This window comes from Chenopodium album, chromosome 3 (assembly GCF_948465745.1).
Source record: "Chenopodium album chromosome 3, dcCheAlbu1.1, whole genome shotgun sequence".
Taxonomy (NCBI): Eukaryota; Viridiplantae; Streptophyta; class Magnoliopsida; order Caryophyllales; family Amaranthaceae; genus Chenopodium; species Chenopodium album.
Genome location: NC_137836.1, coordinates 39,602,785 through 39,674,873, shown reverse-complemented (window position 1 = coordinate 39,674,873; position 72,089 = coordinate 39,602,785). Strand labels below are relative to the sequence as shown.

The 72,089-nt window shown below is 38.3% G+C and overlaps 3 protein-coding genes, 1 long non-coding RNA gene and 1 other non-coding gene across 7 annotated transcripts; 4 read left to right on the top strand and 1 right to left on the bottom strand.

Moving 5' to 3' along the window:
• Positions 1–14,642: 14,642 nt before the first annotated feature.
• Positions 14,643–16,463, bottom strand: LOC145625038 (uncharacterized). The gene has a single exon (XM_081678120.1). The coding sequence runs from the start codon at positions 16,461–16,463 to the stop codon at positions 14,643–14,645; it is 1,821 nt and encodes a 606-aa protein (XP_081534246.1).
• A 130-nt stretch (positions 16,464–16,593) lies between these two features.
• On the top strand, positions 16,594–16,700 carry LOC145625674 (small nucleolar RNA R71). The gene has a single exon (XR_014110583.1). It is a non-coding gene; the product is annotated as a small nucleolar RNA R71 (small nucleolar RNA).
• A 14,202-nt stretch (positions 16,701–30,902) lies between these two features.
• On the top strand, positions 30,903–34,812 carry LOC145613346 (uncharacterized). Of its 3 annotated transcripts, none has more exons than XR_014106926.1 (4): positions 30,903–31,054; positions 31,149–31,305; positions 33,113–33,196; positions 34,629–34,812. It is a non-coding gene; the product is annotated as an uncharacterized LOC145613346 (long non-coding RNA). The 3 variants fall into 3 exon arrangements; XR_014106924.1 differs by having other exon boundaries at positions 33,113–33,233; XR_014106923.1 differs by having other exon boundaries at positions 33,113–34,812.
• A 28,262-nt stretch (positions 34,813–63,074) lies between these two features.
• LOC145625037 (uncharacterized) lies at positions 63,075–64,622 on the top strand. The gene is made up of 2 exons (XM_081678119.1): positions 63,075–63,096; positions 63,238–64,622. Exons 1-2 carry the CDS (start codon positions 63,075–63,077, stop codon positions 64,620–64,622), a joined length of 1,407 nt encoding a protein of 468 aa, XP_081534245.1.
• Positions 64,623–64,730: 108 nt separating this feature from the next.
• Positions 64,731–66,510, top strand: LOC145625036 (uncharacterized). The gene is made up of 3 exons (XM_081678118.1): positions 64,731–65,858; positions 66,005–66,349; positions 66,490–66,510. Exons 1-3 carry the CDS (start codon positions 64,731–64,733, stop codon positions 66,508–66,510), a joined length of 1,494 nt encoding a protein of 497 aa, XP_081534244.1.
• The last annotated feature ends 5,579 nt before the right edge of the window (positions 66,511–72,089 follow it).

Sequence of the window (72,089 nt, the reverse complement as noted above, 5' to 3'; positions counted from 1 at the left end):
AAAGAAAGAGAGAGAAGAATTAGAGAATTCTGGTTATTGAAAAACGGAGGTCCAGGGACCCTATTTATAAGAAAATAGTCCGAATTAATATAAACGAATCAGAGTTCGAAAAGGAATAAAACACGCCTTTGTCACCAACGATAGGGTTTGTCGTCAGGCGACAGGCGACAAAGCTGTCATTTGGCGATGCAAAACAGTTTTTGCGGATTTTGTTTTTATCGTATCTTTTGATCCAGAAGTCTAAATAAGTCATATAATATGTCGTTGGAAATCTCTTGAAGTCTTCTTTTTAACCCAATTGGAACAAGATCAATATATTTTGTAGATAAAAAAGATATGGGATAATTAGTGGAAGGGTGTCAGTTTTGGATAGAGTTTCGTATCTCATTCATATCTTTTTCGTTGTAGCTTGAAATTAATATTTTAATATTTCATTTGAAAGATAATTTCAAGATATATCCAACCATATAAGATTTAAGATAATTTCAAGATATATCCAACCAGTTTTGGATAAATATTATAAGGCACGAAAATAATATATGAATATATTCCATTTCGTACAAAACAAGGATTCTCAAAAGTAGTAGTTTTATTCCATTTCAAACCCTCTTTGAAACATAATTATCAATCCTAACTCCATTAGGATTTAAGAGAACCTTCTAGATTATTCTAGAATACTATAATCAATCCTAAAAGATTTAGGAATGATAATTAATAATAGGCCTTTCTCTAGATCATTGGGCCATATGTAAGAACCAAACCGGGCCCAGTTTAGTATTTTGGCCATAACTTCCTCATTATTCATCGGAATTGGACTTATAATATATCGCTGGAAAGATATTTTTGAGCCCTATCCAACTACACTATTATTGGGCCTTTATCATGGACCAAACTAAACTGGAATGCACATTTTTCATAAATAGGGTAAGAAAAGAAATATTTTTAAAAACAGAAAGAAGAGATATTTTAATAAAAACATCCTTATCACTAGACTTTTCACACTTTCACCTCATTTGATAATCAAATGACTTGAATGGTATTCATCACTGGTTTTGGTTTTGGGGAGACACATTTGGGTGTCTGCAATAGCCCCCACTTTGACTGAGTTTGGAGAAACGCAAGTTTCGAAAACAAAAGTTAAAGTAGCGATAAGGACGGAGAATGATTCAGAACGTTCTGCGACCCTAAATCATTCTTGTAACGCCGATACCTGCAAACTAGCGTTAGTTAAAACAGATAAGAAAGTTAAGAAACGTGTATCTTGCACCGTCAAGCACACGTCTCTGGGGTACTGCATTTTGTGGTGACGACCTTCCACAAGCTAGGGAACGCCATCTCCCTGTTGTTGATGTTCACTCATCTCTGAACAAAAGAGCTTCTTTTTTAGGACTGTTCACTCGTCTCTAAACAACAGAGCTTGTTGACGAGATGTCCACGCGTTTCTGAAAAAGAAGAGCTTTAATAGGATGCCCACGTGTCTTTGAGCAGGAGAGCTTGAAAGACATGTCCACGCGTCTCTAAAAAAAGAGCTTTGATGATATGCCCACGCGTCTCTGAGCAAAATAGCTTTTTGATATGTCCACGCGTCTCTGAACAAAAGAGCTTTTTGATATGTCCACGCGTCTCTAAACAAAAGAGCTTTGATGATATGTCCACGTGTCTCTGAACAAAAGAGCTTTGATGAAATGCCTACGCGTCTCTGAAAAAAAGAGCTTTGATGAAATGCCCACACGTCTCAGAAAAAGAAAATATGTCCACGCGTCTCTGAACAAAAGAGCTTTGATATGTCCACGCGTCTCTGAACAAAAGAGCTTTGATGATATGTCCACGCGTCTCTGAACAAAATAGCTTTGATGATATGTCCACGCGTCTCTGAACAAAAGAGCTTTGATATTTGAATGTTTGTTGCGATCGTTCGGTTGGCTGCGAACAGGAGTTTTGCTGAATAGTTGTATCCTGTAAAAATCAAAAGATTGCCAAAAGACTTTTCTGGTGCTTTTCTTAGGGATGACCTAAGGCTTGATGCCTTTTCTTAAGGTTGTCCTAAGACTTATTGACTGAATTGAGGTTGACTCTATGTGAATTGACACATGTGATTGTATTGAGTTGTGCTTGACTCAAAATGCGAAAATTAAAAAATTCAAAAATTTTCCATCATTTTTGTGGAGGGTACCGACTTTCTCCTGAAAGAGAAGGAAAAGAATAAAGAATAAAAGTGTTTGATGGTGTATGTTGAATGAGCTTAATCTGTTAACGTTGTCTCTCATAGTACAAGAATTGTAACATCTTAGACTATCCTAGTTGACTCGATAATGAAAGTATTTAGGTAACTTAGGCGCGGAGGCTAAGTACTTCATACTTTGTGATGCAATGATGATTGATCTTGATATGACAAGGCATGCTTCAGCGTTGTGTTAAGATTTCATGACAAAGGGTTCCTAAGGGAAGTATATTTGGTCATGTATCTGTGATGTGTGTGATAATGACACTAAAGTTAGGCCGCAAGGGCTAAGTGTGTAGAAAAATATATTGAAAAGAGCCAAATGGTGGTGACTCTTAGGCTGGGTAGGCTAATAATGTAAGAATCAAGCCCCCAAGTCTAGCTCTAAGTGAATAAGGATGAGCATAGGAGATCCCCTTGATATGATCAATTATGAACGTAAATATGAATGCATTTTTATTACGTCTGCACCTCGATGTGAGGTTGCCTACGTATTCGTTAAGAATCAAGCCGAACGTAGCTCTAGCCGAACCTCGCACAAGTGTGTGTATACCTCAAAAAGGTCTTTTGAAGGGTTGTAACGTGTTTAGGCTAAAGGTTGAAGAAGAAAGGAATAAAGGCTCAAGACCCTAGATAAGCCCCCAAGGTGTGCAACCTTGCTTTTGAATCTTTATATTTTTATGCTTGAGGCTTTTAACTCTTTTTTAGCTCTCTTTTTTTTTTTTTTTTTTTTTTTTGCATTTATTTTATTCTTATAAGTGTGGGAAATCCTGACCATGCGGTCTATCACTCACTAGGCATTCATGTTTCTCAGGCACGGCACCGAGCACTCGATAAGAAACGCAATATGAGACGTGTTCTAATCAAAGAAATGTCATATCAATGACATTGGAACACTTGCCCTTTTGTACACTTTTATTGTTTTTTTATTTATTTTTATTTTATTCTTTTGAGATTACTCAAGCTTTTGTATTTTGAAATTGCATAAATTGCACACCGTCCCTTACCAAGGTTAGGTAGATATGGATTGAAAAATCAAAGGTCTATCGTTAGACGAAGCTCAAAGTGGTTTATCAAAAAAGTGATTACATATTTGAAGGGTGCCTCCAATCATTGATATACCTTGTGCTTAATTCGACGATTTTTATTTATTTACTTATTATTTTTTAATGCAATGCAATGATCATATGCAAGAAAATAAATGCTCATTTTTATTAAAAGATAAAAAAGAAAAACCTACAAAGATCTAAGGAAAATAAAAGGTTCCTATGCTAGACTTATTGGGGGAAAGGAAAAATGAAAAAAAGAAAAAGAAAAAGAGGTCACGAAATCTTGTCGTTGAAACTTGCCTCGTGTCTTATGCTTTATTATCACTCGGACTTCTTGTCGTTTAGAGGTATGGGAAGCTTGTTATTGTCAATTAGATATTGGATGACTTCTTTTAGCTTCCAACAACTCTCAGTAGTATGACCCCTACTTTGATGGTATTTGCAATGTGCATCTGGATTCCAACTAGGTAACCTCTTCTTAGGTGCGGGATCTTGAATAGGTCCAATGGGAGTTATGAGACCTTTAGCATGAAGGCGATCGAATGCTGTGTCATAAGTTATGCCAATAGGTGTAAAGGTTCTCTTTTGCTCTCGTTTGTTCATGGCAAGGACCTCATCCAAGTTAAACGTGCTAACGTTGTTTTAGTGGGCAGTTTTGGAAGAAGAAAGATTATCGTTTTTCTTTCCTTTCCAGCCACTATTACTATTGTTACTATTTTTGGCCTTCATGTTGCTCAGAGGAATATGAAGGTGGTTTGAATCAATGAGGTCTTGAATGCAATCCTTAAGGGTAAAACACCTTTCAGTGGTGTGACCATGGCCTCTATGATACTTGCAATAAGAATTTAGATCCCAATTGGGAGATCGTTTCTCATGTGGTGGGTTTTGACTGGGGCCAACGGGATGAATGAGACCTTGATCATGAAGATAGTCGAAAGCTTCATCAAAAGTCATTTCTATTGGTGTGTATTCTTCAATGGTATGTTTTGCCCGTGGCTTAGGAGCATTGAGTTCTTCATTAAATCCTTGGTGAGAATTTTGCTCGATAACCAACATCCGATTGTCTAGTCCTTCTACCACATTCAAGAGCATGTCAATGACATCTTGCAATTTTCGAACGTCTTCTTTTAAACTTGACAAATTTTCCCTGGTATTATCTAAGAAAATTCTTTCATCCTCCTTAATCATGGCCACTTCATCAATAAAGGTTATATAAGCTATCTCGGTCATGGGCTCACCTACAGGTGTGTTAAAAATTGAAGGATCGAAGGATGTTTGATCTTTAACGATGGCTAGAATCTCGGAAGTTTTATTGTCATCGATCAGGTCTTGAATAGCTTCTTTGAGTTTTCAACACTCCTCAGTTTCGTGACCCTTTCCTTGGTGATACTTGTAGTGTTTATTAGGATCCCACTTAGGTGGCCTGGCTTCTGGAACTGGGTCTTTGATAGGTCCTATGGGCATGACTAGTCCTTTGTGGTGTAGCTTTTTGAAAGATGTTTCATAACTCATACCAAGTGGAGTGAACACTCTTTTTGACCTTTGGATTCGTGGTTTTTAGGTGTTCGTAGCATGTACTTCGTTAATGGGAGAGGAAGAAGAAGGATGGTCGTTCTTCTTTCCTCTCACACTATTATCTTTCAGAAGGTCATCTTCAATGTCAATGCCTATATTATACACAGCCTTGAAAGTATTCAAGTTGTGTTGGTATTTTAAGTGCTTTGCATATTTTTCTTGAAGGTTCTTGATGAACATCTTTACAGACTCTTTTTCGGTAGGAACCTTAACCATATTAGCAGAAGTTTCCCTCCATTTGTTGAAGAAAGAAGTGAACCTTTCATTTTCTTTTTGTTTTAACATATCAAGTTGTCTGTGGTCTGTTTCGTCTTGGATGTTGCACTTATATCTATCTACGAAAGAGTTTTTTATGGAATCCTAAGAAGAGGTTTTCTCTTTGTCAAGGGAAAAGAACCATTGTTGAAAAACAGTTTCAAGAGATAAAGAAAACAAGGAATGAAAGACTTTCCTATCAATCCTCTAAATGTTCATTATGGTCTCGAATGCCCTTAAGTGGAAGTAAGGATTATCTGTTGGATGGAACTTAGGGATGTCATTGGCATTGAACTTCTGCGGAAGAAGCTCCTTGTCCACTGAGACCCTTTGTGAGCTAATGCCCTGAAATCTATAGTCATTGGATATTTTGCTCAAGCTTTCTTGCGTGAGCTCCATTTATTGTTGTTTCACAGGGTCATTGATTTGGAGGGTTAAAGCCTTCAACACCTCAGTCACGTCTGCCATTTGATTCTTAAGCTCATTAACTTCTTCTTGACTTGCCATTATCTTCTTAGCTTTTCTTTTTCGACCGACTGGTTTATCAAAAAGTTGAACTTGAACGAAGGTGTTGTCCTTGATTAATCGCCCTTCTCTCCTTAACCAAGTATTGGATGCCTCGTACCTCTTTTTTTTAACAAAATACACGCGTTAGTAACTTCAAGGAAAATAATAAAATCCAAACAATTAAATTAAATAATTGAAATAGTGATTAGGGACTAAACCCTCAGAAATATCAAACCTTTCACGTCTAGGGAAAAGGCAACTTCAAACTTGGCTAGGTGTGTCCAGTGCTAAGGTATGAGGAGTTTTGTTTGTAAAAGGCTAGGCTTAGAAAGAGAGAGAGAGAGAGAGAGAGAAAATAATCTTTAGTTTAGAGAGAGAGAGAGAAGAATTAAAGAATTCTAGTTATTGAAAAACGGAGGTCCAGGGACCCTATTTATAAGAAAATAGTCCGGAATTGATAGAAACGAATCAAAGTTCAAAATGAATAAAACACGCCTCTGTCGCCAACGACAGGGCTTGTCGCAAGACGACGAAATTGTCGCCAGGCGACAAACCTGTCGTTTGGCGATGCAAGACAATTTTTGTGGATTTTGTTTTTTTTTTATATCTTTTGATCTAAAAGTCCAAATAAGTCATATAATACGTCGTTGGAAAGCTCTTGAAGTATAATTTCTAACCCAATTGGAATCAGATTAAAATATTTTGTAGATAAAAAGATATGGCCGAAATAGTGGAAGGGTGTGACTTTTGGATAGAGTTTCGTATCTCATTCATATCTTTTTCGTTATAGCTCAGAATTAATATTATAACATATCATTGTAAAGATAATTTTAGATATATCAAACCATGTAAGATTTGGATAAAGATTATGAGGCATGAAAATAATATCTGAATATGTTCCATTTCGTACAAAACAAGGATTCTCAAAAGTAGTAGTTTTATTCCATTTCAAACTCTTTGAAACATAATTATCAATCCTAACTCCATTAGGATTTAAGAGAACCTTCTAGAGTATTATAGAAGACTATAATCAACCCTAATAGCTTTAGGAATGATAATTAATAATAGGCCTTCCTCTAGATCATTGGGCCGTATGTAAGAACCAAACCGGGCCCAATTTAGTATTTTGGCCATAACTTCCTCATTATTCATCGGAATTGGGTTTATAATATATCGTTGGAAAGCTCTTTTCGAGCCCTATCCAAATACACTATTTTTGGGCCCTTATCATGGACCAAACTAAACTGGAATGCACGTTCCTCATAAATAGTGTAAGAAAAGAAATATTTTCAAAAATAGAAAGAAGAGATATTTTAATAAAAATATCCTCATCACCAAACTTTTCACATTTTCACCTCGTTCGATAATCAAATGACATGAAAGGTATTCATCACTGGGTTTTGTTTTGGGGAGATACAATTGGGTGTCTACAGGTACCAGAACCGTTAGTATTAACGGTACGGGTACCCGTCCCATGCTCACCCCTCTTTTAATATAATGTTGAACCTCATAAGAATCTTATCCATATAAGCTTCTTAACCAAGCTCAAACATCCTTCGAGACCTATCTATATAGATCTTGAATCCCAAATGTACTCATCTTCTTCTTCAAGGTTTTCATACAAAATTCTTTAGCCATCACTTAACCCTTCAAGAAATGAATAATTGCTCCTTATACTACACCAAGATGACTTTATAGCTCCCACTAAACATCTTGTATACATAACATCTTCATTTTATGAGAACATCAAACAATTTTGATTAATTCACAAAATTAAGAACATCAACTCCCTGATGCTAATTTCAATCCATTAAGGATCTTTTAAGCATCCCTAGGATTATTGTTTTTCAAACTTTTAATTGTATCATATACAAATCTTCTTTCATAAACAATTTCAAGAAATCGTTTTGAAATCCATCTACCAAATCTCATAAGGCAGAAATCACTAAAATATCTTTAATAGATCTTTGCAACATGACTAATGTAAAGGTTTCATCGTAATCATAGTCATACTATGAATTAGTTGAATCTTGTAACAAGTCTTTAATTTAGTTAGAAAACATTTTTCTTCCTTATCTGTTTTGCTTAATGGGTCTCACCCAATTAGACAAATTAATCAAGTTTCATACACTTGCTTATAGACTTAGAATCTATTTCAGATTTCTTTGTTGTTAAACCATTTGGAGTTAGAACTTGTCAAATCATCTTCATTACATGCATAATCATCATGTTCCAAAATAAATATTTTAGAACTCTTAGTCAATATGAAATCATATTTCTTTGGCTAAGTTTTACGTATGCTAGTCATTATTTGTGGGTTTTTATGCAACAATTGAAAATCATACAACAACTTTGTTTAGTTTTCAATGAGAAACGTGATAGGCGTGTCGCGTATCTAACAAAAATAACCGAACTAACTCTACTATGTAGTTGAGCAAGTAGGGGTCGAATCCCAAGAGACTAAGGACTACTAATTAAACAGACTCAAATCAATACTATGCAAGTAACCAATCAATATCGAGAGATCTATTCTAGAACAATTGCGAACTATCAAGCAAAGAAAATTATAATAATGAATTAATCAAGAACAAAAGACAACTAAGATTAAGTATCCCCACTAATATGAATCAATGTAATAGAACAATCCCTTTCCCTCAATTAAATCAATAAATATTCCACAGGACAGATGCTCCCTAAAACAATACTAAGAGTTTCTTTTGACCAACTAATAGCTTCCCTAACATGCAATCATACCTATTTTTATGGAATCATACATATTAAAGACATTGAGAACGACATCCTATAAGCCCTAGCAAGAACAATTAGCTATTTTCATGCATAAAAGCTCTTACTTTTAATTAGGGTTCTAAAATCAATTAAGAATCAACTTTCGTTGTAAACCTAATCACATTCAATAATACTATTTCTAGTTTATCATTGATAATAAAACCAACCCTAACAAAGAGAAATTATGAATTAATTAAATTGGGAATTGGGAATCAAATAACACATCAATCCATATTAGGGTTCAACCTAACCCTAGATTATGAAAATACTCACACATAATAATAGAAGTATCAAGACAATTAATTAAAGAAAACATAATAAAAATAAAAACTAAAGAGAATAAGGAAGAGAAATCAATACTTGGAATTGGAATTAAATATGAAAACTTGAATCTTGAAAGTAATAATGAAGAACGTAATACAAAAGCTCTAAAGTAATGTATGTAAAAGTGATAGATAAAAGACTATTTAAAACCTATTTATATGCTAGGAAAATAATAATAGTCTTTTCTTAGGATTAGGACTCCTAAAATCCCTAAAATAGGGCTAATTTCGTTGGTAATGAAGAGGCCACAACCGGGCTGCGGTACAAGGTCGCGAGCCGCGGTATTGCTGCGGTGTAGGCTGCTGACCTTGAATTCTTGCTCCTTTTTGAAGTGCGCCGCAGGTAAGCTTTGGTAGGTCATAGTAAACTGCAATCAAGCTAAGGACTAGGCTACCATGATGCTTCGTGGATGCTAAAAACGCTCCATATGAAGAATATCTTGCGTCCAAGTTGAATTCCAAGCAAATCGATCCCTATTCCTATAAAAACAAAAACAAACAAACCGAGAAGAGCAATATCGAAATAGGAAGAATAATAGCTCTAAAAGAGTAGGAAAATGAAGGAAACACAATAAAATATGACCAAATATTACATATAAATCATGTATAATATCGTGTTATTAAATTCCCCCAAGCTAAACCTTTGCTCGTCCTCGAGTAAAGCAATGAATAAATAAATCAATACTTCACCCCAAAAATAATAAAAATCAAGAACAACCAATTCAAGGTAAATCTAACAAATATGCTTCAAAATCAACCAATCTCATCCATTTAATCACTCATCCTCCCTAACAATTGTCAAATAGAGCAAACCACAACAGCATATAGAATTCAATACTAGTGCTCACACACTCGACTCTCATTTATGTGGCGAGTAAAAGATGTACTCGATCGCTCTCCATCCCAACTCCATCATGTGAACAATGCCCTCCCAACTCACGCACTCGTGTGTTTAAAAAGACATACACTCAACCTAATAGTCGACTCGGAATATGTCAAGTCATTCCTTGCATTGATAAGTAACTACTTTCACATTCACACAACTCTATGCACAACTCATTTTTTTCTCTACTGATCAACCTTCACTTAGAACATTTGAATCATTAAACAATTTTTTTTCCTTTTGAAGTTCACTTTTTTTCATTTTTTTTTTCTTGAACTTCAATTCTTTTTTTTTTTCATCATGCTTTATTTTTTTTTCACAAGAAATTCAACTCTCAAATCATCAAAAATAAACCACCATGAAAAACAATTGCAACTTCTTAACACCACCCAATTGTGCAAATAATAAGCACACTACAAACTCTCTCACCTCACTCACTAATAGCTCCCCCAAGCTAAGCTTGGGACTAGTAACCAATGGGGCAAAATTGGCTTGTAATGTGGCTAATAAACAACAAAAAGGTCATGGCAACAACATGGGTAGCAAGAAGGGAACAATTGTATCTAATATCGTCTGAAGTCACCTAAAAGAACAACGCCTTCGTCCTCCTCAATGTGCATAATAATGAGTTGTAAAACATTACTTATAGTCACAAACCAATACTCAAATTCATTGACATTCCAGGAACTAACACACATTCCTCACCAAATCAACTAGTCAAGCACTATATTCACAAGCAGTTGGGCAAAATTAACGCATGTTAAGACATCCAAGTAATCAAGTATCAAATCATGGCTAACTTATCCACAATACTCATCATCATATACCAAGAATCAAAACAATTTTTAAGTATGGGGCACAGGGAAGCATGATTTATCATTCATTGGAACGTATTTTTGTATTTTTTTTATTTTTCTAATTTTTTTTCTAAGCGGTAAAACTATATTAAAAAGCAATAAATCTATACTAAACCTCCCCCCACACTTGAATTTTGCAATGTCCACATAGCAAAGGTAAAGTATCAAGACAAGTAAGGAGAGAAGATACTCACAAACCCTCATTGAGGGGGAAGAGGAGGGTTTTGAAACCCTTGAGACTGCAACCAAACACCAAAGTCAGTGAAAGCCTTTGATAAAGAAGCCAAATGATCCTTGATTTCCTTTTGCTCGGCCTTGATTTGATCAACACTCTGTTGCAATTTTGTAAGTTCTTGTTCAATTGACATTGGAGAAACTCTAGCACCTTCAAGAGAAGATGATGGAACGGGTGGCTCAGGAAGCAATGGTGCTTGATTTCTCATTGAAGAATGAGTAAAGGACCAATTATTTATATCCTTCAAAAATATTTGCTCAGGAGGGGAAAATGCATCTTCATCTTTATGAGTGCACCAAAGGGTGGTGCCATCTTTCCTTTTCAACCAACTAGAAGGAATTACTACTGCATCTATCCCATCTACAAAACCATCTCTTTTGAGTTCTTCATTGTATCCTAGATAAGTTGCAATGCGAGTGATAAACCCTCCTTGCACAATTTTTCCTCCAGTAGTGTTATTATTGGCTATGTGTTGCAGTTGTTGAATGAAGAAGGCACCAATGTCTATAGGTTCAACATGAAGCATGTGATGGAGCATATATAACTCATCCTTACGAACCCTACTCCCTTCTTGTCGACCAAAAATTGTATTGGAAAACAACTTGAGAGTATAACGTAGTGCAGGGTGGCGGACGGACGTAATAGAACTCCTCTTGGAATCATATGTGCCTTCACCGGTGAGGATCCGCCAAAGGTCATCTACATCCCATCTAATTGGGGTCATTCTCGAGCCACCACCCTGTAATCCAAGAGCCAAATTAAGATTATCCAAATTCCAAGTATGATCATTGTTGAATAGCCGAAAAGTGATCTTAGTCTCGCCACTTGATGGGTTTGGGAATAATTGGACTTTTAGGGAGCTTAAGAATTCCAAGGTTTCTCTCTGTGATGTTGGGAACTTAGTCATGAGAAGGTTGCCCATCCTGACATTATCGAAAAGCCAACGAATATCATCCTCAATGTGTAAGGTTGTCAAAGTATCAAGGTCACCATAGCGTGTAGCAACGACTCCTCGCTTAAATAGCTGCTCATATTTCTCCTTATACTCTGCATCCCCATTAAAATCAATGTCAAAGTAATTGACGGCTTCATTGTTCTTGGCTCTAGTGATTGGCGACGTTGCTTTCTTTCCATTAGAGACGGATGAATTTCGCTTGGACGATGAACCTTTCTTTATAAGAGGTTGCCTTGCATTAAGAGTGGAGTTATTAATGTCGTTCTTTTGTCGAACACTTTAAGTGTGTGCCATTAGAAAATCTTATTCTAACGCAAAGAAACAAATTATAATCCACAACCTTAAGCACGTATATACAAGCCTAAATTGCAATCAAGAAAGTCAGGAATTAAAGGCAATCGAACTCAATATAATCAATCCAATGAGTTCAACAAATTTAGTTAAAAATACCTAGGAGTTTCCGCCTAAATTTCCAGCCATGACAAGGGATAAAGGTCGAGAAACATTCGGTCAAAACAGAGGATTGAGTTCTATATACCTGATGTGATTTTTACCTTCGATCTGTAACAAAATCGAGCAAGAAAACTACCAGAGTTCGCCTAAATATGAGTTGATTAAGGAATGGCGAGTCGAATCGATAATCGGCACGAATAACTGCCAGAATTGCGGAAAATTTCAAACCCAGTAGTTCGATTTCCAATCAAGAACAAGGCGGAGGTCGAAGGAATTCGCTGACCCTGTAAGTTTCCTCTCCTTTGCGATTATGCTTCTACTCCCTTTTCTTTTTATTTATCTCTTTTTTTTATCTTTTTTTTTTATTTTTTATTTTTGGGAATTATATTGAGGAAAGAAATCAAAACTGATGTGAATAACAGTGCACTCCGCAGCTTAATTGCGGTATTTTGGTGTTACCCGCGGTTCGGTTGCGGAGTAAACTGTTATTGTTGCTTGACTTGCTTCTTTATATACGGGAGTGAGATAAACCGCGGCATGACTGCGGCAAAGGTGGGTATACCGCGACCCGGCTGCGGAGTAGTCTGGAATGTCGCACTTTAGCCTCCACTATGCGTGCTTCTTCCTCCTACAATCACACATTAGTTGTTAGCAGCAAAGAAAAGAAGTAAAAAGAGCTTAATTGCAGGGGAGGGAAGTAAGAACGATAATACTACAGACTACACTATGGTAATATATAGGTTCTACCTAACTTACCAAAATAATACAAAGAAAAAAATATAAAAAAGCACTAAGACTACTACTAATTTGTAGAAACGAAAATCCTAGAAAAAAAAAAAAAAAAAACAAAAGGACAAAGACAATAAAATACAAGAAAGACTACTATAAAAAAAATAATAACAACTAAGGAGTATTAAAAATAAAAATAAATAAAAGGAAAACCTTAATCCTAGAATTCTAGCAAATACTGGTAAAGCATATACTAAAACAACTAGGTAAAAGATTAAAAGAAAACTAAATAAATAAGCTATATATAAAAAATAAAAAAAAAAAAATAAAAAAAAAAATTAGGTTGTTTCCCAAAAGCTCTAGTTTAAGGTCATCTAGCTTGACCACCTTTTTATTCAATTATCGAGGAGGATGGGAGAAAGATGGTCCGCGACGACATTCTCAGTCCCCTTCGTGTCCCTTATCTCGATGTCATAATCTTGCAATTGAAGGACCCATCGAATCAAACGCGGCTTGGCATGGTTTTTAGTCATCAAATATTTCAATGCAGCGTGATCTGTGTGAATTATCACCTTCGAACCAACAAGATAGGAGTGAAATTTGTCTATTGCATAAATTACTGCTAGCATCTCTTTTTCAGTTGTGGCATAATTCATTTGAGCAGCATCAAGAGTTTTACTAGATTAATAAATAACATGAAGGTTTCTATCCTTTCGTTGCCCCAAGACGGCTCCAACCGCATAGTCACTGGCATCACACATAATCTCAAATGGTTGGGTCCAATCTGGGGGTTGCATAACAGGGGCAGAGATCAAAGCTTCCTTCAACCTGTTAAAAGATTCAAGGCAAGCATCAGTAAATACAAATGGGGCATCTTTAGCTAAAAGCTCAGTTAGAGGTCGGGCGATTTTTGAAAAATCCTTAATAAATCCTCTATAAAATCCTGCATGACCAAGAAAACTCCGAACTCCTTTTACAGAATTAGGAGGGGGTAGGCGCTCAATGACCTCTATCTTTGCTTTATCAACCTCAATACCCTTATGTGATACAACATGGCCTAGAACAACTCCTTGTTGTACCATAAAATGACATTTTCCCAGTTTAAAATTAAATTAACTTCCTTACATCTATGGAGCACATTTTCCAAATTTTCAAGACATACATCAAAAGATGTTCCATAGACAGAAAATTCATCCATAAAAACTTCCATTGAATTTTTAATAAGACTTGAGAAAATTGCCATCATACAACGTTGGAACGTGGCTAGAGCATTACAAAAGCCAAATGGCATTCTTCGATAGGCGAAGGTGCCATAGGGACATGTGAAAGTGGTCTTTTCCTGATCACATGGACGAATGGGAATTTGAAAGAAACCAGAATATCCGTCCAAGTAGCAGAAAAAGGAATGCTTAGCCAAACGTTCAAGCATCTTATCAATAAAGGGGAGGGGAAAATGGTCCTTACGGGTGGCCTTATTCAACCTCCTATATTCAATACACATTCGCCAACCTGTAACAGTTCTGGTAGCGATTGGCTCACCCTTGTCATTCTTGACAACGGTCATACCCCCTTTTTTTGGAACTACTTGTACAGGGCTAACCCACTTACTATCTGAGATAAGGTAGATTATTCCTGCAGCAAGCAATTTAAGAACCTCTTTTTTAACTACCTCCATCATATTTGGATTAAGTCGTCTTTGAGGTTCTATGGAGGAGGTATGATCGTCCTCAAGAATTATCTTATGCATACAAAATGAAGGATTGATACCCTTAATATCATCAATGGTGTACCCAATAACACTTTTATATTTTCTCTAAACAGTGAGCAGTTGCTCTAATTTCGTGTCATTAAGCTCAGCATTAACAATAACAGGATATGTATTATTAGGACCAAGATATGCATATTTAAGAGTAGAGGGAAGTGGTTTCAACTCTACCTCGGGAGGCGTAGTACTCTCCTCAACACTTGATGCACTAAGGACTTCCTTCACTAGAGCGGCGGTTGGATTGGATTTTCCTTCATCAAGTAGCCCTGTGTACTCCTTTGTTTCCCAATCTTCCTCATTGGCATTCCCCACCAACACCGTTTCAAGTGCATCATCTGTTTTAGTCAAGGGAAGTTGTTCACGTTCTAAGTCATCAAGGACATCCACTTGACAAATAGTCTCTTCCATGGAAGGAGTTCCCATAGCATTCAAGAGTGAATATTCCATTTTCTCGTCGCCCACCTCAAAAGTGATTCTACCATTCTTCATATCAATGATTGCACCTGCAGTGGCTAAGAATGGTCTACCAAGAATAATGGGGACATGTGCATCCTCTTCCATCTCCATCACAACAAAGTCACATGGAATAAAGAATTTTCCCACACGAAGAGGAACATCTTCAAGTATACCCAAGGGAAATTTAATCGACCTATCTGCAAGTTGTAGAGACATGCGTGTAGGCTTTAGTTCACCCATTTGAAGTTTCTTGCAAATAGAGAGCGACATGAGACTCACGCTTGCACCAAGATCACATAGTGCCTTGTTAATTTGTAAATCCCCAAGCTTCACTAGAATGGAGTAGCTACCTGGATCACCAAGCTTCTTAGGAAGTGTATTTTGCAAAATTGCACTACACTCTGCATTCAACGCAACTGTAGCATTCTCCTTTAGCTTCTTCTTGTTAGAGAGCATATCCTTTAAAAATTTTGCATAAGATGGCATCTCGAATATTGCATCTAAGAATGGAATGTTGATGTGAAGCTTTTTCAGAATATCAAGAAATTTTCCATACTTTTTCTCTAACTTAGCTTGAGCCAACCTTTGCGGGAAAGGAACTGTTGACACATATGGGACAAGTGGTGGTGGAGTTGATGCCTTTGGCTCTTCCTCAATCGCAGTACCATCGACCACCTTCTCTTTTGGGACTACCTCATCAACAACCTCCTTGGATGGCTCCCTCGTGGGAGGATCTTCCAACTGCTTTCCACTCCTCAAAGTCACAGCATTCATCTGTCCTTTCGGTGGTTGCTCTGTTTGACCCGGAAAAGCGCCCGGAGTCTTCAAAGATTGGCCAACTTGATGAGCAAGTTGACTTATTTGATTTTCCATGAGCTTGTTCTGAGCTTGTAGTTGTTGGATGTTGTTGTTCGTTGTGGTAACGAAGTTCTCAAGCATTAGCTCAAGGTTGGATTTTTGTGGAGGTGGTTGCGTAGGTTGTTGGACTAGAGGTGGTCTTGCTTGGAAACCGGGTGGAGCATTATAATTGTTGTTTTGAGGTGGTGGTGGAGGTGGATTTTGTTGAGCTTGGGTATTCTTATAAGAGAAATTTGGATGATGTTTCCAACCTTCATTATATGTCTTTGAGTGAGGATCATATAGCCTTTTGGGATTTGAAGTGTAGAATGCATTGGCTTCCTCAATCGACATCTCATGTGAATTTTGTGGGCAATCAGGGGCAATGTGACCTTGTACATTACACATTTGACAAGTTTCAGCAGATAAGCCAGAAGATGTTGCTTTGAACTTCTCAAACTTGCTTGTCAATGCCTGCATAGAGCTAGTTAAAAGGGTTAGAGCATCAACATCATGCATACCTCCCTTTTTAACATTACGTCGTCCTCCTGGGTGGTAATTATCATTTGCCGCCATCTTCTCAATTAGCTCCTTTGCCTCAGTTGGGTTCTTAGTAAGAAGAGAACCCCCAGATGCAGCATCAATATAGATTCAGAACTCATGAGTCAAACCATTGTAAAAGGTTTGGATCAACATCCATTTAGGAATACCATGGTGAGGGCATTGTCTTTGCAATCGCTTGAATCTCCTCCATGCTTCATATAAGGACTCATCATATGACTACCCGAAAGTAGATAGCTCATTTCTCAACCTTGAAGTCTTTTCCTGTCCTAAGAACTTGACTAGAAAAGCTTTCACCAGTTTGTCCCATGTGTCAAAAGAGTCGGTACCTTCATCTCTCAACCATTCCTTCGCCCTATCCCGTAATGAGAAAGGAAAAAGGCGAAGTCTAATAGCATCATCTGTAACACCATTTAGTTTCATAGTATCGCACTTCTCCAAGAAACTATTAATGTGACTAACAGGGCACTCATGAGGCGTGCCTGCAAACGAATCATTAGAGATGAATTGAATGAACTGTGGTTTCAATTCAAAGTTCTGAGCAGTAACGGGTGGTCTGACAATACTAGAGAGGAGTCCCGTTGTGGTATCGGAAATGTCATATTCCAAAAGAGACTTTGTGCCTGGATCGACCATGTTTCTAAGGTTTTGATTTCTCCTTCTTCTTCTACCTCCTCGTCTCCTTGCAGTTGCTTCAATTTCAGAATCAAGTGGAATTAAATCATCTAACCCTGAACGTCGAGTTTTCATGCAACAAAGAACTAAAAGCAAAGAAATCAAGAACACAAGAGACAATAGCCGAAGCAACAGATAAATCTTAGTAAAAACAAATCACAAATAACTAGTATAGAATCGTTAGTCCCCAGCAACGACGCCAAAATTTGATAGGCGTTTTGCGTACCTAACAAAAATAACCGAACTAACTCTACTATGTAGTTGAGTAAGTAGGGGTCGAATCCCAAGAGACTAAGGATTACTAATTAAACAGACTCGAATCAATACTAAGCAAGTAACCAATCAATATCGAGAGATCTATTCTAGAACAATTACGAAATATCAAGCAAAGAAAATTATAATAATGAATTAATCAAGAACTAAAGACATCTAAGATTAAGTATCCCCACTAATATGAATCAATGTAATAGAACAATCCCTTTCCCTCAATTAAATCAATAAATATTCCACAGGCTCCCTAAAACAATACTAAGAGTTTCTTTCGACCAACTAATAGCATCCCTAACATGCAATCATACCTATTTTCATGGAATCATACATATTAAAGACATTGAGAACGACATCCTATAAGCCCTAGCAAGAACAATTAGCTATTTTCATGCATAAAAGCTCTTACTTTTAATTAGGGTTCTAAAATCAATTAAGAATCAACTTTCGTTGTAAACCTAATCACATTCAATAATACTATTTCTAGTTTATCATTGATAATAAAACCAACCCTAACAAAGAGAAATTATGAATTAATTAAATTAGGAATTGGGAATTAAATAACACATCAATCCATATTAGGGTTCAACCTAACCCTAGATTATGAAACTACTGACACATAATAATAGAAGTAACAAGACAATTAATTAAAGAAAACATAATAACAATAAAAATTAAAGAGAATAAGGAAGAGAAATCAATACTTGGAATTGGAATTAAATATGAAAACTTGAATCTTGAAAGTAATAATGAAGAACGTAATACAAAAGCTCTAAAATAATGTATGTAAAAGTGATAGATAAAAGACTATTTAAAACCTATTTATATGCTAGGAAAATAATAGTAGTCTTTTCTTAGGATTAGGACTCCTAAAATCCCTAAAATAGGGCTAATTTCGTTGGTAATGAAGAGGCCGCAACCGGGCTGCGGTACAAGGTCGCGAGCCGCGGTATTGCTGCGGTGTAGGCTGCCGACCTTGAATTCTTCCTCCTTTATGAAGTGCGCCGCAGGTAAGCTGCGGTAGGTCATAGTAAACCTCAATCAAGCTACGGACTAGGCTGCCATGATGCTTCGTGGATGATAAAAATGCTCCATATGAAGAATATCTTACGTCCAAGTTGAATTCCACGCAAATTGATCCCTATTCCTATAAAAACAAAAACAAACAAACCGAGAAGAGCAATATCGAAATAGGAAGAATAATAGCTCTAAAAGAGTAGGAAAATGAAAGAAACACAATAAAATATGACCAAATATCACATATAAATCATGTATAATATCGTGTTATCAAAATGACAATAGAGGTTTTGCACTTGGAATGTACTACCTTCGAAACATGGTTATTAATCCCATTACACTTAATGAGACTACGCGTTGTCATTTGTAACATGAGGTGTATCATGCTCATATTGTTGCTTTTATTCGATAACTTCTCAAATTTCTTCAAGATTTTCGAATTCACATTTCTTGAACTTTACAAGGCTCTTGAATTTTTCGAGATTCTTATACTCCCACTTGCCTTTTGAAAAGGAATATTTAGCATTAGGTGAACCAACCATGGTTTGAACCATGTTTGTTTTTTGCTTTTCTCGAACTCTTTCTAGATTTACACTACTCCCACTTGACCTTTTGGAACAATTTTCATAAGGGCACCTACTTTAGCAACAAACATTTGGTGCTAAGTATGATTGTGTAGTAGTACCCCGTGCCTTGTATAGGAATCAAACGTGCATCAAACGATTTAATAGAACTTTTATTCCTTGCTTTTTAGAAAGACTTAATAAGAACTTTTCTTGTCCATATCACATATGAAGCCTTTGCTACAATTTGATTTGACCTATGTAGTTTGTTTAGTTTTGTAGCTTATCTTAAAATTATATCCCCTGAATAATGGTTGGAAGATAGGTAATTTCATCCTTTATCAAAATATATCTCATATAGATTGATATCTCCTTTCATAAACACTTCATAAGGTTTTCTTTAGGAGTTTGTTGTAAAACGATTTCACAACTCTTGAATGTTTATCAAGGTATTGGCTTAAATTCTCATTATTATGATCATATCGCAATACTTTGAATATATTGCCAAGTAAATGTCTTTTCTCAAATTTTCACAATTACAATCATATTGTGATGTAATCATTATTTTGTCAAGTTGATTATGAACTACATATTGAACCTTTTGAACTTTTCAAAATTTTCACTCTTATGCTTCAACTAAGCACAAGTAGTGATCGTATCACAAATGAAGTTTCATTGTTCGTCTCTAGCCTTTGAACCTTTGGTTTTCCTACATCGATATGTATTCGACCTCGAGTTTGCATCATCATTTCTCTAAATGGTGACTTTGTCAAAAAATTTCAAATTAGAAGGATGTTTACATATATAAATAGATTCATAATTTAATGATATTGAAAGTCCATCCCTTTGGATCTTTCGCATGCAATGTTCATTTTCATTCGAATCAATTCACATTATAAGTACAATTTATATATGTAGAAATGGTTTAATTATTTCTATCATATAGAACTTTAAACCTATTTAGCAATTCAAAACACATTATGACTCATTGAAGCATAGAATAACAGTTATTCCACGTTTTTGAATCTTCGATGCTTAGTCATTACTAATATTGATAAGTATTTCAACAATAGCAGGAATAAATAACATTTATTTAATTCTAGCAAATTATTAGGTAAGGTGAAATATAGGTTTTACTTGTAAAGTTGCAACTTTTGCTTCCAGACTTGTAGATTCTACTTATGAAGTAGCAACATTTTCTTTTAAACTTGTATATTTATTTTTCCTCTAGCCATACTTCTTTTAGTTCAACCACATTGTTCTATGAGTGAACTAAACAAGATATCATATGTCCAAGAAGTAGCAATATGCTAAATCAATTTCTATAATATACTTCTTATATTGGAACATTTCCATTCTTTTACCTTCCAACTATATGAGGTAGTTTCTAATCAATTGGAATTGGTCCATTTAATTTGAAACATTTGTTGTTCATAACAACTTTAAGCATGTAAGCGTTTTAGGTTTGAGAAGTAGCAACTTGTTTGCATTTCTTTGCCTATAACTTCTTAATGCAATCATTATATATTCTTAAACCTTTCCCATTTCAGCCAATTAGAACATTTCTCTTAGGTTCAAAATGATACTTTGCTTAACTTCTTTAAGCATTTTTCATGATTTTGCTAAGTCTATTCTATCATTATTCATATAAGAGTTTAATCAATATTTAACTCTATACGAAATGGATGATGAATAATGTCATTTGATCAACTTTTGATCATAGAAATTTCCAATCACTTTATTATATTCTACCATATTGAAGATAAGAGATTTTATTGGACTTCTATACTTATCTTTTGGAGGGTTTGTACCTCCCATCTCATTATATCCCTTGAAACATTTTTCAAAATGAAGATGTGTTGGCATTTTACTCAAACATTTTGAATAAAACCAACCTTAGACATGTGACATGGGTTTCTAAAACTTGCCTTATAGAACCATCTTAGCAAAATTGAGTATAGGTTTTGGATTATCTTTTAACCTTTTGTGAACGTTTCTCAACTTTATATTCAGTAGAGGATATTATATATAATAATAAAATTAGAACGACATGTTACTTATAAGTAAACGCAAAATTCAATAATGTTTAATAAAAAATTTGAAGTACCATAAGCGAATTAAATTGGCAACTTAAAAACACTTCATTCAATTTAAATGATCCCAATTTGAATTATGTGATTACAAGACCCTTTATTTGTGCAATAATTGACCGGACTTTGGCCCTACCATCAACCATTACATTTTCAAGGTGGTAAACTCTTCATTGATTACAACTCTTGTAATTCATGGTTGAACAATTAATCATCACATGCTTAATTATTCCCCTTTGCTTCAAGGTTTTAAACTCTTTAGGTAACCTTGTTGAGTATAACCAATTGAAATTGTAAAAACTCGATTTACCCCAACATCCCAAAGATATAATATGACACCCAGCTTTGGCATGACCCATCATAAATATCGAAGGTTTCGTTGGGTTTTTAATTGGAAAAACAATCTCAATATTTCCGGAACCTAGATTCATTATGTTTGTGATTTAATATAGTGAACTCTAGCGCATCATCACAAATCATCAATAAAATCTAACATGCATAATAAACTGAATGCATAAACAAGACATAGCATGACCTCTAACCCTAAGGAAACTAATAAAGTAAATGGCTCCCATTTGAATCTTCATGGATCTCATGCATATTGCTCCTTTGGGCCTTCACTTCATGGGCTTCTTGGATTAACTACAACCTGTAATTTTACTCTATTCTATTTACTACTTAACTAAAATGAAATAAAATTACAAAAATACTTTATCGGTACGTAGACCGTACTTAGATTACAAAAATACATCACGATGCGCATATCGTATTTAGCAATCTAATGGGCCATACTAGTCATTATATAGCAATAAACAACATCATATATTAATATTGCAACATAGTAAATCACTTATCATGCTTTCCTAAACTACAACATCGAATATTCACAATTAAATAAACATGGCATCTAAATATCTCATATTTTAATTAATGCAATTAGATAATATCATATATTATTCATGACCATCAATAAAATATCATATATTTTAAATTAGTCATGAGATAGGTACAAATCTTATTATAATCTTAAAAGATAAATCATATTTATCCTCAAAGATTATCCTAATAAATTAGGAAATTCTATCCTAATTACTAGCAAATCACAAAAATTTAAATCAATTATTATCCTAAAATAATTATTTGATAATCACATTATTTAAATCAATTATTATCCTTTTGGAATATGCTCAGAATATCCTAACAAATCTTATCGAAAATTAACAACTTTCATTATGGATAATTATCAAAATAACAACTTTAAATATGGATAATATCAAACTCAACAACTTTTGAAAGATTTGATTTTATCCCATAATAAATAATATTTATCCAAAATAAAACTGATTTTATCCCAAAATAATTTTGTAATTATCTTGAAATATTTTCAAAAAATAGTTTTTTTTTTTTTTTGAAAATATGCGTCAGCCACCGTGGTGTGGCCAGCCGAAGTTAGCCACGGTGGTCGTACACCGTGAGGTGTACGCTACTATAGACAGCGACGCACATCACCAGTTGTAGACACCTAAAAATGTCTCCCCAAAACCAAACCCGATGATGAACAACCTTTCACCGCCATTATTGTTCGGGTTGAGTATTTAATATTTGAGTGCTTAAATCCATATTTCCATTTCATAAACCAACCCAATTCCTAGCCCATTTCCCCAAACCATAATATATTTTCCTCTTTTCGTGCCTTTAAACCCAAAATAATTCATTTCATGTCCTTTAAAATCATTCATTTCATGTCCTTTTTATAAAAATGTTTAGTCTAGTTTATTTTGAAAGGAATGGTGTCCTTCTAACAAGTGTATTATTCTGATAGTGGGTTCAGAATTATAAGGAAGCTAATATATTCAGTAAGGTCAAGTGATCGGAATGCCTAGGTGGAGGCCGCTTCCGATCAGTAATATTAATGTATAATTAATATTACAGCTTAATCTTGACTGAACCCTTCGGGTCACACCCAAGCAATTAACAAACCAACTCGACGAATTAATTCGGAAGAAATTAACGAGTAGCCTGAGTATTAAATATTTAGACGTCAAAAAATCAAGCTTAGAGCGTTGAAACCAAGTTTCGGAAGTCGAGTAAAAAATAGTAAATGACGAGACGCGCAAAATAATAATAAAACGACAATATTCCCAAAATACCCCTGGCATCGGAATGCCTCGAGTATCCGAATGCTAGGGGCATAATGTGCTAGCACAGGTGGCTAGCATGCGCACCATGCCGAGCCAAGGGTGGCTTGCTGGTGCGTGCTAGCGCACCATGCATAGCAGCAGCTTGCAGCCGCAAGCACACCAAGGCAGCAGCTGCTAGCAGCCCGCACATGGTGTGCGCGACATGCTAGCAGCAGCCCGCACATGGAGTGCGTGGCTTGCTAGCCACAGCAGCAGCCCGCACATGGAGTGCGTGGCTTGCTAGCCACAGCAGCAGCCCGCACATGGAGTGCGTGGCTTGCTAGCCACAGCAGCAGCCCACAACTCCAAGTGCGGGGGCTGGACTTCGGCTGGGCTACGATTGGGCTTAAGGCACGGGTAGTAGGGCCGAATCAAATGGGAAGCAAATGGGAAGCAAGTGGGTGAGGGACATGTGGCACAAGGAGAGTATGGAGTGGGGAGCAAGTATGGTCCCCTACTCTCCAAGTGGTCCTCACTTCCTTTTACATGTATTAGTGACACTTATAGATTTATTATTAGTTTGCTTATTTATTTTAATTTAGCTTTAAAATAAATTGTGGAATTTCATGCTCCCACATTCATGGGATAGAAATTCTCACTCTCCCTCTTGCCTATAAATACCCATCTTGGGTTTTTAGGAAGAGCGCTTGAGTAGGAGTTCAATAGAGCATTGCATTAGCAAAAACTCTTAAACTCACATAATACTCGGGTTTTGGTCGGACCTCGCTAACCTCGAGGTAACGGACCTAAAAGTTTGTAGTTGTTTTTGAGGATGGATCTCCGTTGGAGGCTCTCGTTTTTTCGGGGCTAAGCTTCTCAAGTAAGAGCCCAATTTGTGGGGCGAAGCACGCGCCAAAGGTAAATTTCCTATTTTGCCCTTTTGTGTTTATTTATGCATTAGTGATATTATTTATTGCGAGTGTGATCCTTGGCTCGGGTTTTTTCCGCGGTGAGTGGGACTCACCAAACCCCAACAGCGGTATCGGAGCCTTGCTCGTTTATTTTTAATTATCATATTTTTTATAAGGTATTTTTATGGCTTAATTTTTCTGGTTTTAAGTTGCTAATTAGATTAGTAGCTCGTATTATCCATTTTAACTTCGTATTAGAGCTGACTTCCGCTCCTGAACCCAGATTTCGACCCAAAAATAGTGAATTTTGGGTGGAAAAGGTGTTCTGGAAATGGTTTTACCCTTTTAGAAATCAGTGTTTAGCCAAAAAACGATCAGAATTGCATTTTTTGAGGGCTTTTTCGTTTTTATGAAAAATTTTAAGTCTTTCTAACATTGAAAATTAATTGCATATTTATGGTGGTTATGTAATTGGTTTAATACATATTTTATATGCAATTTTAAACCTCTTTAGGCATGATTACTTGGTGGTAATTTGGGTTTGAAAGCTTGGTTTTATTTTTTCACATAAATGCAAATTAATTGCATTAAGTGTGAAAATTTTGTTTTTTGAGGCTTCTAAAGTGCTAAAGATTCAATCTTTAATTATGTTAAGTGATTGAAACTTTAAAAGCTACTAAATTCCATGAATTTTATGTTGAACTTTGTTATTTTAATCATTTTTGGTTGATTGGAAACATAAAGTTTCAAACTTTGTGATAGAAATTTGTTTATCTTCATATTGGAAGATATAATTTTTCAAGGATTCTCCTGTGTTAGTAGTTGGATTTTTTCATTTGAACATTAAAGTTCATATTTTTTCAACTCCCTCTTACTTTGTAAAAATCTCAAGATTAATTTAAATTGATTAAATTAATAATGAGAAAATTGCCTTATTTATTCTGTTGCACCAAGTTAAACCAATTTAATTAAAGAATGGTTCTTGGGAATTATTTTGGTTGAATGCACCTTGATAAATTTTATTTAAGTTAGACTTGTTTAAATTTTAAATTTTTTGCTCATTGAATTAGTTCTAAAATTAATTTAGAATTAATAATATGTCACGCAAAATTGGGATCGATATCCCGAAGCTATGGCACGCAAAATGAGGCAAACCCCGTCCTGACTAGCCGGGCTACATAGCAGCCCGCATGTGGCTGCTAAGAGGGGTAATCGAAGGTGCGTGCAGCCACGGCAGCAGCACATAGCTGTGTGTGTGCGTGCGTGCACAGTAGCAGCACATAGCTGTGTGCGTGCCTAGCGCAGCACATAGCTGTTGTGGTGCGGCTATGGTGCGGCAGTGGTGCACGAGCATTTGGTGCGTGGTTTGGTGCTTGGTACGATGAGGCAAGCAGCCTTAGTGCGTGTGCCTCGCACCAGGCAACACGTAGTAAACACTACTAGGTGTAAGCCTAGCTAGTGCTACGGAGGGTGGTCGAGGCACATGCACCAAGCCGCATTGTCCAAGTTACTAGGTGACTTTGGTATTCATATGGCATGCGCCACTTGAGTGCGGTTTGCTATGTGCTTATTAGTTTGCCGTTTATTTATTTTAATTAATCTTGTTTATTTTAATTAAAACTTTTTGAGGCTAGGCCTCGGTTTTTTGAGCGGCATTGGCAAAATTTATTTTGACAAATTTTGGGTTCTACCGGCTTAATTAATTGGATTAATTAAGATGGATGCGGAATTTAGTGGGAGCTTCAATTATTAATTACGTCAATTACATAATCGGTTAAACAACTTTGACTAGTTTTAATTAGGCGTGTTAATCGGATTAACCACCTAGATTAGTAACTAGTGCGCGCGTGTTTAATGCATTATTACTTGTTTATTGTTGTAAAATGCATGGGCCATTCACATATAGTGAATGGATGAATGGAATGAATATTTTCTCTCAGGTATATAAAAATGGCAACTAGTGGGACCTAATTAGGATAGAAAATACGAACTGCGATCCGTGATGTATTTATGTAAATCTAAATACGGTCTGCGTACCGTTGAGTATTTTTGTACCTTAATATTTAGATTAGTCCTAATCGTAGATACTAGTATTGCATAATTTTGGTTAAGTCTTGAAGACGGAGGTTCTTGGAAGACGAAGCCTTGAAATTGCAAAAGAAGAACTTTTGAAGACTTGAAGAATTCAAGGGGTCATGCTAGTTGCCAATATGCATCAAAATGCTTATGCTTTACATATTCATGATTATTTATATATGAATTATATATTAGATGCATGTTTAGGATTTCAAATGTTGTGATGATTAATTAAGTTCACTTAAATAAACCAACATAGAAACCCTAGGTCCCTAAATATTGAGTAAAATTTCTATTCCAAAACAACACTTATCGACCTATTGAGAGTAGTGATGGGCTACGCAAAAGCGAGGCATCACTACTACTCCCTAGACTCATAAGGCATACCGGGTATGCAAGTTGGTTTTGGTTGTACTCAACGATATGAGTGATGGAGTCCTAACATGTTGTGGCAAAGTGGATAAATTGTTGAGAGAGCATTAGATGCGACGATTTATTCAACCAAGAGTGGCTTAGAGCCATTAGCAAAGCGTTGCTTACCTTGGGAGATTGAGTGCTAAGGCAAGCCAAATTATGCTTAGTCACTCTTTGTTTCTTTGGATCTTGGAATCGACTTATTCTCGCCAAATGGGGACAAATTTAATGCGTAGATAAAACATTTAATAAGATTGAAAATTTGCATGAATACCTTTTAATTTTCAAACTTATTATGTTATTTACTTGATAAATGGTTATACTTTGCACTTATATTTGTAGAATTCCAAATCAAACTGTATTGTTTTCTATGATTGGTTAAGGAAATCTTTGAGAATGGTTCTAAAAGAAAAGTAAAGCATTTCTGAAATACAATTATCATAAATGACTTTTACGCTTTGTTTGGATAGCAAAGAATGAAGGAAAAGAAGGGGAGGGAAAATGGAGGAAGGGAAGGGAAAAGAAAGGGAGGGGGAGGTGAGCTCCATTTTCCCTCCAAATCTCTCCAATTTTGGAGAAATTATGGTTATTATAGAGAGAGGGAAAATGGATCCCTCTCTTTCCTTCCCCTTCCTTCCCCCAATCTTTTACCTAAACAAGAGATTTTGTCCCCCTCCATTTCTCTTCTCTTCTTTTCCTTCCATTTCTTCCTATCCAAACAAAGTGTTAAGGACGGTTGGACATTATGTATTCAAAATACTAGGTAGTTTTGATAAAAAATGAAGTATTGAGTTACAAACTAAAAATTTTCAATATATTGACAACAAACATATCTTTTCGCTTAATACATAGATGAGTAGGACTCATTGATGTAGTAATTCGAGCGCGAATTAAAGGAAAAGATGGAACTTTGTTTTACGACGCATTAGATTCTTAATTATGCCTAACAAAGTATAAAAGTCAAAGACTCTTTAGGAAATGGTTCTTAAAGATTATGAGATAAAGTATGATAAGAAATATAGGAAACGCGGAACAAAGAAAAGGAATGAGATTCCATTTTACTAAAGAATTCATGTTATTGAAGTTAACTTAGAAACTCATTATCTTCACAAAGTATCGGATACTGCTTGAGTTTTCCACTTTGAAAGTGACCTCAAACTATTGAAGATAAGGTAAGTTATCGACTTACAAGCTTAGAATGAAGCGTGTTGTGCTACATCAGTTGTAAGGTCGTATGCTTTGTTTAAAGAGCTTTAAGCTAAGGCTGGAACAAATAAATGGTTATTGTGTTCCATAATCAACAATTGATCCGTTTACAGACGGAAAGACTCACATTCAAAGTAATGAGAAATAGTTGCAAATTAATTTGAATGGCATGGTTGTCTAAACCATGAGTCAAGAATGCTTGATTATAGACAAACATTTTCTTAACATGATAAACTAGCAAAAGCTCAAAGTCATGGGCATGATTTGCGTTCCGAACATATTTAGCAATGTCACATCGACAAGAACGTACTCAAGGGTCTATTAGATAGTCTCTTGATAGTTAATCTATTCGGAATCGTTCTAAGACAAGCAAGTCTTACTTGTTGAAACCGACAAAGTAAAGAGCTATTGTTCTTGGTATAGACAATTGACTTCGAAAGCTAAAGAGGATTCATTTACTTCAACGTTTCACAAAGAATTTGAAAGAATATGGCTATATTCATCAAATGTGAACAAACTTGACCTTGAATAGTTCAATAGTTCAGTGAAGTATAGTTACGACTTGGCAAGAATCAAAACGTCTAGATTAGATCGAGCGATATTTGCTTAAGCCAAGCGTGACCATCACAAAGTTATGAAATTGAAATTTTCATAAATAACTCCACAAAGAACATAGTGTGTCTTCACGGAGGCCTCGATGCCATTTAAAAATGACTCAAACAATGATGGATCACATCCCTTCCTATAAAGTTCTTAAGATTTGCAGGAAGGACTAATGTTACACTAAACAAAATGTCGAAGCTAAGAAAGGACACCATATTATGTTATGGATAGAATTATCTTCTAAATGTCTTTTCAAGTATATGTTTAAAACTCTTAGCCACTGTGGGAGTTCACTGGCTCAGTGGGATCTAAATGACTTAGTGGGAGCTCACTGGCTTAGCAAGAGCTAGGTGGTTGAGTGGGAGCTTAATGGCTCATTAAAGGGTAAGATAGCTCAAGTGGGAGCTAACTGTTTGTTTTACAACGAACTTTTACCCAAAGACAATATACATGTCTCTTTGTAAGCATTCAAGTGAGACCACGGGCATTACCTCACAACCTAATTGAGAACATAGTGTTTGTTGCTCTAAGTGGTGTCTTTTTGGAAAGTAACAAATTTCCAAAACGACAAGTGGGAGGAAAATGAACTCGATGACGATCGAACTTAGCAATAAACTAGAATTGAGAATCTCGGAAGACCTTAAAAGGGCTTCGTGAGAATACTTGATCAAGAATATTCAAAAGGACTTTACAAGTGCCTTTAAAGAGAATTAATTTCTCACAAAACTTTTGAAAAGTTGGAGTAAGATCAAGAAAATGAAAGGGCTTTGAAAGCGCCTTGAAACTCAGTGTTTAAAGCAATTGCCCCGTATAGGTATAGAATTCACCAAAGGCTTGGATTGAATCCTATAAATTTCTATTAATTTAGAAATAAACCTAAAACTTACAAAAATTACAAGCATACTATTTACTATTAGATAGTAAAGGAATAATGTATTGTAAGATATCTACGACAAATCTAAATTCCGAATAATGGTTAGAGGCCATGAAAATCCAAAACAGGCCCCATGTTTGAAAATCATGTTTGAAACTTGATTAATTTGCATGAAGGGTGAAAGACCCATCGATTGCAAATAACTTTTCAAGGAGAAAACTAACAAATGTGGAAATGTATATGCATACAAAGCTAGATTGGATGAAAAGGATACAATTAAATTCACGGAGTTGATTTTAATAAAAACCTATTCACCAATCGGAATGCTTAAGTCTTTTCGTGATTGATCTAGCAAAATTGCACATATGAAATATAGCAAAATAGATACCAAAACCGCCTTCCCAAAATAGGATTTTGGAAGTGACTATGGAATAGTTTAAGGGTTTTGAAAATCTAAATAATGCTAGATTTGAAAGCAAGCTCAAGGAATCTGTCATGAGATTAAAGGAAGCATTGCATATAGGAATTGGAACTTGTTTTCTCATAAAGTTAATAAGAGGATTGGCTTATGGAGAAACATAGAAATTCTGATGAATAAGAAATTTAGTGGGAGCAAAAGTAAAGGTCCAACGAGAAGTTTACGAACTCTATTGTGAAATAACTATCAAATGCTAAATGCTTAGATTTGAAAGTATTTTCGACAATGGACTAAACAAAAGACGATACTTAGTACGTATTGGGTATTAAGTATAAACTTAATAAAATGTTTGAACGTGTAAATGAGTTTACCGTGTCAAACATAAACTGAAGGACTTTGAAATACTTTCGACCCGTATGTATAAAACTAAGTAAATGTTTGAACTAAGTATGAGCTAGGCTAAATACTAAGTCAAACAAGAAAGATTCTAGTAGAGACTTTCAACCATATCAAATAGCAAATAATTTAGCAAGGCTCAGTGAAACTGAATGAGTTAAAATGTCACATGGATGGAATAAGATTGAGAATTACTCTGCAACTTAATCCATCATGTACGCTATGATATGGAATCATCGCACGACTTACTTGCTTAGAGCATGTGAAGTATGTATGTAGTACCAATCAACCTGAATCTATGTAATAGATCATTAGATTGTGGCCAAGAACATCCAAAGTACTTGGATACACTAGTAGAAAAAATGCTATTTGTAACGCCCTATTAGTAACTGGCGTATGTTATGCTAGTTACGAAAGTATCAATAGTAACCGACTAAGATAATGCCAGTTACAAATTTTATGACATTAGTAACCAGCGTAGTAAATGTCAGTTACAAATATATGGTTTATCATTGTTTGAAGTTTTATTAGTAACTATCTAAATAAATGCCAGTTACAAATATTAAGTCAAATAAACTTTGACTAAAAAGTCTGTAACTAGCTTGCACACGCCAGTTACAAATATTAAGTCAAAGAAATTTCGACCAAAACGTTTGTAACTAGCTTACAAACGCCACTTACAAACATTAAGTCAAAGAAACTTTGACCAAAAAATTTGTAACTCGCTTACAAACGTCAGTTACAAATATTAAGGAAACAATTTATTTTATTTTTTTAAAGAAATAAACAATTCTAGTTGAAATACAAACAATTTTTTTTTTTGTTTCTCAGTTTCGCTCCAAGTTCTCACGCTTAGCTTTCAGTTTCGCTCCTCCTTCCTCCTACAGTTTCATGATTTCTCTCCAACAAACTCCATTCAATTTGCTTAATTTTTGAATTTGGGTTCAACTTTATTGGTCTATATCAAGGTTTTAAGGTATGTAATTTTTCAAACTAGGGTTCTTGTAATTTTTTCTTTCTTAAATTCAATAATAGCCCTAAAAATCGAATTAAACTTTATTGTTGATCAGTTAGCTGAGTAATTTCGATTGTGATTGTGTTCGTACTCCTCCATCAATGAAGAGCGTCTTCCTCCTCAGCTTCGATCTCCAACGTTTTTCTATCAGAGTTTTTTTTGCTGATTTTCGAATTTGAGTTCAGCAATAGTGCCTCTACTAAGGTTTAAAGGTATGTAATTTTCAAATTAAGGTTCTTGTAATTATCCCCTTTCTTAATTCAATAAGATCCCTAAATTCGAATTGAATTTCATGATTTCGACCATGTGGTGTTGTTGTGGCTGATTAATTTCGATTTGATTAGGAGATGTGGTCGACCTTGTGATGTTGGTGTGTACTGCCAATTTAAGGTTTCATTCACTTATTCTTGCTATTGGAATTCCTTTGCATTAAAATTGAATACCCTAAGATTATGTATGAATTTGATATACTGTAGATCTAGAATTCTATTTGCTGCATGCCAAGATATTGCATAGAAAGGAGCTTTTTAAAAACTCTATAGTATGATGAATGAATAGTTTTTTGTGGTGAATGCCAAATTATAACCAGTGTGCTTTAACTCAGACAGGATGAAATATTGTCTAACACTAGCAAATTCTCTTGTGCCAGAAAAAGAGAGAGAAGAACTTACACAAAGGCTTGGATTTGGCCTGCCTTAAACTAATTATATAAATGAAAGAGCTATAAGTAGAGAAGATAATATTGCAGCTTGTACTTATTCCACTAATGAAAGTGCAACAATTAAGCTAGAGAATGCTGGAGTTTTTTTATTGCTACCATCAGAATAAAGTAAAAGATATTTTCTTTTTTCGATAGCCTTGGCCAACAAGTCAAGGCTTGCAAGGTTAGAGCTTATAAAGTTTGACAGGGTTGGAGTATTGATGTGAAAGTTTCTGTAAAATACATGTGACGTAGTTAAATATGATAACACTTGTAGACTCGTAGTACCTATCAGTGGAGGGAATTGCAAACTTACTATTTTCCTCAGGTAGATGACTGCATAATGTTGATAAGTATTGGTGACTTGGTGCTTATAATTTGTTGGCTCCATTGTCCGCCCATACTTTGAATTATTGTGTCTTTAGCAAATTTTATTATATTAATTAGATTTATGTTCAGTTACGTTGTTCATTTGCAGATTTCAATCTTTTTTAATCTATTATTGTGTTTGGGGGAAATTTCAACATCTCAAGCAAATTCAGATAGATGGTAGCTTGGCCTTGTGTGTAGTTTCCTTGTTATCTTTGAGGGAAAGGTTTTATAACTGAATCTTGCATGAGAATTAGATATGATAATGTCCGCGAAAGTATTACAGTTAATCAAGCATTAGAGATGAAATTGAATCTACTCCTTTCAAAGCATGAAAGGAAGCTTAAAAACTCTCTGAGCCATTCACAAGACACTGGCCAATAACTTCCATATTACAAGTCATGTATACATTCTGTGCACTCACTATTGTCACTCCCAGTCACCAATTCTCTCATATATGTGTTATCTATGAACATAATCTTTAAACAATAGCCACACCCATGCACACACAGAGCTTACGAATTTGGTTGTCCAGGGGAAGAGCATAGGAAGATTTATGAACCCAAAAAAATATGGAACATATAAGAAGTTTGTAAAACAGATTATTACACATTTTCTACTCTTTCTTCCTCGTATATATATTTAATTAAATGGGTAGGAGCTTGTAAGAAATGCTATTATATTGTCAATATAGCAATAAGATTTCTTCGCAATAGAAACAATTCTTTTTTGGATGAGAGGCAGAGGAATTCTTATACTTTTAGCAGTGGATTTGGCATAAAACTATAATCATTTTAATTACTGATAGGTTAAATTTACTTCTAGTAGTTTGCTAGTCATGGTGGAAGAATCAGGAACATATACAGAACAGAAACAGGATTTTGTTGTGATTGATAAAAGTGAATTTTCTTTCCTTGATCTTTGTTGCTCATTTCCGTCTATTTTCCCAGGTTCCTATCCCCACTAGTAATGTCTATGCTATTAATGACTCGCTCTCAAGCGAAGGCGCATCTGATGATTATCACCGACAAGTGGTAAAGACAAACATATTAGCAACATCACCGACATGTTGTATTTCTCTATCAGAGTAAACTAATTTTATTTGAATTTTATTTGCAGAATAAAATGGTCATGCAATGAGGCTTTGTATTTAGTGTAAATTTTCTTGTCTATCTTGTATGCTTGTACTAGTATTTCTCCCTCTCAGAAGTTTTTAATACTAATAGCATCAGTTTACATTCAATGAAGTCTCAATCATCAAATATGAAGTCTCAATCACTCAAAGAGCTGAATTCAAAGCTGAATTTCAGAACTGAAGCTCAGAACTGGAAATCAGAAATGAATTCAGAGCTGAATTTCAAAACTGAATTCAAAGTTGAATTGCAGAACTGAAAACCAGAACTGAATTCAATGCTGAATTTCAAAACTGAAGCTCAGAACTGAATGTCAGAACTGAATTTAGAACTGAAAATCAGAACTGAATTCAGAGCTGAATATCAGAACTTAATTCAGAACTGAAAAACTGAATTTCGAAACTGAAAATCAAAACTGAAAATCAGAACTGAATTCATAGCTGAATTTCAGAACTGAATTCACAACTGAAAATCAGAACTGAATTCAGAACTGAATCTCAAATCTAGGGGATACTACCTGAAAATTTCAAAAAAAAGAAAAATTCATTTTCCATGTCTATGGTTAAATCTGCCAATTATATATTTGCTTTGTATGTAACTGATGTGTACTTGACATTATGGTTAAACCAGTATATGCTTTGTATGTAAACAATCACCATTTGACTGATGTGTACTTAATTGTTCGTATGTAACTGATTTGTTGCTTGGACCTTTTACTTTATTTCAAATCCTCATGTTGAGTCTTCGACATTGATATGGGTACGGAGCTATGAACTTTTGCTTCTCTTTGGTTAAAGATGCTTAGGACACTTACTCATATGATCATATCTAGTATGAGTTCTTGAGTATGAGTTATATTGAGTGGTGTGTTTATGGTCATTGCAGAATATATTGATATTTGATAAAGAAAGTAGTTGTCTTGTACTAATAAGGCATTTTCACTATTCTGGTTTATCTGCTAATGTATTACTCCATCTCCCCCACCTCTCTTAAAATAAATTGACTCCATAATAAGCTGCAACATCCTGTTGAGTGCAAGGGCTAAGAAAATATCATTAATCTCCTTTCTTCAAACCTTTAATTTATTAAATAATAGTACTATGTTTATTTGAATTAGTGTGCTCAACAATGTGGTGGTACCGAATGTGCTTATTATGTAATGAGATATATGTATGAAATAGTATCTTTCCATAACGAATGCAAGGGTAATTTGAAAGAGGTTAGCGATGAATTTACATCTTCTTTGCAAGCTAAAATGTTTTGCACGAGTTTTGGTTGATAATTTATTTTTATACAGTATAATACACCTTTTTTTTATTTTTTTTATTTGCAGGAGAATTTGGCATAGACTTGCAGCCTACAACGATGTAGAATTGGATGAAATTCGAGAACAATGGGCTAAGTTTTTTAGGCTTAATTTTTTTGTTGAAAGGCTAGTTATCTTATTAATTGATGTTATGATTAATCGCTTTTAGCTTAATAAAACAATATAATACATTTCTATATAACTACTTTTATCTAGCTTATTATTGGTTATTGTTATTACATTTCTAAATTATAAATCAATGATTTTTTTTTATTCAAGGTTTAATTGTTTTTTTGGAACTTAAAGTATAGTTAATTTTGTTGTATTGTATTGTTTTGGATGAATAATTCAAATTGTGTGGAATTATTTGGAGTGTTTGTATTTCATGTGGTGGGTGAATTTAAGTTATATGGAAGTATTCGGAATACGTGTTTTGTTGGTTGAATTGTAACAGGTTGTAACCCATTTGATGATGGGTTGTTTGGTAGGATATACTACCATTCTTGTATTCGAATCAAATATTTATATATAAAAAAATATTTATCTATTAGTAACTGCCGTAATCTAGTGCTAGTTACTAATAGTATTTTTTTAAAAAAATTAAAAAATATATTTGTAACCGGCGTTAAGATTTGCCAGTTACTAATAATACCCTAATTGTAACCGACGTAACTTAATGCCACTTACGAATAGTATGATTTCTTACTTGGAAATAGACTTTTTGTAACTAACGTTGAGTTAAGCCAGTTACGAAAAGTACATTATTTGTAACTAACATTAGCCGGTTACGAATAATTTTCACTAGTTGTAACGGTGGCATTCGCAACCAACAATGCAGTTACAAAAAGTCAATTTCGCCAGTTACAAATAACTATCAAATGCTAAATGCTTAGATTTGAAAGTATTTTCGACAATGGACTAAACAAAAGACGACACTTAGTACGTATTGGGTATTAAGTTCTATTGTATAGACTTAATAAAATGTTTGAACGTGTAAATGAGTTTACCGTGTCAAACATAAATTGAAGGACTTTGAAATACTTTCGACCCGTATGTATAAAACTAAGTAAATGTTTGAACTAAGTATGAGCTAGGCTAAATACTAAGTCAAACAAGAAAGATTCTAGTAGAGACTTTCAACCATATCAAATAGCAAATAATTTAGCAAGGCTCAGTGAAACTGAATGAGTTAAAATGTCATATCGATGGAATAAGATTGAGAATTACTCTGCAACTTAATCCATCATGTACGCTATGATATGGAATCATCGCACGACTTACTTGCTTAGAGCATGTGAAGTATGTATGTAGTACCAATCAACCTGAATCTATGTAATAGATCATTAGATTGTGGCCAAGAACATCCAAAGTACTTGGATAAGTAACAGGATGAGTTCTAGACTTGTGGAAACAAATACAATTTGAGAATTGATGTTGCAAGCACAAACCTTAACAAGGATTAGATCCTTAATAAGGAAGCCATTTATAAGCACGAACTAACTATAAGTTCTGGCTTGAGAATTGTAACATGGACGTGCATCCATGTGTAATGTGCATGAATTTAAGGAAAATTTCCATGATCACAAGTGATTAGGGTATCCCAAATCATTGTGAGCCGTTTGGAATGAAACCCAAGCAAAGCATCATCAGGAAGTCTACTAAAATATATGTTGAGAATATTGTTGCCTTAATGGAGATAATAAAGAAGATGTTCTATGGAAAGTTTGTTGATGAACGTTAATGATTGTAGGTTGTGAATTTGAAGGTTTCAATCATGAAAATGAGTGGGAGCCATCACTTGGAAAATAAATCCTAAATCACATATAATCCATGACACTCTCAAATTTTATGATCTTATTATGAAAGTGATCAGTAATGAAGATGCTAAGATTAGCAAAGTAATTATAACTAAACCCATGCAATGAGTGAACGACAACATTCACAATTGCATGAAAGAAATCAAGCATATTAGATATGGGTGTGATTTCTATAGATGTTTTATAAAGAGTGATACTCATAAAACATTCGGAAAAACCATTTATCATAAGATGAACCATTCAGGTTTTGGTGTAATTTAAAATTTCATGCAATTTTTTATCACTCAGTTTGCTATTTAATTGTGGTTTTGAATTAAATAAAGAGTCCATTCTATTCTTTGAATATTCAAAATAGGGTATCAAGACCAATCTTGGTAAGGAAACACCTATTAAGTGAACGTTGAATATTGTAATCGAAAATTATCCCTAATCGAGGTCATTTAAATAATGGACGGTTAATGACCAGTTTAGATTAGTGTGTAGTTTGATTTATAGCACCGTTTCATGTGCTACAAGGACATGATTGTCATGAATCATTTTGCACAGGTATTGGTTTAGAACCATACTGGATCGACGTATGAGAATACTTTAAGAGATTCAAAATCGTCATAAGTATAATTCTCATTATTGCTATCGGAACCTTTTTCCTTGACCATGAGTATTGTGAGCTTTCTTGTTTGATTACTAGTCCGCTTTGATGATTGTCAAACGTCTGCCGTAACAGGGGATTATAAAGGCATCACTTAGGCGGCTAGGTCCTCTTAGTAAGAGAAGCTACATTACAAAACTGGGAATGTCCCCTACTAACAATAGGGAGCATGTCTTGTTGTTTACAAGGCCTCTCGAAGAGCGAGATTGTGAAAATGCATGGCCGTGCTTAGATGGATTTTATAAATCATCCGCTTATTGACAGTCAAATTCGGATTTCGAGAAACACTTATGGACGTAATAGGGATGACGAATTAACTTACCCTGTAGTTCATGAAGAGACATAGGAAATGGGCTATACACTAAATGCTCACTTGTTCGAAAGGACAAGTGGGAGAATGAAAGGAATGGTGTCCTTCGAACAAGTGTATTATTCTGATAGTGGGTTCAGAATTATTAGGAAGCTAATATATTCAGTAAGGTCAAGTGATCAGAATGCCTAGGTGGAGGCCGCTTTGATCAGTAATATTAATGTATAATTAATATTACATCTTAATCTTGACTGAACCCTTCGGGTCACACCCAAGCAATTAACAAACCAACTCGACGAATTAATTCGGAAGAAATTAATGAGTCGCCTAAGTATTAAATATTTAGAAGTCAAAAATTCGAGCTTAGAGCGTGGAAACCGAGCGTCGGAAGTCGAGTAAAAAATAGTAAATGATGAGACGCTCAAAATAATAATAAATCGACAATATTCCAAAAATACCCCTAGCTCGGAATGCCTCAAGCATATGAATGCTAGGGGCATAATATGCTAGCACAGGTGGCTAGCATGCGCACCATGCCGAGCCAAGGGTGGATGGCTGGTGCGTGCTAGTACACCATGCATAGCAGCAGCTAGCAGCCGCAAGCACACCAAGGCAGCAGCTACTAGTAGACCGCACATGGTGTGTGCGACATGCTAGTAGCAGCCCACACTTGGAGTGCATGGATTGCTAGCCATAGCAGCGCCTGCAACTCCAAGTGCAGGGGTTGGGCTACGACTGGGCTTAAGGCACGGGTAGTAGGGCCGAAGAAAATGGGAAGCAAATGGGAAGCAAGTTGGTAAGGAACATGTGGCACAAGGAGAGTATGGAGTGGGGAGTAAGTATGGTCCTCTACTCTCCAAGTGGTCCTCACTTCCCTTTACATGTATTAGTGACACTTGTAGATTTATTATTAGTTTGCTTATTTATTTTAATTTAGCTTTAAAATAATTGGAATTTCATGCTCCCACATTGATGGGATAGAAATTCCCACTCTCCCTCTTGCCTATAAATACCCATCTTGGGTTTTTGGGAAGAGTGCTTGAGTAGGAGTTCAATAGAGCATTGCATTAGCAAAAAATCTTAAACTCACATAACACTCGGGTTTTGGTTGGACCTCACTAACCTCGAGGTAACGGTCCTAAAAGTTGGTAGTTGTTTTTGCGGGTGGATCTCCGTCGGAGGCTCTCGTATTTTCCGGGCTAAGCTTCTCAAGTAAGAGCCCAATTTGTGGGGCGAAGAACGCGCCAAAGGTAAATTTCCTATTTTGCCCTTTTGTGTTTGTTTATGCATTCGTGATATTATTTATTGCGAGCGTGATCCTTGGCTCGGGTTTTTTCCGCGGTGAGTGGGACTCACTAATCCCCAAAATTTTTTGGTCCATAATTTGGTTCCAATGATTAAAGAGTTGTATGGGGCTTGAAAAGCGCTTTACAACGATATATTATAAGCCCAAATCCGAGTTATAACGAATAAGTTATGGTCAAAATACTAAATTGAGTCCAAACTGAACCTAAGCCCACCTTACCTACGACCCAATGATCATGTGGAGGGTCCAAATTATTTAATCCCATTCCTAAACTAATTATGATTAATTGGAAGCTTCTATAAGTTTCTAAAAGATCTTAATTATCCTTTTTGAAAAGATAAGAATAAAGAGTTTAAAATTGAATAAAACTTTCCTTTTTGAAAGTCCTAATTCTATTCGAATTAAAAGACATTCAAAGATAGACAGATATTACTTTCGTTCCTCATAGTTTTTATCCAAATCTTAAATGGTTAGATATCCCTTGAAATTATCTTTCCAATGATATATTATAATATCAATTCCGAGCTATAACGGAAAAGATATGAATAAATATCAAACACTATCCAAAACTGACACCGTCTCAATATTTCGGCCATATATTTTATTCTACAAAATATTTTAATCTGATTCCAATTGGGGTTAGAAAGTATACTTTTAGATCTTTCCAACAATATCTTATTTATCTTATTCCGATTTTTGGATCAAAAGATATGATTAAAACAAAAACCGCAAAAACTGTAGTCTTTCGAGTTTTATTTCGATTTAATTCGGATCTTATCTTGATTCTTCGACCTTTCAGTTTTCTCTATAAATAGAGGTCATATCTCCCCTTTTTAAATCATCAACAAGCTTGATCATCAAATCATTCTCTCTTCTTCTCTTCTACACAAAAAATTATTCTCTCTCCCTACACTAAAAATAATTCTCTTCTCCCTCTTCAACCTAAACACTAGCGTCCCCATTCTTTCACTATTCCTTCCTTTAAGCACTCTAAGGAGTCCATACAATACCTAAAGTTCTATACTTTAACCAAGGCGTGATAGGTAGAATTAACTGAGGGTTTGGACCAAATCAACTCTAGTTTTAATTCAATTTAATTTCAATTTGATTTATATTTTTATTGAAGTTACTAACAGTTTATTCATGATGTAGCAATTCAAGGAAACGCGGAAAGTGAGTAATTAATCACTTAATTACTCTTATTTTTATTCTGGTTGCTAGTATCATTATTAGGCTAATTTATGATTTGATTTGACTAACGATATTATGGTTAAATTGCTTCCAATGTCAATGTTTATTCTATTATTTATTTTGATCACCATATTGCATGTTTAAAGGAAATATGTAATTGAAAATCACGCCTAATAAGATAATTTGGACAACCGGTTTTGGTTCCTTTTTAATCTTGTTGTGTTAATTAAGTGATCACAAATATTTTAGAATAACGTGTTGCATTAATATTAAACCAATTTAGCATAATTATAGTTTGGAGCAAATTAAAAATTTTGTTTGCATGCCTTTGAGGTCGCAGGAATCACTTTTCATCATAAGAATCGAGTAGAGGCCAATACGGGCGCATGTGCCTCCATGACTCACTTCGTACCATCATCCCCGATCCTCCTTTCGCGGTTCCGAACCATATAGAGTTAGTAATCTCATGGATTATGAATGGGGTGTAACCTTCACGGGTCAATCGTTGTTGCATATCGTTGTCTCTTTATTCTTGGTTGCCTTTTATGATTCGTGAACGGTTTACAAGTTCCTTAAAAACTTGTTGGTGGCTCCCTACTTTCCTTGTTCCTAATCGTATTATGTCAATTCCCACTTCCTATGAGTGCCAAGCATATTCACCACATGTTTAACGTAGGCGCACTTTGAGCGACGCCTATAGCAGAAGTGCCGCGCAACTGTTGCACGGTGCTGCTATTGCTACACCTTTCTGATCCTCCTGTTGCCCCACCTCGCCACTCCCTCCGGACCACCTGCAGCGGCAGCTGCCGTGGCCGCGCCACCCAGCCGCGGTTGCATTTGCAATAACCCTCCCCCCCCTTTTTGGTTTCAATTTTAATTAACTACTTTTGTTAAATAAAATTAGTGTGGTCCATGATAAATTATAACATAACTTTTATGCTAATTCATCCTATTAAAATTAAATTCACAATCTAATTTTAAAACTAGGGTTCTTCATGAAAAATAATCCCTAATTTAATTTAACTCTTAAATTAAATCATTGATCATGCAAAATTCATAATTTATACATGAAATCAATGGTATTAAACTCATGAAGCATATTTAAAATGAACTCGAACAAAAAAAAGCACAAAAAAAAGATTTTAGGGCTTATTAAAGGTTCAAAAATTTCGAAAAATTAGGGTTAGGGTTCGAAAAATTTCGAATTCAATAGGGCAAAATTTGATCCTCTTTGGCTTTTTTGAGCGAATTAAATCACATTTAATCAATTCTAAGAGTTAAATCACATTTAATATAATAATTAACCCATAATTAAATTATTCTCCCTCCTAATTGAATTAAAATTGTGGATTATCAAAGAATTATTGTCAATATGTGTAAATGCAATAGGCTAACTGATACCACTGTAGAAATTTATAGGTACTTATTGCGGAAAAACATGAATCATATTCATACAATACCTAATCACAACATCTAATGCATAACACATAAAAAACATATAATTGTACCTTTGAAGCGTGCACATGCGATCGAGCAAGAACAATGGGAGATAAAGAACCTCAAGCGTGATTCCTCTACTTGGTCCACGGGCACAAGTTAAACCTCCACTAATGCTAGTTAGTCGTGATTGAACGCTTCAATCAACCTTCAACGGAGAAGAGAGACACGTGCTAACCACGAACCACCACGATGAACACCACGAGGGGGCGCCGGACGCACAGACGTGAGGGGAGAGGGGAGGGCAGTGTGGTGAGGAGAGTGTTTAAGGTTTTGGGACTTGGTTGCTTGTTTCACAATCCACTGAATGTTGATTGTTATCTTCAACTCTAGGGATGGATCTTATATATAGATCACATCTCTAAATAAGAGTCCATGTCAAGCCCAAACAACTTATCCTAAACACACTACTCTAGCCCAACACTCTACATGGTATGTCATAATCTCATGAGTCCCATTAATGGGCCTCTTACTTGTTTAACCCAATACCCTTGTTGTGTGACCTCATAGGATCCATTCTATTGGGCTTTGGACTATTTAATTAGCCTAAAGATCATTTTTCATATCTAGCATCAAACAATGACGACCCAAAAGAATGAACTTATTATCTCCATAATAGTGATCCTTGATATATCTAGTAATTGCACTTATCGAAGACATAATTCCTTCAAGACTTTTCCACACTTTCTCCTCGTTCAATAATCAAATGCTGCGAAAGGTATTCATCACTAGGTTTGGTTTTGGGGAGACACATTTGGGTGTCTACAAGAGGCTTGCTTCAGTTTAAGCATTCGGAACCTGGCCATCTTAGACTTGATCAACTTGAACTTCATCAGTCTAAATTTGATCGCCTTGGTCACAGCCGGTGCCTCCTCTCCATCAGAATCGTCGTAGCTTTGCTCAAGAGCCCATGCCTTGAAGGGAGGCGGGGCCTGCTCGTTGAGCTGTTGTGCATCATACACCTCAGTTGCGTAATCGTATCAAAGTTTTCACATCAAACTCAACTTTGGGATGGAGCAGACCACATGCAATGCGCTGCCGGGCCTTTGTGTCCCGCTCGTTCTCAGCAACCAGCCGCTTCTGCTCTTGGGCAATCTCGTCCTTGTGTTTATTCCTTAGTTGGACGAGTTCGACCCCCAGGCGGCTGACGTCTACCCTCAGCTGGGTGTTTTCTATATTAGCTCCCTCCAAGGCCTTGAGGTTTGACTGAGCAGTCTTCAGCTCCTGTTCAAGCTTAGCCACCCGTTCATTTGCGGCGTCATTAGTAGCCATCAATTTCTTTATCAGCTCCTCCTATTTCAACTCTACTGCTTTAATTTCAACATCACATTGTATTTTACTGTATTCAACATAGTTGAGAGCTTAAACGACCCTCTATTTAGCGTCATTTACCTCTTCTCCCTTCCGTCTGAAGGGGACCCTAAGCCCGTCTACCCTCAGCATCGCCTGAAGAGATGGGGTTAGACGGTTAATAAGTTGAGTTAAAAGCTTTAATAAGATAAGTTTCTAAGTAAAAAATTACCTCAGCCAGCAGGCCTTGGATTCGGTCGAAGTCCAGGACCTGCACATCTAACATAGAGTGTTTCTCTGTCCGGGTAACAGTCCTCACCATCCTCTTAGCAAACACCTACATGTCAGGCGAAGCTGAGGAGTATCTGCACCAAAAGAAGTACTTGGTGAGAAAGCAGCACAGGCAGCACCCGACTCATGACGGCTGTTCATTGAACCTTTAGGCGGATTGACCCGAGTCTTAACTCGCATATAATCAACCGGCCAAGGGAGTTTGACTCGTGTCTTACCTTGGATCTGGGGCTGAGGAGACTCCCCTTCAGCTGCTACAATGCCGTCTGTAGCAGTAAGTGGCTCGCAACCCTTCGATGCCATTGAGGCATCCGGCTGCTTCCCAGCAGATCGCCCAGAGCTTTCGCTCAAAGATTTCATCACAGTCGGGGTTTTGCCCCAAGTTGTAGGACGATTTGCGTTGGCTAAAGAGGAGGTAGAAGTGTTCTTTCTTCCCGTCTTAGACGAAGTTTTGGTCAGCTCATCCCCCAGCCGCTTTATCAGCTAGGAAATTGAGCGGGGGATAGACTTGCTTCCGCCCTGCAAACAATAAAATAGAAGATACAAACGAAATCACAACCGGAAATTCATAAGTTGAATGAAGAGGGTACAGCCGAAATTTCGAGTTTAGCAGGCGGCTTACCCCTCCCTTCTTGGCTTCTTGGCATCCAAGGCCGCCTTCTTCTCCAGAAGCTGCTCTTTCCTCAGAAGAGCAGCCGATTTAGCAGGCGTCATCTCTAGAGGCACCATGTTCTTCCCTTCGTCTAAAAAAGCAAAAGCAACATTTGGTCAAAAGATGAACAAAAAACAACTAAGGCATTAATACGGACGGCAAATTGCCGGGTGTGTTATAAGTCTACCCCGCTTTAACATAGGGCTAAGCCCACAGGTGGAGAGGAAGGCCTCGTTCTTAAAGAAGTCCAGATGAGGTATCTAGTTCCTAGGAACAATTATTTGAGTCCCATCCTCTAAGGGCATAATTATGGTCTTAAAAAAGCCCGACTCCATGATTTGCTGGTAAGCCCTAGAAGACATCCGGGGCAGGGCACACTTCTTTTCGAGCAGCTCTGGGTCTAAATTGTACCGGCTAAGGAACCAGTTGTGCCCTAGAGTTGGAGAGTAGATCAAATAAAATCTGTCCTTCCAGCTAGACCATTTGGACGGCTTGTCCAAGGTCATTAAGTATTCCGGGTGTGTGGGTAGTGTTTTGGGTGTTTTTGTCCCTCGGGAGAGTTATGTCACGAAGACTGATCCGGCTTGAGCTGCACCTGCACAATAACGGAGACTCCGGGTGGTTGGAGCTCCGCCTCCGACGGTCAAGTTAGTAACTTGAAAAGGAATAAAGAGTACGGAAATTTAGGTGGGTATCTGCTCGGATTCCAAGCTCAGGAGTTTCTCTGATGTAAGAGAATGCAGGTATATTAAATGGTAAAACGTGCCCTCAAAATGAGAGACATCTCCCTATTTATAGGGTCTTTGGGAATTGCCCCTGATTAGGTCACTGAACCCTAATCATTGGTGGGCTGCGCCGTTTTCCGGCGTTCTCGGGATTTGGGCCTGAAGGCCGCCTTTTCCCCTTTATTTCTGGAATGACACGTGTCAAGCAGGGATTGGTCCATTTTGGACCAATCCGAGGCTGACACGTGTCACCCTCTGATTGGGCCACGTGGCAGGGTAAAAATACCCTAAACATTTTCCCCTCACAGATGTGACGTGGCACGCCACGTGGCATCTGTGACACATGTCACGCTCTGGTTGGTGGTAATTTTACCGTTATAGAGTAACCGTTCACCTTCCGGGTAAATTACGGAAATGCCCCCAAATTTACCCTCTATATATAGCCGTTTTACCCTCATAATTTTGTACGTTTACAAAAATTTCCTAGAGAGAAAAACTTTGAGAGAGCAGAAGTCATCCGTTTGAGTCAGACGCGAGCAAGAAAGTTGTTCTTCAGCAACCCAGCCGATCCCGCCTACTTTCAGATACCAGATCAAAAGGTACCGTCTCTATCTCTCTTAGCTCTTTTCCTTTTTCACCGCTTGTACATGTTTCTTGCAATAAATGGATGCATCACCAACACACACGGCACAACCTAGGTTAGAGTCCAGCCGGTCACCAGGGACGGCTGAGTCTAGGACTGGGAGTGCCGGCTCGGGGTGTTGGGACCACCCTTTGCCATGGATTCCGACCAGTTATGTGTCTGTGCAGGACACCATGGCTCGGACAATGCAGACGGCCACGTACCTAAGTAGAAGAGCGAAGGCTCAGGCGGCCAAACGCCTTAGGGAGAAACGTCTGGCCAGGGAGACCAGACGGCTCTGGAGAGATCCCCTCCGCGCGCCCCTTCAACCCTTGCTGACTCTTTCTTGGAAGAGTGCGATAAAGATGGCGACGAGGCCGTCTCTGCCCCCATGGACCAAAGTGAGGAGGGGACGGAGAGTGACAGCTCCGCCTCTACCTCTGAGAGCAGCGATGACTTACCCCCTCTTCCGGATAGCGAGGAGGAAGAAAGGAAAAAGTGGAGCGAGAAGGACGATCCCTTCAACATCCACGTCTCTTCCAAGGACCGGATCCAAATGGAAGAGAACTTAAAGAACTTTACGAAATTGCACCCGCTAGGAGACGGGTATAGGATTCGTATGCCGCCTGAGAATGGCACCATCGCCTGGGAGGACGATGAACAGAACGCCAACAACTATTTTGGCTGTTATGAGGCGGCGTTCAAAGCTGGCCTTCGCTTCCCCCTTCACCAGGCGGTGAAGGCAATTTTAAGAGGCTACGGCCTTGGGGTCTGGCAACTTACCCCCAACTCCTGGACCAATAATCTGGGGTATGTTGCCGCCTGCGAGTTCCAGGGGCTTAACCCCGGCTGGGAGGCTTTTGCAAGGATGCACTACCTCAGCAGAAGCCAAGGCGGCTGGAGGGCGTGGTACACTCTAACCATGCAGCCGCAATATATGATGACCTTGGACAAGGTCTCCAAGTTCGATGGCTGGAAGCACAGGTTCTACCTGATGTCATCCCCAACCAGACAGGAAAACTATGAATTCCGTCTGTACAATAAGAAGCCTGACTTGTTGGGCAGGAAGTGCGCTCTTCCCCGGATCCCAGAGGAAGACTTTGACAAAATAATTGAGGCAGACTTTTTCGGCCTCACAGACGCAACTCTGTCAACCGGGGAAACAATAAAGTTCCTAAGAATTGGATTCCCAATAGCGCCTGGTTCAGGGATGAATGTTTCCTGGCCGCCTGCGGGCTAGGGCACATGTTTACCAAACGTATGCGCCTGAGTTTATACCGTCTGTGGTATTTTTCTATCGAAATTGATTTATGATATTGACCAATTTCTTTATTTTTGCAGAAGAAGCACTAAACATGTTGCAGTCGGAGAAAACTCCCAAGCGGTCTTCTGCGACCATCCGCAAAGATCTTGCGGAGAAAGCTGCGGCCGAGCTCAGGGCCAAGGTATTGAGCGCCTGACCCTTTCTTAAGTTTATTTTAGAAACCATCTTGCCCGGATACTAACTTTGACTTGTTTATTTTCGCAGGGGGGAGAAGTTGGGAAATCGTTTGAGAAGAATCTCAAACGGGCTAGAGAGGAGGCCCCAGCCGTTCTCAACAAATTAAAAAAGTCCGCCTCTGCGTCAACTCCTGGCGCCTCAGCCGGGTCTAAGACGACACGGGTATTGGGGCGACTCGAGAAGGTAGGCGACAACCTGTGCCTTGATCTTGTCAAGCCCTTATCAGCAGCCGCGGGGTTCACCACGCCTGCAAGCGGTTCCCACTTGGCCGGCTCTGAAGGTAAGAACCCTTTTGAATCCCCGCTTGAGCTGGGGTCGCCTTTACGGGTGAAATCCCACTCCCAACAGACGTCATCCTCAGACGGTCGGCAACAAATAGGTGCTGCCTTAGTTTCGCACTCATCACGTATTGATTGTGGTGCAGATCAATCTCCCCGCTGGCCAGACGTTCAGAAGCATGCCAAGGCCATGCTGGAAGCCGTCCGGAAGAGGGATAAGGACAATATCCCTGGGATAGAGACGTTCAATCTTGAACGCATTCTATCCCTTCTGGCTGAGGTAAGAAACTTGTTAATTTAATCGTATTTTTTTTTTTTTTTTTTTTTTGCTTATGCCGCCTGACTTTTTGCAGGCCATGCTGCGGGTGGACGGACTCAAACGTCCTTATTCCCGCAAACGGGATGAGGTAAAAAGGGCCAAGAAGTCCGCCATAGACGCTGATAATATTGCTTTACACTCGACTATCGTAAATGAACTTGAAACTAAAGCAATAATTATGACACAGGCGTCTCAAATCCAGCAGCTGGAGCTAGATCTGAAGGCGGCCGACCAGTGGGCTACGGACGCTGAGACGGCCAATAAGGGGGCGGAGGAGGCGCAGAAGAAGGCGGACGAAAACACCATAAAGGCTGCTGAGGCGCTCAAGGAAGCCCAGGCGGACCTTGGCAAACTGAAGACCAAGGTTGAGAGGTTGGAGAAGGATGCTGCTCAAGCTCAGAAAAACTTTGCAGCAACCCTGGAGGCGGAGCAAAACCGCCTTGTTGCTGAGAGTGATGCTGACAACGACGCCCGTATGAAGATTGCTTGGGCTGCCTTGTACCCAGACGCGGATTATAGCATCTGGGCAATGGCGCACAGCTATGCCGAGTACGTGGTGTACCTGAGAGAGCAAGGCGAGCCAGAGCCTGCCTCCTTTAAAGCCTGGATCAACTCCAATGAGCCGACCGCGCCTGAGCTTCCTGGTCCTGGTGAAGCGCACGTAATTCCCTCAGATGATGAGGAGAAGGGGGAGGACTAGGAGGCTCCGGCTGCAGGCCAGAAGTGACCCCTCAGCGGCAGTATGCCAATCTTTGCTTTTTTAATTCTTTTTATTCAGCGGCTGTATGCCAAAACTTGCTTTTTCCGGCCTTCGTGCCGAGTATTTGTGTATTTACCGGCTGTGGAGCCGGGTTAATTAACAATTTCTAATTTCTTTCTCCCGGACGGGGTCCGGTTAACATTTGATCCATTACAACCGTTTGGTTGGATGGACTTTTATGAAATGCACCGACTGAGTCGGTTTTGATCATTTTGCATTTGAATTTTTGTTTTTTGCAAATTTTAATTTTTTCCTAACTTATCAAAAACATGCGGCGATTTCTTGCCTAACTAGTCAATAGTCTGGATGTCCTTGCCCCTGGACGGCTGTGTGATTGGTTTCATTTGGAGCTGGTTGATTGACTTGAAAACGTCTGATGCTGCAAAGAGCATGATATGTTTGTAAGTCAATCAATCACAGTAGTGATTGCCCCAAACCAAGTGCACAGCCGTACACCAACAGGCGTTTCGGTCACTACACAGACGACGTATGTCCGTCTTGGTTGAGATTTCATAGCCATTGAACTCTTGCCCCAATTGGGGTGAGAGGTGCAATTTTTGGAATAAATAACCTAAGTGAGAACTTCAGTCGGTGACCGACTGATGCCCATGGGCATCTGGTATCTAGGAACTTATTCGTTCTTCGTAGGTTATTTTGTTCAGACGGCTATGAGTTGACCAATTTGGTCGTTCAATTTTTGCCGTCTGCATGGATACGTAGAACCAACAAATAGTCTGTTCTCTGCAACGATTGCACCCGGAGGGGTGTCGCCGGACGCCTATGTCCATGTTGGGACAGGCGATTTTATAAAATGAGCAACCATCCGGCCATTTTAGCCTCTGGTCTTGTTTGAGACCGGTTGTGTAGCCACTAAACGTTTTTGTGCTTAGTTTCTAATCAGTATTGAATTTACACTAAGTATCGAACTTAGTTTTTTAGACAAACGGGTCAGTCTGGGTATTACCCAGGCGGATACTCAGGCGGTTGAATAAACAAAGGATCCGAGTATTACCCAGGCGGTCCAACTAATGTAACCTTTACTAAGTATCAAACCTAGTTGGGTAAAGGAGAGCCCGCCTGGGTATCACCCGGATGGAGAATAAAAAAACAACACAATTTGCAAATAAAATCTGATTTCATTGATTAGTTCATTTGTTTACAAAAATTTACATTCTCAGAAGTAGTACTTTTTCAGATAGTCTACATTCCAAGTTCTAGGCAGGCGCCTGCCGTCTGGGGTTTCCAGGCGGTAGGTGCCGTCCCTTACTTCTTCATAGATCCGGTAGGGGCCTTCCCAATTTGGTGTTAGCTTTCCTAACTCATTGGCCCTACCGGTTGCCTCCATTTTTCGTAACACTAAGTCGTCAACTTTCAAAGGACGCTTGTGTACTTTTTTGTGGTAGGCTCTAGTCATTCTCAGACGGTAAATCTCATGACGCAAGGCGGCATTGCCCCTGCGTTCTGGGAGTGAATCCAATGCCAGGCGCATTGCTTCCCAGTTTGCCTCTTCATCATACAGCATGACTCTAAGAGTCGGCTCGTAACGTTCGATGGGCAAGACGGCTTCAGCACCGTAAACCATGAGAAATGGGGTTTCACTGGTTGCCCCTTTCGCTGTTGTCCGGATGGCCCATAGGATATGGATTAATTCTTCTGCCTATAAGCCACCAGCTCTTTCTATTTTCTTTTTAATGCCGTCTGAGATGAGTTTGTTGAAGGCTTCAACTTGGCCGTTTGCTTGGGGCCGGCCAACAGATGCAAAATAGCTTGAGATCCCCTGATCTCCCAACCAAGTTTTTAGCTGAGGCGTCTCAAACTGAGGACCATTATCAAACACCATAGACATAGGTACCCCATACCGGGTGATAATGTTCTTCCAAATGAAGGAAATTACGTCTGAGGTCTTGATGTTTTTAACCACCTCAGCCTCCACCCACTTGATGAAATAATCCACAGCCACCAAGATGTAGCGCTTTCCGCCTGGAGCAGGCGTGTAAGGACCTAGGATGTCCATGCCCCATTTTGCAAACGGGATTGGGCTGTGGATGGCCGTCAGATCAGTAGCCGGACGATGAATAAGTTTGCCAAACTTTTGGCACTTGTCACATTTTTTCTCCAATTCCTTGGCGTCTGCCTCAAGAGTGGGCCAAAAGTAATGTCGTCTGGCACTGACGGCTAGGGACCTGCCGCCTATGTGAGAGGCGCAAAATCCCGAGTGCAAGTCTTTGAGAACTTCCCTCCCCTTTTCTGGGGTGACACACTTCAATAGGGGTTTAAGAAACCCCGCCTTGAAGAGTTCTCCATTTCTCAACTCGAAGCTCGCAGCTCGCTTCTTCAGGACGGCTGCCTCCTGTGGCGAATTAGGAAGGGTGCCGTCTGAAAGATAAGCCCGGATGCCATTCATCTAGGTAGAGCTTCGGTCCAGAACTCCAATGGGATCTTCATAGACGCTTCTGTTTTCCAGAACTTCCCAAAAGACAGACCGAGGCGTGTCATGGCAGGCGGAAGATGCCAGTTTTGACAATGCATCCGCCTGATTGTTTTCAGACCTAGGCACTTGATTCAGTCGGAATTCCTCAAGTGCCCCGGCCTCTTCTTTGACTGCCTGAAGATATTTGATCATAGCCGGATGGGTAGCCTCATAACTTCCCTCATACTGGCTAACAACCAATTGAGAATCAGAGTAGGCGTCAATTTTCATGGCCCCTGCCGCCTTACACATGCGTATGCCGGCTAGCAGGGCTTCATATTCTGCCTCATTGTCAGAGGCCTGAAACTTGAAGCGTAGTGCATATTCAAATCTGTCTCCTTCAGGAGACTCATAGATTACGCCTGCACCACAGCCGTTCTTTGTTGAGCTCCCGTCTACGTACACTTTCCAAACCTGATCAAGATTATCCGGAGCCACCGGACGAGTCATTTCAACAATGAAGTCGGCAAACGCCTGACCTTTCACTGCCTTTCTTGGTTCGTAAGTGATTTCAAGGCTCTACATTTCAATAGCCCATTTCAACATTCTCCCGGATGAGTCCAAGGTAGACATTGGCCGCTTGAGTGGCTGGTCCGTGTAGATCACCACCGGATGTGCCAAAAAGTAAGGCTTCAATTTTTTGAATGCCATATACAAAGCAAGGCCAAATTTTTCAACCATGGGGTACCGGAGTTCAGCATTTTTAAGAACATGGCTAATGAAGTAAACCGGGAGCTGCACGTCGTCTCGCTCAGCAAGGAGAACGGCACTGAGGGCATGGTCTGAGACGGCTAAATACATGTACAACGTCTCCCTAGGCAAAGGACTGACCAGCCTAGGCAGAGAATGTAAATGCTCTTTCAACCTTTGGAACGCCGCCTCAGCATCATCCCCCCATTCAAATCTGGTCTTCTTCCTGATTGCTTGGAAGAAGTAGAGGCATTTGTCGCCTGACCGGCTGAGGAACCTCCCCAAGGCGGCCAGACAACCGGTGAGTCTCTGAACTTCCTTGACAGAACGGGGTGACTTCATGTCAATCACCGCATGTATCTTTTCGGGGTTAGCCTCTATCCCCCTTTGATCAATCAGGAATCCGAGAAACTTCCCAGACTCAACACCAAAAACGCATTTCTTAGGATTTAACATAACCTTATGCCGCCTGAGTGTGGTGAAGGTTTCTTGGAGATCAGCAAGGTGATCCGCCTGCTGCTTGGATTTGACTATCATGTCATCAATGTACGCCTCCACATTCCTCCCAATCTGATTAATGAAGACCGTATTAATCATTCGTTGGAAAGTGGCATGCGCATTTTTCAAGCCAAACGACATCACAGTATAACAGAATAGCCCCTAATCAGTGACGAAGGCCGTCTTCTCTTGATCTTTCTTCCACAGGGGTATCTGATGGAAGCCGGAGTAGGCATCCATAAAGCTCATCAAGGCGTGACCGGCTGTAGAATCGACCAGACTGTCGATCTTTGGAAGCGGGTAACTATCCTTTGGACACGCCTTGTTGAGGTCTGTGTAATCAACACACATGCGCCAGGTCCCATTCGGTTTCTTAACAAGGACCACATTGGCCACCCAGTCGGGGAAATTACAAGGCCGAATGAACCTGGCGTCTAGCAGCTTTTTGACTTCGGCAGCTGCCGCCTGACTTCATTCCTCGCCGTGGTTTCTTTTATTTTGCCGGATGGGCTTCTTTTTGGGGTCCACGGCGAGTTTGTGGACAGCAAGATCCGGGCTGACGCCTGGCATCTCCTCCACTTCAAAGGCAAAAATGTCTTTGAATTCCTTCAGCAGAAGGTGCAAGCTTGCACCCAAGGTAGCATGAGCAACCGTCCCAACCTTAACAGTACGTTCTGGACGGGTGTCATCCAGAACGAGATCAATGCTTTCGCCAGCCGGTTGGAGACGGAGCTCATCTGACCGTTCACCGGTCAGTGATTGCTATTTTTTCTCTTTCTTCACCTCCACCAGCAGAGGTGCCTTTCTTCTCTTTCCGGCTGCTGGTGAGGCAGGAGCTGGGTCGGCATCCTTGACATTGTCAAGGTCTATTGGTTCCTGACCGCCTGGGGCCACGGTATCTCGGACGGCTGAGAGATAGCACTCTCGGGCCGTCTTCTGATCCCCATTCAAGGAACCATTAGAGCCGTCATCCCTCTCATACTTGATGAGCATGAGGGACGGGATGATTACTGCCTTGGCTACGTTGAGGGTGGGCCTGCCAAGAATGATGTTGTAGGCGGTCAACTCCTCAACGACCAAGAATCTGACGACAATATGTCGTCCCTTGCCTTTCTCCCCCAGCCGGATGGGTAAGTCAATTCTACCGGCTGGGTAGACCATCCCACCCCCAAAACCAACCAAGGGGTGGGTGACCGGGTGCATGCTGCTGACATTGTATTTCAGCTTTTGCAGGCACCGGAGGCGGATGATATCTAATGAGCTGCCGGTGTCTATAAGGATCCGTCCAACCAGCTGGTTGGCAACCTTACATTCAATGACCACCGGGTCATCATGCGGGCGGCGGACGCTGCCCCTATCCTTCTCAGTGATCAAGACGTCTGGGAAGGAGGAGCAGGCAGACGCCTGCTCATCATCATCTTTGTCCATCTTTCGAAGATGGCTCTTGGTGCCCCGGATGGTAGGGCCACCACATGAGAACCCGCTTGCTATAGTGTAGACCGGCTCCTTGTCGGTATCCGAACTACTAGAAGGCTGGGGGGTAGTCTTGGAGGACTGACCCTTATTTTTCTTTTTTGCCCCGGCTGGGGACTTAGAAATGTAGGACTTCAACAGCCCTTTGTCAGCTAGACGGTCCAACGCACGCTGAAGACTGAAGCAGTAGTTGGTGTCATGGCCGACCTCCTCATGGAACTGACAGAATTTATTCTTGTTCCGTGACTGGACAGAACTCTTCATAGGATTCGGCTTCTCAATGGACAGCCGGTCCTTTACCTCCATGAGGATGGAGTTGCAATCTTTATTAAACTCGTACTTGGGGACGTACGGTTTAAATTCTTTCTTTTTCTTTTGGGACGGCTGGTCAGAGTCAGTAACCGCCCAGATTTCTTTTCTTTTCTTGCTCTCTTCTTTGTTTTTGGCCGGCTGAGCTGACCGGCTGTCTTTCTGTTTGTCGGACTTCTTGGAGTCCGACTGGCTACCAGGCGAGCAGAGGTCGGTAGCTTGAATGTAGCTTTCCGCCTCCCTCAGGGCCGCCTGTAAGGTGAAAGCCCCTTTTCTAACGAGGTCGAACTTAAAAGTCGACCCGTCTCTCAGACCCTTGAAAAAGTCTGTAAAGGCTACCTCGTCAGACAGTCCTTGAATCTGAATTCTTATCAGATTGAACCGCCTGACATATGAGCGCTGCCCTTCTCTCTCTCCCTGCTTAACAGTGCTCAAATCAAGGCTTGTTTTCTTAGCAGGGATGTTCATTGAGAAGTTGGAAGCAAACAGGAAGGCGAGCTTCCTGAAGCTATCGATGGACCAATTCTTATCAGATTGAACCGCCTGACATATGAGCGCTGCCCTTCTCTCTCTCCCTGCTTAACAGTGCTCAAATCAAGGCTTGTTTTCTTAGCAGGGATGTTCATTGAGAAGTTGGAAGCAAACAGGAAGGCGAGCTTCCTGAAGCTATCGATGGACCCGGCTGGCAGGTTGCCAAACCATTGTTGGGAAATGCCCTTCAATGTAGCCGGGAAGCATCGACACCAAGTGGCATCGTCCAACCCCTACAGATACATGAGGTTGGTGTATGCCATGAGGTGGTCTTCCGGATTGGTGGTACCATCATAGGTACCAACCAACATGTTCTTAACCTTGGCCGGCTGAGCCGCCTCGGTTATCTCCCGAGTGAACGCAGAAGGTTGTTCACCCAGGCGCAGCAGACGAAGCTGCCAGTCCAGTGGCTGGACATTTGGGTATGCCGCCGGACCCCCAAAGAAGGCCGGTTGCATGAAGTGAGGGGGATACTGTCCGTAAGCCTGAGTAGGCACATACGGTACAGCTCCAATCATGTGAGGGCCTGAGTGGACGGTATTACCGCCTGTCTGGTTCTCATGCAAGGAGGGTGCACTTCCTGCGGAAATGTTGTTGAAGCTGTCTGGAAAGTTCGACGTTGAAGCCGACTCAGACAGCGATTGGTTTCTCCTCAAGTTTATGATTTCCCGGGCATCAAGCGTTGATTTTTTACTTCTCACTAGCTGCTGGGTCCGACGAGTGTTATTGGTGTTCCTCCCAGGAAGGAGAATTTTTGACCAATCAATGGTCCCGACTGCCTTCTCCTTTGGATGGGGAGTGGGCTGCCGGTTTCTGACTGACTTCCCCCTCTCTGGAGGAGTCTTCTTCGCCGACTGACCTTTACTTGGGCCAGCCCGGCTTTTGGTGATCAGCTCTTTAATTTCGCCCTTGAAACTGGTCATGAACCTCATGAGTTCGTCTCGAGTGACAGGGGCTGATCCAGCTGGCGTTTGGGTTTCCCCTTCCGGCTGCCCAGTGGGTCTGCTCGGACCCGCCTGGGAGGCGCCCCGCTCCAGAGTCTCTCTGGGCCGGATGCGCTTGATTCTGAGAGAGCCGTCTTCGGCTGTGGAGGTTTCGACCTGAGGATCCTCATCCTCCTCATGGTTTGTAAAGACTTCTGGGTCTTCGCCCAGACGGTTAGGGGGTATAGACTCTTGAACCATCTTCGAGGTACTCTCCCCACAGACGGCGCCAAATGTTTTGGGTGTTTTTGTCCCTCGGGAGAGTTACGTCACGAAGACTGATCCGGCATGAGCTGCACCTGCACAATAACGGAGACTCCGGGTGGTTGGAGCTCCGCCTTTGACGGTCAAGTTAGTAACTTGAAAAGGAATAAAGAGTACGGAAATTTAGGTGGGTATCTGCTCGGATTCCAAGCTCAGGTGTTTCTCTGATGTAAGAGAATGCAAGTATATTAAATGGTAAAACGTGCCCTCAAAATGAGAGACATCTCCCTATTTATAGGGTCTTTGGGAAATGCCCCTGATTAGGTCACTGAACCCTAATCATTGGTGGGCTGCGCCGTTTTCCGGCGTTCTCGGGATTTGGGCCTGAAGGCCGCCTTTTCCCCTTTATTTCTGGAATGACACGTGTCAAGCAGGGATTGGTCCATTTTGGACCAATCCGAGGCTGACACGTGTCACCCTCTGATTGGGCCACGTGGCAGGGTAAAAATACCCTAAACAAGTAGAGTGTACCACGCACCATACCTTCCTGGGGCCTAGCTTATATAATGCATATGAGCAAACGCAGCAAAACTAAGCTTGATGTCTTGATACTCACAGGCGGCAATATAGCCCAGTTTATTAATCCATGAGTTTGGGGTAAGTTGCGAAACGCCCACGTCATACCTCTTCAAAATCTTTTTAATCCCTTTGTGAAAGGTGAAGGGTGAAGCAGAGGCCGGCTTTAATCACGGCCTCATAACAGCCGAAACAATTGTCGGCGCTCTCTATGTCGTCCTCCTAGGCAATCGTTGCCTCAGGCGGGGGAACCTCTATTCTCCACCTCTCTCGTACTAGGTGCACTTCTGCAAAAGCTCTAAAGTTGCTTTGCATAACATCCAAGTCCCTAGGAAGCATTTTTGTTGTTAAGGGATTTGGCTGCTTCGACCCTTTAGCCGGCTGCTGATACTCAACTGTGATATCTTCTTGGTTAGAGACAGACGCCTTTGAGCCGGATATCTCGGCGGCTTCCTCACCGCCTGACCCCTCTTCATCAGACCCCAAGGAAAAGGCATCGTCCTCGCCGTCTGCCCCATCAAATATTGTGTCATTGAGGGTTGAAGGGGTGCCACCCGGAGAACAACCCGTCTGCTCTTGCTCTTCCTCCGAATCCTCATATTCCACATTAGGAATAACTTCATCAGCGGGCACTCTTCTAGCGCGCCGCTTGCTCGGCTTAATAGTCGTTTGTTTGACTCTTGCCATGGTATCCTACATAGACACAAAGACGGAGGTGTTCGGGGATGAGCAACGCAGGTCCGAATTTCCAGAAAAGGTACCCTCGATTTTAGATTTAGTCATAAAAGGAGACCAACTGAATGACCTAGGCGGTGCCGTGTAGGTCGGTGGAGAGTCTATTTTATTTTTGAAGCCTAGCTACACAAGCGAAAAAGTATAAAAAGCTTGAAAGGAGTATAGGCTGTAACCTTTAACTTATCTTTTGAAATCTAAAAACTACTACATGCAGTGACAGGATGTGTTCCTCGAAATGTAGCCGGAAAACGCAAAATCTAGCAGACGAATGCAGAGTTTCTCTCTCTAAAAAGTCAAATAATCAGGTGTGAAATGGGGAGAGAGAGGGTAAAACCATCTATTTATAGAAGGGTAAAAAGTAGGGGTATCCCTGTAAAACCCTAAAAGGTAAATAGTGTTACTATTCATTATTTACTGAATGTCGCGTGTGACAGGCGCCACGTGGCCAGCAACATGCCACCGGTGAGGGGAAAATGTTTTGGGTAAAATTACCCTATCCTCGTGGACCAATAAGAGAGGGTCACGTGTCAAACCTTGGAAAGTCCATTTGGGCCAGTTGCCAGCTGACACGTGTCAGCCTCAGATGCTTTCCAGAAATTGCGGCCCTCAAGGCCTAATTCCCAAGAATGCCGTAAAACAGTGCAGCCCACCAAATCTAGGTCAAATGACCTAGAAAGGGCAAGTCCTCCAATGACCCTATAAATAGGGAGATATTCCCCAAATTTGGAGACATTCAATCATTTATTACAACGTACCCTACATTCTCTCACATCAAAGAAACACCTGATCTCGGAATCCGAGAAGATCTCATTTCATTTTTCGCACCTTCTCCTACTCACATTCAAGTACTAACTTGATCGTCGGAGGCGGAGCTCCAAACACTCGGAGTCTCCGTTGTTTTGCAGGTACCGGCGCAGTCAGATCAGTCCTCGAGGTGTAACTTTCCAAAGGGACAAAAACACCCAAAACACTTATAATGTAATATACAACTTGTACAATTAATTTATTATCAATTAAATTATAATAATATGTTAATAACTAAGTTATATCTATATAATCAATATTGAATCAAATAATGTTTTAATACTATCATAAAATAGTTTAAGTCACATACTTTGAACAATGTATTTGATAATCAACAACATCATCAATTTAGTCCCTAATAATAGTAAACAACTCAAATCTTATGACAACATTAAAATGATTCATACCAAAAACTAATAAAAGATAAATAGTAAATTACTCAAAACAAAATTCCCTAAATTAGGCCTATCTAAACAAATTATAATTGGATCAAATTTATAAGGCAACAAAATTAGTTTTTCTTGGTTTTGCGATGTGGACACGAAAAGAGGAAAACAAGTTATGATGTAGGGAAATGAGCTAGGAAATGGATTGGTTTATGAAATGTATTGAATGGAAGCATGGATTTAAGCACTTCAAAGATTAAATACTCAAGTTGATCAATAATGGCAGTGAAAGGTTGTTCATCATAGGGTTTGGTTTTTGGGGAGACATTATTAGGTGTTTACAGAAGCCCCCACTTTGAATGAGTTTGTAGAAACGTCAGTTTCGAAAACGATAGTCAATGTAGTAGATAGGAACAGAGAATGATTTAAGACGTTTTGCGATCCTAAATCACTCTTTATATGCCGATACCTGCAGAAAAATGTTAGTTCCATAGATAAAAGAGTAAAGGGATAGACTGCTTATCTGACACCAGTGTATCGATGACAAATGAGTTTGGTAGCTTCCTATACTTGAAGGAATCCACTGGATGACGTTTTGTTGAGATACTTTCCATGCTTGACGAAAGTCGACTGATGAGTTTGGTAGCTTTTTATGCTTGAAGAAATCTACCAGATGATACTTTCAATGCTTGTAGAAAGTCAACATATGAATTGATGGTTTTCTATGTTTGAAGAAACCCACCGACAATACTTTCCATGCTTAAGGAAAGTCGACAAATGATATTGGCAGTTTTCTATGCTTGAAGAAATCTACAGGATGATACTTTCCGTGCTTGAGGAAAGTCGACATATGTATGATGTTTTCTATGCTTGAAGAAACCCATCGATAATACTTTCCATGCTTGAGGAAAGTTGATAGATGATTTTGGCAGTTTTCTATGGTTGAAGAAACCCATCGGTTGAGATACATTTTATGCTTGAGGAGAGTCGACATATGATATAATCGTTGCCTTCTTCTCTTTGAGAGATGACAACGACCGACAATTTTCCATGCTTGAGGAAAAACTTGTCTAATAAGATTGCAAGTCTCTGTGTATAGAGAACCTTGCGCTAAGAAATGATGGTGGTTTGATTGTCCCCGAACGTGGGCTGTAGTTGGTTCGATTGTCCCCTAACGTAGGTTGTGAATTGTTCGCTTGTCCCCGAACGAGGGCTGTAACTGAGACCTACAAAATAAAATTTGCCAAGGGACTCGTATAGATTATGATTGACTTGACCAAACTTGACTTGACATGACATGACATGTGTATGACTTGTGAGTGTGTGTGTGTATGTGTATAATTTGAGTGTGTGTGCAGACACAAGCAAACAAAAATGCAAAAGAAAAAATTTTCTGTCATTTTTGTCATGAGACGAGTGGAGGGTACCGACTTTCTCCCAAAAAAAGACATGAAAACTGAAATTTTTTTTTTGAACTTCCCTCAATGAGAAAATTTTGAAAAAAGTTTTCAAACTTCCCTAAAAGAAAAGACATGAAGAAGGGAAGAAGTTTTGAACTTCCTCGCTGAGCAAGATGAAATGAATCCTATGGATTAAATTGCTTTTATTGAAGATAATGTATGCATGATGCATGTTCTTAGGCCAGGTGGCTAAGGAAAATTATATCATGTGACACGCTAGATGAATGAACTTAGGTCATGGAGCTAAGCATCATATATGGTGTAAAGAAGAGATCTTTAACTTCACTTAGGTCTGGAAGCTAAGCACGTATATAGATGAAGTGATTATTGTACAATGAATGTTGCTTAGGTCAACGAGCTAAGCACGATATTCTTTGTATGATTACAAATCATTGATATATAAATGGTACTCAACACATTATGTGATGCGTGAAACAATGAACATTGCTTAGGTTAGGAAGCTAAGCAAGTATACAATGTTTCTTTTAATAAATGTTGTCTTGAAAGATGATGAAGCTTGCACAGTGTTGAAACAAGATTTCATGAAAAAGGGTTCTTAAAGGGAAAGATGATATGGATATGGATGTGTGAGGGAAGTGTGTGAATGTGATACTAATGTTGGCTGCAAAGGTTATGGTGATGGAAATATATGTTAGAAGAGTCAAAGATGATGACTCTTTAGGCTGGGTAAGCTAATGTGATGTGGGTTCAAGCCCCCAAGTCTAGCTCTAAATGGGTAAGGGTAAGCATTGGATATCCTTCGACTCGATCATGCATATGAATGTGGTCGCACCTTAATGTGAGGTTGCCTACCTATCCGTTAGAAATTAGGCCAAACGTAGCTCTAACTGAACTTTGGACAAGTGTATGTACACCTCAAAGAGGTCTTTCAAGGTTTGTAATGTGATTAAGTTGATGGTTTAAGGAATAAAGGGGTAAAAGGATCAAGACCCGAGAAAAGCCTCCTAAGATATGCAATTATGTATTGGACTTTGCAAGTTTTATTTTTCATATTTTTTTGTTTTGAATTTTTTTCATTCTTCATTCTTTTGAATCAATGTAGGCAATCTCGGATCATGCGGTCCATCACTCAATTAGCATTCATGTTTCTCAGGCACGGTACCAAGCACTCGATGAGAGATGCAGTTTGAGACATGTTCATATCGAAGACATTGAAACACTTGCCTTTAGACATTGTTTTTTTTTTATTTGCTTATTTTTTTTATTTGAACTTGCTTTCTAACTATTACATAAATTTCACACCTTCTCATCCCAGAGTTAAGTGAATGTGGGTTGAATAAATAATAAGGTCAATCATTAGACGAGGCTCAAAGTGGTTGACGAAGAAATGGATATGTGATTGAATGGTTAATAGGGAATGACAGGGTTACAAAGGTGCCTCAAGTCATTGGTGTACCTTGTTTTTAGTTCGGCAATTGATTTTTTTTTTGGCATAAGAAAGTCATGATCGAGATATTAAGGAATAATGGTCTTGTTATTGATGGAAATGGTGAATCAACAAACACAATAATCAAAGAACAGAAAGGGAAATCTATGCTAGACTATAGACACCTAAATGTGTCTCCCAAAAATCAAACCCAGTGATGAATACCTTTAATGTCATTTGTTATCGAACAAAGCAAAAGTGTGAAAAGTCTAGTGATGAGGATGTTTTCTATTAAAATATCTCTTTTTTTTCCGTTTTTGAAAATATTTCTTTACTTACCCTATTTATGAAAAACGTGCATTCCAGTTTAGTTTTGTCCATGATATGGGTCCAATAATAGTGTAGTTGGATGAAGCACTAGTAGAAAAACGTACATTTGCGTCGCCATATTTGCGTCACTCATTAGAAAGAATGAAGCAAATGTTAAATTTTACTATCCTGAAAAGTTATTTGCGTCGCATATTTATCAAGAAGCGACGCAAATAACTGTTGTATTGCAGATTTTTATTATTTGCGTCGCTCTTATTTATTGAAGCGACGCATATAATAATCTTATTTGCGTCACTCATTTATTGACAAGTGACGCAAATGAGTGAGTGAATAAATTGTGTCACTCTTTTAATAAATGAGCGACGCAAATGACTAATGTACAACATTATGTTTTTGTTATTTGCGTCACATTTTAATAATGAAGTCACGCAAATATATCTTTTGCATTTAGGTTATTTCATAATTTTAACCTTAGTTTTTCACGCCTACCTTCCACTAAACAAAAAGAAAAAAAACAAGTTGCTACTCCAGTGAATTTCTACAGCCAAAACACCCACAAATTCGACCCTTAAATCCAACAAATTCGGCCAAAAAACACCGATTCCTCAGCAAATTCAACATTCAAAATCACAATCAAGTTGAAGACCTATAATCGGCAGCAAATTGAGCAATTTCGAGCAAAAATTTGGACCAAAAACCCTAAGAAATCCGAACCCATAAACCCCAGAAAAATTGAGCATTTCCCACAAAAATTCCCCCATTTTGAGCAAAAAATCTACTCAAAACCATAGGAATTCGAACCCTAGAAACCCCAAAAAATTCAATTAAAAATCCTGGCCTCATATTCGAGCAATGACTGAAAGTTTCGACTGGAAAAATCGATTAATTTCGCCCCCAAAAAACCCGAGGAAGTTCTAGCAAATTACAGCAACAATAATTGAAGTTTGATTAGTGTAGCAGTTCGACATTGTTGAATTCGTTAAGTTTATTTCACCTAAGGTAAGATTTCTTGTATTTAGTGAAGTTGTATTTTTTTTTCGTCCAATTCATTAGTTCTATTCTAGGGTTTTTTTATTTTTGATTTGTGTTTCTATAATGCGAAAACATTTCATGAAATTGAAGTCATAATTTCTATAGAAATCAGAATATGGTTTGAGGGAATGGCTCATTCATTTAGTTTAAAATGCAATTTATAATTTCTGAAAATGGTTTGCAGTTTTGTTCTCTGAAAATATGTTGAAAATGTCAATGAAAATGTCAAAAAGTATTGAGAATGTTACAAAACTTAAGTGATAACATATTAGAACAGAATCTGATGAAGAGACTAGAAAACGCTTACTTATTTTGATCTTAGTCAGAACACTCATAAGAGATCAGAATCTATAGATTGAGACAGTCATCATCGCGATCAGCTGAAGTTAGCTTCTGTCATTCTGATCTCAAGTTGACTAATAATGATACAAGTATATATGTACATATAGTCTATATCCTCTGCTAGATTATTGTTATGTATGACTCCGATTTATTGGGTTTTGCCGAAGCTTTAAAGAATATGGCATCCTTATAATCATTGGCATCTTTGATCATCCAACTTAGCTATGTTTGAGTTAGTACTTGAAGGCGTTGAAGCTAAGGATCAAATGAGCAAATTGCTAAATGATGCATGGAGCTTTTGTTAACTATGTTGGTTTAATTCTCTAAAAGAAAAAAAAAAACTATGTTGGTTTAATATATGTAATTTTTTATGGCAGATTCATAATTATGCGGAAGTGAATTCCACAAGTTGATCGAGGTTCTGGTTGTGGACAAACGATTAAGGCGGTAGTACACATACGAGATTGTCTTCACTTGTGGTTTAATATATATCTAAAGCATTCTGTGCAATATTAACTTATTTGTTCTGGTTGGTATAATGATTGTGAATTGTATGAGATTTTTAATTGTGATATAATTGATTGGAATTGCAATAATACTTGCATCATTGGCTTAGATACCCGTTCAGGGCTTACTCATTAGGAGTAAGTCTTGAATAGTCCCCGGTTTGGGACTGTTCTTGAATGTTCTATCTCCTTTAGGTGATAACTACTTGAACTGTTTTTGGGTCTAAGAAGATCATGGCTCACTATTTCCCGATTGTTCTCTGAGTACATATGTAGATAGCCGATTATCTACATTGTGTGCTTGGAGAACTATTTCCGGATTTTATTTAGAACCAAACTTTACAAGTAGTTATTAGTGAGATAGGACATTCAAGAATGGGTTAGTTGGAGTGATAAGGACCTTATTGGATCATGTCGTTGCATTTACATGAGATAAACTTTGAATGAAAATGTTTGATGCCTTATATTCTTGTTTATGGTTAAGGAGCTATATATGTTAGAAAATATACACATTATCTTAAAATTAATTTTGTTATTCAGTGGTTGAAAATGGATCGAAGTTGGATGTATGGTAAACAAAATTGTACAAGTTTTTTATGAGGAATTGAAGAGTTTAGCACTGTTGCCTTAAAACACCAAACAGAGAATAAATCAAAGATTATTCTTTATCCTTGTTGTGACTGTAATAATTCGAGGGGATATCGTGATATAGTTGATATTAAAGATCATCTAATTCGTCGTGGGTTTAAAGAAAACTACACAAGGTGGACATGGCATGGTGAGAGCATATATATTGAGGCAAGTTCTAGTTATTGTCCAAGGGAAGATGAGAATCATTGTGATGATGATAATGAACACCAAGGTGAGGATATCGATACAGCTGATATTGGTGTTGAAAGTGAGAGTGAAGTGGAGAAAGACAGGATAGATGAAATGATGCATAATGTTGAAGACCATTTCACAGAGTGTCCCCAGACATATGATAGTATTTTGAGAGTTGCAGAAACCCCGTTATATCCTGGATGTACAAAGTTCACTAAAGTTTTTGCTATTATGAAGTTATTCAACTTAAAGGCGAGCAATTGTTGGACCGACAAGCGTTTTACGCAGTTGTTAGAAGCCTTAGTAGAAATGTTTCCCGAAGGAAATGAACTTCCAAACTCAACCTATGAGGCCAAGAAACTTATGTGCCCCTTGGGTATGGAGTATGAGAAGATACATGCTTGTCCCAATGAGTGTGTGTTGTATCGAAATGAGTATGCTGATTTGCATGAGTTTCCAAGGTGTGGAGTTTCTCGTTACAAGATGAATGATACTGGTGAGTTGTGTAAGAAAGGGTCTCCGACTAAGGTATTATGGTATCTTCCAATTATACCAAGATTTAGGAGACTCTTCTCGGATGAAAAAACTGCAAAATTATTGAGGTGGCATGCTGATGGGAGGAAGAAAGATGGGTTAATGAGGCATCCTGCTGATTCCCCGCAATGGAGGAACATTGATCGAAAGTTCAAGGACTTTGGTGAAGAAGATCTAAATCTTAGGCTTGGTCTCAGTATAGATGGAATGAACCCATTTGGGACACTAAGTACCCAATATAGCACTTGGCCGGTTCTTCTAACTATCTACAATTTGCCTCCTTGGTTATGCATGAAGTCTAGATACATTATGTTGTCCCTTCTAATATCTGGGCCTAAACAACCTGGAAATGACATTGATGTGTATCTAGCGCCTCTCATTGAAGATTTGAAATTGTTGTGGAATGAAGGTGTCCAAATGTTTGATGCATATAGTAAAACCAATTTCACTTTACGTGCCATGATTTTTTGTACGACAAATGACTTCCCAGCTTATGGGAATTTTTCGGGGTACACTGTGAAGGGAACAACTCCTTGCCCCATTTGTGAAGATGATTTGGAGGCATTACGCCCAGACAATTTAGGCAAGCATGTATACATGGATAATCGCAGACATCTTCCTGAAGACCACCCTTTTCGATTCAATAAGGATGCTTTTAATGGAAAAGTGGAGTTGAGAGAAGCTCGTGGCCCTTTACGTGCAAGTGAGGTTTATCAGCGGGTCAAAGACATTGAGAATTAGTTTGGTAAGCCTTACAAAAGCAAATCAACTGGGGGTTACAAGAAGAAGTCTGAGCTATGGTCTCTTCCATATTGGAGACATTTGGAAGTTAGACATGTTCTAGATGTAATGCATATTGAGAAAAATGTTTGTGATGCCATTGTGGGAACTTTATTAAATATGCCAGGAAAGACAAAGGATGGAGTTAAAGTAAGAAAAGACATGGCTGCTATGGGTCGTTCAGAGTTGGCACCCGAATCTCGAGGAAAACGCTGGTATCTTCCCCCAGCTTGCTTTACCTTGTCTAAAAAGGAAAAAACTAGCTTTTGTGAGTCATTGCATGGTTTAAAGGTCCCGGCTGGATTTTCTTCTAATTTTCGTAGACTTGTGTCAATGTCTGACTTGAAATTGGGTGGCGTGAAATCTCATGATTGTCATGTCTTGATGCAACAATTATTACCAGTTGCCATTCGAGGAATTTTTCCACCTCAAGTGAGGTATACGATAACAAGATTATGTATCTTTTTTAACACTATCTATAGCAAGGTCATAAATCCAAGTATTTTAGATGACTTACAAGCAGATGTACTTGAGACAATGTGTCGATTTGAAATGTATTTCCCCCCATCTTTTTTTGACGTGATGCCTCATTTGGTTATTCATCTTGTACGTGAAATTAAACTTTGTGGACCAGTGTGTATGAGATACATGTATCCTTTTGAACGAGAAATGGGTGACTTAAAGGGAAAAGTCAAGAATCCGGCCAAACCTGAAGCTAGTATTGTACAACGAACAGTTGCTGAGGAAGTGGCAGCATGGGTTGCTCAATATCTTGCACGTTCACAGAAAATTGGGTTGCCAAAGTCTCGACACGATGGGAGGCTTGGAGGTCAAGGTACTATTGGCAGGAAAAGGATATCCATGGGCTTTGAAATGAAAAATAAGGCCGAGCTTTTTGTGTTGCAAAATCTTAGTGAGGTTCATCCTTACTTGGACGAGCACATGCTTTTTCTTAAAAATAAATATCCTTCCAAAAGTGATCTTCAGCTGATAAAGGAGCATAATTGTTCATTCGTTACATGGTTCAAGGAACGAGTGATGTCCCAACTATCCACCACACCTAACGATATATCTGACACATTGAGATGGTTGGCATATGGTGCTAAATGTCAAGTCATGTCATATGAGGGATACGACATCAATGGGTATTCTATTTACACTAGCCGACAAGATGACAAGTCAACAATGCAAACAGTGGTGTTAAAGTAGTAGGTTTGTCATCCGAGTATGTTAGTGCACATGATAAAACACTTGTGGATAAGAAGAAATTTTATTATGGAATCATTGAAGAAATAATAGAGCTGGATTATGTTGATTTAAAGATTCCTTTATTTCGATGTAAGTGGGCTAATAGTAGCCGTGGTGTTAAAAAAGATGAACAAGGGAACTTGACCCTTGTAAATCTTGGTCGTCAAGGGCATCTAGCTGATCCATTTATATTAGCTTCACAAGGAAAACAAGTTTTTTACATGGCTGACCCAACTGATTGTAAGTGGTCAGTTGTTTTAGAAGGTAAAAGAAGGATACTTGGCATTGAAGATGTGGTGGACGAGGAAGAATATGATGAGCAATTTAATGAGTCACCACCTTCCGTTTGGAGCACCCCTCCAATAGTCGATGATTTTGACACAACGTTGAAACGAAAAGATCATAATGAAGGATTTTATGTCGCAAAAGAGAAGAATGAAGTAGGTATGAATTCTGTGATTTTTTTTTTCCAATATGTGTTACTAATTGCATAAATTGCTTATTAGTGTTATGTGTACAAGTTTATAATTTAAAAATGATACAAATCGATGTCTTAATTTATTTATGTCTTTTTTTTCAGGTAAGTAATAATGGAGGATGAGTATATGCATAATCGTTCCATATCTACGCAAGGTGAGGAAGTTGAGCCACACAATCAATCACAATCAGAGCAACAAACAACCGACTCTTAGAAGAAGAAAAAAAGCCAAGAGGTCCTTCAAAGGGCCTGAAATCCATGCCTGGGGTTCCTAGAATGCTTGAATGGGATGAATTGTGTCGACCCATTGGAAAGTGGGCAAAAGCATACAAAACTCATCTTGGTGAAATAAGCCGTGCAAAGGTGTCTATATTGTATAAAGATTGGAATCAAGTTCCACAAGGAATAAAAGACACTTTGTGGGAAGATGTTAAGGTAATATTCACTATTAAATGTTAAATGTTATACTATTATATGATCATTTTGACATTATTTGAATATGATGAAATTATTTACTAACTTTTTTTTATTTTTTTAATTTTTTTTGTAGAGAGAGTTTCAAATCGAAGAAGATGAAGACAAGAAAAAAAAGGTCCTACGCACTTGTGATAAAACTTGGAGAGATTTTAAAACAAAATTGGTCAGTGGTTGGATCACATGTACCAGGAATATGCCGAAGGAGAAAAGAATGCCGTATGTACTCTACGATTTCATATCTGAAGATATGTGGAAAACATTTGTGGAGGAGCATAGTACAGATGATTTTAAGGTTTGTGTGTATTAATATCAATGATCATGCAGGTTATTAATACTTTGTTAACGGATTCTTATGTACTAATCTTCATTTATGCTCGTGAAAATAGGAAATCAGTGAGAAGGCAAGACAAAGCCAGTCTTTCAACGAGTACCCTCACCATTTAGGAGCCAAATCATATGGTGAAATGAATATTGTATGGCATAGAAAAGGGTATATTCCCACAGCATCTTCAGCATCCAATACTTCATCTTGTTCTTCGGTTGTGTCTAGTTTGCCGGATAGGACATATGCTTGGCTTCTAGCAAGATCAATAGAAGATGATAAGGGAAATCCTTATTTGCCGGATGAGAAAACAAGAGAGGTGAAAGAATCCATTGTAAGTATATAATAAGTCTTTATTTCAATTTTTAATATATTTTGTTAAGTTTATGTATTGCAACCAAAGTTTTCTAACTTGAAGTCTTTGTGTAGGATAATTGGAGAAAGCAACAAACTGATGGAAAATTTGTTCCTAATAGGCATGATGATATCTTATCTCGTGCCCTTGGGAAAAAATATCGTAATGGTCAGGCAATAGCATTTGGCAGTGGAATTGGCATTAAAACTTTATGGGGATCTGGAAAGAGGCGTAGTGGCCGACGTGGTAGGGAATTCGGAGATGCTGAGCTGGAAGAATTAGAGGCAAGAGTAGCCCGGAGGGTACGAGAGGAGACTATGCAGGAGATGGATTCTAAAATGGATTCCATGGTTCAAGAGAAGTTTATGTTATTTTCTAAACAAATTGGTATTCAAATTCCAACTTAATTGATGGAAATAAATAACATAGGCCGGACGACTCAACAAAATCCTAGTAGTTGCCAATCAGTGGGTGATGATCCATTTGCAAACATACAAGTATCCAAAACTTTGTTATTTTATATTTTTTATATTTTTTTTTGTAATGATTTATGACTACGACATAATTTTAACTTTGTAACTCAGTTTTCTTCTTTTTTTTTTTAATAATGATTTTTTTTCTATCATTGTAAGGAACCGGTTCCATGTCGGCTATCATTGTTGAAAAATGACTCTGAGAAAGTCATTGTCGCTGAAGAGTTAATCCTTGATCATCATAGTAACCTCCCTCCAGATCACGTGAGGGTAAGTGTTGATGATTTTTTTGACGAGTTCAAAGAATTCTCGGTTCCAGTTCCTTCTTCAGTCATCAAGAAACTTAAGCATGCTCACGGTACATTTACCCAATGGCCGAAAGACTTGGTTTCAATCATGCATAACAAGGTAAATTATTTTTGTAACAATTTACTTATAGTTTGCCATACAAAATATAGCAAATTGTTGAATAGATTTGCTTTACTATTGATTAGGAATTCATATAAAATAAGAACGATGATAACAACAAAGCGGCCTGATCGAGAATTAGATAGGTCGTTAAACTACCCCACCCTAATCAAATTAACAATTTATAATACCTAAACTACCCTAATACGAGTATAGGGGTAAGTAAAGGGTCGAACCCAAAAGGACTAAGTGTATCAATCTATGCTAATTAGACTACTATGAAAGCTTGTGAGGTAAAGAGAGGTTCAACTAAACATTACTAAGAGCAAATAACTAAAACTAGGGAAAGTGGATTCCAATTACATCAATGCATTCAACAACATCAAATAATTAGATGAAAATGACCTCAATTAGGACGATTAACACATTTAACTCACTCTCGCGCAATTAAGCATGTTAATTATCCTACTAAACTAATTCACTCTCGTACAACTAGCCTAGCAAAGGTATGGAGGAATTTAGGGCTCTCAAACAACTCACTTTCGCACAATTGATTGAAAACACAATTAAAAGCATAAAATCAATTAGCTAGAAAGATTCTAATCCATAAAAGCATCATCCATACACAATCATCAAGAAACAATTTCATACTAACCACAATCAATCATTAAATTAATTAACACAACCTTCATCCATTTCCCTAGAACAAAACCTAAACTAACATGGTGAACAAAAACAAGGAAAACAAGGTAAAATAATAATAAAAGCAAGAATCAACAACTAAACTAATTAATCTACTCAAATGAACAAAAAAATAAGCAAAAACAATAATAAATGAAAGCAATAAATGTGAGAGAAAGTTAGGAAGACTCATTGAATTTATGAGAGGAAAAATCCACAAAGTGCTTCTTCAAAATCCCAAAAACTCCATGAAAAATCCAAGCTTTCTCTCTCTAAGCTAATTTAACCCTAAGAGAGAGAAAATAAAAGAGCTAAACTACTCTAAAAATAATCTAGGGTAAATTAATGTTGAGTCCAAAAATTTTAAGAGGAAATAACCCCAAAGGGGTATTTATAATACAAGCTAAGAAAATAAAAGAAAAGAGATATAATAAAAAAGAAAATAAAATAAAGTAAACAAAAGAAAAAGGAAAAGAAAAAGAAAAGGAAATAAAATTAAAATTAAAATTAAAAGAAAATGAAACCCCAAATTCCCTCAAATTCCCTCAGCAATCACGATCTCCCCTTCTCTTTCATTTGGCTGCTCTGTTTCTTCCATCATCACCATCACGCATCATCAATTATCATAATCACCACCGTCAATCCTCATCGTCATCAATCAAGCATCAATCAAGGCCGTTCAATTCTCATTAAAAATCACGTGAAAAGCTCGTGATTGACCCACGATTGCGCGCCCGCACAGAAGACGCACACAGGTCGCGCAAAGCTTCTGCCTCGAATATGATTATGGACTCTATTTTGTGCGCTTTCTGACAGGGCTGCGCGCCCGCGGTGGTCTGGGTATAAGTTGCGGGCTGATTTGAGGAAATTTGGGGGCTGCGATTGGTGGTGATTGATGTGCTGTGAGGACGCGATGGCTGGTGGTTGTTGGTTGTTAATTGTGGCGGGTTGCTGCTGGTGTAGCTTGTGGTGATGCGGGCTGCGACTTGAATTGGTAGCCTGGTGGTTGTTGCGTGGCTGATAAAAGTTTCTGGTGAGTGGGGTGGAGATGCGTGGGAGTTTGGTTTGTGGGTGTGATTGTGGTGGTGCGATGTGGGGTTGCGTGGTGGAATTGGTTGCGCAGGGGAAATGTTTTTGGGGGGTTTTTGTGGCTGCTGTTGTAACTGTTGTTGTTGTTGTTGTTTTGGCTGGTGGTTTGGGTTTCTGCGGCTGGGAGGAGTAGGGGAGAAGCAGGGGAAGTGCGCGTGTGCTGGTGTTGTGTTATTGATGTTGCTGTTGGTGTTGGTGGGTGGAGATTGATGGTGGTTGGAGGTGGTTGATGCTCTGGGTTGCGAGCAGAGGTGTTGGTTGCTGCTGGGGTGTGTGGTGGAGGATAAGGTGTGTGTGTGGTGGAGGATAAGGTGATAGCAAATATAGGTGAGGGGCAGCAGCTAGGGGGTGAGATGTGCTTGCAATGGCTCGGGTTCCAAACTTCTAATGTGGTAATTTGACCTTGAAATCCGTGCTTTGACCCGCACACATACCTGCACACAAAAACAAACACGAGGGAAAAACGGGACAAAGACTAAAATAAAAAAAAAATAAAGTAAAGTAAAATACTAAAACTAAAAGAAATAATAAAATCAAAAGAAAATAAATAAAATAAAATAAAGAAAACAAACTAGAAAATAAAAGAATGATAAGAGGAAAACGAGAACAAAAATAATAACAAGAACCTAGACTAAGAACAAAAGAGAATAAGAAACATAAATAAATTACGAAATTAAACTAAAAACTAATAAAAACTACAAAATACTCAAATAAAAAGATAAAAGACGAGAAAAAGCAAATAAAAGAAGTAAAGGACAAAATGGGCTAAATTATTGGAAAATAAGCCCGAAAACGACTCAATAAACACCCTAAAAGTGACATAAAAGTCACTTATCACGGCCAAAGAAAACATGCAAGACAAACTAAAAGTAGTTGAAAGTGGTCACGAAACAAAAGAGTCCAACACCAATCCAAAAAAAGTTTTTCTTATGGATTATGCGTTGGAAAACTTGTCTCAAAAGTGTGGGTCTTTGAATAGTTTTTTATCTTCATTACCCGAAGGTGAAACTATTAAGGTAAAGGTTGATGCTTGGACCTTTAGTTATGAAGATAGTAAGGACATCATTATCAGACGTGAAGATGTCAATCAACTTCTCACGGGAGCTTGGCTGAATATTTTCGTTATGCAAGTTTTTATGATGTAAGATATTCAAATTTCACTCTTCCCATATATACTTATTTATTACCATTTATAATGTTATTACATGATATATATGTAGGGCCTTGAGTGACTTACTCGATACGGTGGATGTGGCTTCCATTGGATTCATGTGTCCGGAAATGATTTCAGAAACCTATTTGCATAGTGATGCAGATCGTATCCTACTATACATGACACATGTGATGGAAAAACAAAAATCTAAGCAGTTCATCTTATGCTCATACCATGAAAAGTATAAACTTTGAACTTGTATTTATTTGAACTTTGCAAATTGTTGATATTATTTTACTCTTTTACAAATGTGTGTCTAATTTATTATGTAGGAATCATTGGGTTCTTTTGGTCTTATGCATGGCTAAGCGTGAAGTCATCATCTTTGATTCTTTGAGGCAGAAGCGAAATTTAGCAATTAAGTTTGCAATGACAAAGTAAGTCTAGTTTGTTATTAATGTCATGATTTTATGTGTGTAAGGATATTATATATGTTATTTGTTTCAAATGTGTAGTGCTTTTCGAAGTTTCAAGGCATTAAGTGGACAATCTAGGGGAAGTAAATTGATATGGCATATGGGACAGGTTACCTTAATTTCTTACCCTAACTTTTAGTTTCTTAATAATTTAAGTATAGCAATTTAATTCAACTTATAAATATATTACATGTAGTGTCCTCAACAATTGGGTGGACGTGAGTGTGGCTACTACGTCATGCGTTATATGTACGAAATACTTGAACAT

Bases quoted from the DNA above. Each gene is read 5' to 3' on its own strand.
- LOC145625037 (XM_081678119.1), top strand. From the start codon at position 63,075: ATGGATCGAAGTTGGATGTATG. The intron at 63,097-63,237 runs GTAAACAAAATT...ATCGTGATATAG, and splicing joins GGATCGAAGTTGGATGTATG to TTGATATTAAAGATCATCTA.
- LOC145625036 (XM_081678118.1), top strand. From the start codon at position 64,731: ATGCATATTGAGAAAAATGTTTGTGATGCCATTGTGGGAACTTTATTA. The intron at 65,859-66,004 runs GTGTTAAAGTAG...TTTCGATGTAAG, and splicing joins AGTCAACAATGCAAACAGTG to TGGGCTAATAGTAGCCGTGG. The intron at 66,350-66,489 runs GTAGGTATGAAT...CTTTTTTTTCAG, and splicing joins TCGCAAAAGAGAAGAATGAA to GTAAGTAATAATGGAGGATG.
- LOC145625038 (XM_081678120.1), bottom strand. From the start codon at position 16,463: ATGGCGGCAAATGATAATTACCACCCAGGAGGACGACGTAATGTTAAA.